We start from the raw sequence: 70130 nt of genomic DNA on the forward strand, positions 1-70130 counted from the left end.
AGCAGTTAAATAATTTACTTAGGCCATACAACCATTAATTGACAGCTATACATTTGGGCATAAGAGGTCTGGTTCTAAAACCATGCTCTAACCCATAATCCACTCCTCTGACCTGTGATACAGGCTCCCTGTATCCCAGTCCTACCTGAAGTACCCTATACCAGTGCCAGATGTTCTATAGGGACCACGAGGAGGAAAAATATGTGATGTGGTTGGTTTGGGGGAGGGGGTTGGCTCCTCTTTCTTTGTGGAGTAACTGACAAATTTTAACAGTCAGACATTGTTCCAGAAGATGGCTGATTCTTAGCTCTCGAGCCTCTTGAGTAAATGTGCTGTGGAGGGAAGACAATCGGCTGGATAGGAGACATTAGTTCTTGTTGTGACTTTGCCTTAATAAAGTCCTTGTACCCTCTCTGGACTACAGCTGCCACTTTTGGAAAATGGGGAGGCTCAGACCAGAGTTGTTTTTTGTGTGGTTTTTTTTTTGCAGTACGCGGGCCTCTCACTGTTGTGGCCTCTCCCATTGCAGAGCACAGGCTCTGGACGCGCGTGCTCAGCGGCCATGGCTCACGGGCCCAGCCGCTCCGCGGCATGTGGGATCTTCCCGGATCGGGGCACGAACCCGTGTCCCCTGCGTCGGCAGGCGGACTCTCAACCACTGCGCCACCAGGGAAGCCCCTTTTTTTTTTTTTTTTAATTTATTTAATTTATTTATTTTTGGCTGCTTTGGGTCTTCGTTGCTGCATCAGGCTTTCTCTAGCTGCAGCGAGCAGGGGCTACTCTTCGTTGTGGTGTGCAAGCTTCTCATTGTGGTGGCTTCTCTTGTTGTGGAGCGTGGGCTCTAGGTGCCTGGGCCTCAGTAATTGTGGCACATGGGCCCAGCTGCTCCGCGGCATGTGGGATCTTCCCGGACCGGGGCTCGAACCCGTGTTGCCTGCATTGGCAGGCGGATTCTTAACCACTGCACCACTAGGGAAGCCCAGGAAAACATAATTCTATCAACATATCTAAAGCTCTAGCAGCCTAATCACTTAAAGTAAAATGACTGAAGCCCTAACACAATCAGACTCTAACCTGATCAATTATAATAAAATGGCTGAAGTGAACATAAACAGAATCAGTTATATTAACTTGGCTGGAGCTGAAACCCAATCAATTGAATTGTACCTTGTCTTCATGGAAGGGAGAGATAATCTGCATAGAATTCTCCCTCTCCAACCAAAAAAAAAAAAAATTTTTTTGTCACTATGTCTCCTGCGATGTTTAGGGAAGAGCATTCCGTTTGGCCAAGTGAATATCTTATATATTTACAAAGGTGAGGGATGCAGTTCTATTAGACATTAAAATTATCCAGCTAATTTGAATCACTTGTTCACTAAACAACCTTCTGATTATAATATTTGACTTCCAAAATTGCCAACTATTTCGATCAGTCAATAGAATTGCCTAGGCTACTGTAAGTTTTATGTCGAACTATGTAAATGAACTGTATGGCTTATGTATCATGCTCTTTTAAGTTTAGTCATCATAAGTGGGCTCTCCCAAGATAAATTAATTGACCAAAATCAGCTTCTGGGAATTCACGCTGAGGTTCGGATCCCCTTAAAGAAAAAAACAAAAACAAAAAACAACTATGTTTCTATCTCTTGCCACTCTAACATAAACCTAAGTGTGGAAGGAACCACATTTCATGTCCTCAGAGAGAGATAGTGAGAGGAGTTTTTATTGTTCTGTTTTTCCATTCTAGAATGGAACCAGAGACTCAGAAAAGTGACTCAAATTGCCGAGGGCCATACACAGTTCACAAGATTGACTGAAGCTGAAACCTAATCATTTGAATTGTACTTTGTCTTCATAGAAGGAGATAGTCTGCATAGAATTCCCCTCCTCGGCTTTCCTGGTGGTGCAGTGATTAAGAATCCGCCTGCCAGTGCAGGGGACACGGGTTCGATCCCTGGTCTGGGAAGATCCCACATGCCGCGGAGCAACTAAGCCCGTGCGCCACAACTACTGTGCCTGCGCTCTAGAACCCGCGAGCCACAACTACTGAGTCTGCGAGTCACAGCTACTGAAGCCTGTGCGCCTAGAGCCTGTGCTCCACAACAAAAGAAGCCACCGCAATGAGAAGCCTGCGCACCCCAACGAAGAGTAGCTCCCACTCTCTGCAACTAGAGAAAGCCCGCGCGCAGCAACGAAGCCCCAATGCAGCCAAAAATAAATAAATTAAATAAATTAAAAAAAAAAAAGAATTCCCCTCCTCAACAACAACAACAAAAAGTTGTCAATATTTCTCCAGTGATGTTTAGGAAAGAAGATTCTCTGTTTGGCACATGAAAAGATGTTCAACTAATAATAATCACTAATTATTAGAGAAATGCAAATCAAAACTATAATGAGGTATCACCTCACACCAGTCAGAGTGGCTATCATCAAAAAGTCTACAAATAATAAATGCTGCAGAGGGTGTGGAGAAAAGGGAACCCTCCTACATTGTTGGTGGGAATGTAAATTGGTACATCCACTATGGAGAACAGTATGGAGGTTACTTAAAAAATTAAAAACTTGAGTTACCATATAATCCTGTAATCCTATTCCTGGGCAAATATCCAAAGAAAACTATAATTCGAAAAGATAGGGGGGCTTCCCTGGTGGTGCAGTGGTTGAGAGTCCGCCTGCCGATGCAGGGGACACGGGTTCGTGCCCCGGTCCGGGAAGATCCCACATGCCGCGGAGCGGCTGGGCCCGTGAGCCATGGCCGCTGAGCAAGCGCATCCAGAGCCTGTGCTCCGCAACAGGAGAGGCCACAACAGTGAGAGGCCTGCGTACCGCAAAAAATAAATTAATTAATTAAAAAGACAGGGACTTCCTGGTGGTCCAGTGGTTAAGAATCCGTCTTGCAATGCAGGGGACGCTGGTTCAATCCCTGGTCAAGGAACTAAGATCCCACATGCCACAGGTTAACTAAGCCCGCGCACCGCAACTACAGAACCCACACGCTCTGGAGCCCACGCGCCACAACTAGAGAGGAGTCCACGCACCACAACGAAGAGCCCGAGTGCTGCAACTAAGACCCAACGCAGCCAAAAATTAATAAATATATAATAATAAAAAAGATACATGCACCCCAATGTTCATTGAAGCACTATTTGTAAAAGCCAAGACATGGAAGCAACCTAAATGTCCATCGACAGATAAATGGATAAAAAAGATGTGGTATAGGGCTTCCCTGGTGGCGCAGTGGATAAGACTACGCCTGCCAATGCAGGGGACACGGCTTTGTTCCCTGGTCCGGGAAGATCCCACATGCTGCGGAGCAATTAAGCCCGTGCACCACAACTACTGAAGCCCGCGTGCCTAGAGCCCGTGCTCCGCAACAAGAGAAGCCACTGCAATGAGTAGCCCACGCACCGCAACAGAGTAGACCCCGCTCACTGCAACTAGAGAAAGCCCACGTGCAGCAACAACGACCCAACACAGCCAATAATGATAATAATAAAAGATGTGGTATATAAATACAATGCAATATTACTCAGCCATAAAAAAGGATGAAATAATGCCATTGCAGCGACATGGATGGACCTAGAGATTATCATACTAAGTGGAGTAAATCAGACCAAGAAAGACAAATATGTGGTATCGCTTATATGTGGAATCTAAAAAAAGAAAATGATACAAATGAACTTATATACAAAACAGAAATGGACTCAGAGACACAGAAAACAAACTTATGGTTACCAAAGCGGAAAGGAGTGGGGGAAGGGATAAATTAGGAGCTTGGGATTAGCATATACACACTACTCTATATAAAATAGATAACCAACAAGGACCTGCTGTATAGCACAGGGAACTGTACTCAATAAAAATAAATAAATTAAAAATTTTTTTAAATAAATAAATAAGCGAATTCCCTGGTGGGCCAGTGGTTAGGACTCGGCGCTTTCACTGCCATGGCCCGGGGTCAATCCCTGGTTGGGGAACTAAGATCTCTCAAGCCTCCTGCAGCCAAAAACAAAAAAAACAAAAAGCCAAAGGAGATGAATGCATTTCTGTTAGCTGAGCACTCTAACTCCTAGCCCAGGGCTTGCTCTGCCTCTTGCTAAAGCAATCATAGGTTGCTTCTACTCCAGCCACTGCAGAATGGGAAACAGCACAAACAGCGGTAATCACAGACAGCAGTGCTGGCAGCTACAGCTTATGGCCTGGAGGTGTGGGCACATGCCCTCTACAGGATGACTGGTGAGGACACCTCCCTCAAGTGTTGGGTGCTCAGAGGGGCACTCCCTGACAGTGAAGCAGGTCTTAAGGAAACAGAAGAAGGTAGCTTCTTTCTGACCTAATAACAGTCTGGCTTTGTCTCAGGGGTGTAGGAAGTGTCTCCCCAACATACAGCTATGATGGAACTTAAGACGTAAAGAGGAAGCTTCCTGGGATTATATAGCTGCTGTTTTCATCCAAGGGAATGGGTGGGGAGTTCTACCTGGATGAACTCTTAAGACTGCCACCTTGTGATTCAGCCGTACCTCTGAATTATTTTATCATTCTTCCTCATGACCGAATCCATGCAGTCGGCATCACTTTGGTGTGGTGCAGAATTGAACGTTAGCTGTGCACTCAGAGGAATCTAATTTTCTCAGCTCTTCACAGAGCTGAGAGGGTATGGCTAGGAACAGGGATACTTCTTTCATCTTAATAAGGTAGAAGGTCAAGCATGTAGATGCAAGTAAGCTGGTAGATTTGGTATTGGAAAGATAGGGCAGTCTCATCTAATTGCATCTATTTTATCAATGAAATATGGGCAAGGTCATCTGCTGAGAGGGAAGTGGAGGGGGTGCTGGAGATTTTAGAAGAGAGAAAGTGTGAAATAGTTATTGAGTAGAGTAGAAAAAAGAGTTTACTAGGGAACTATAGAATTAGTTGGCAATGTTGGGTTTGGGGGGCATAAATTTGAAGTATACTAGTCAGCAAGATTCTGAGATTTCCTCCATCAATATTTAGCTGCCCAGGTATAGATGTGGAGAAGCTGAATTGTTAGACTTAACCAGAAATGTTTTGTTTGGTTTTGTTTTGCTTTCCAGGAAAGTTCAGTGGAGACGGAGAGGGGCAAGGAAATTTACAGTGTCTACAAGTTTGTAGTTCTGGCTATGAAGGGGAGTGGATGGATTATTTTAAAAATAAAATTATAAGTAGTACAAATGGTTTAGAGGTCCTTGAGGCAGGAAGGTATTAGGATGGGAGGAGGGGTGTTAGGGTATGAGAAGGAAAGGCAGATGGTAAACAGAGAATGGGTTTTTCTGGCCATGCCTCACAGCTTGCAGGATCTTAGTTCAAACCCAGGCCCTGGCAGTGAAAGTGCCAAGTCCTAAACACTGGACCACAAGGGAATACGTACTTTCAGTTTCAGAGGATTTTATCTGGATTGAATTGCTCCAGCTCACTCTTCTTTTCCAACCCTTGGTTTTCCCTTCTTCCTTCTTTCCATCTCTCCTCCCACCAGAGAGAGAGAGGCAATGAAGTCTGCTTTTCATTTCCGGTCTGGACGACTGAGAGGCTGGCTCTCCACCAATCCTCAGATGGATCTCTCTTTTTCTCTCTCTCCATTCTGGAAAAGGGAAGCTGATATTTGGGGGATGATGTGGCCCAGGAGCCCTTGACCTTCCTCCCCATGGGTATCTCATTCTCTGGCAAATGATCTCTTTGGGGAAAACAAGGCCAGAGTTAGCAGCAACCAGGCTAGGAACGTGGTTTCAGCTGCAACCAGAAAGAGCACAGACAAGAACCAGGGAGAGTGGGAGGCCCTGGTGTGGAGACAGCCTTCAGGGGAAGAACTTTCAACACCAGAGAATCTGGGAAGTGGCCCAGAGACACTGAGCAAATTAGACAACCCTCATCCTGGCTCTCCATCACCATACATGAGACTTGGGGAATCAAAGGGACCCGGGCTCACACAGTGAAGACAATCCCAGGATGCTCCCTTCTTGTTGGTTTGGCCCAGACGATCACTCCAAGAGACTGGAAGCACCTCAGGAAAGCCCTCTGAGTCTTCCCAGGGAGGGCCAGACCAACCTGCCCCAGGGTCCTTGGAAGGAAAGGACTATCTGAGAACTTTGATAGGCAACTAGACTCCTGGCAGGGAGTGGACCCTGAGCCTCGTCACCATGACCTACGCTACTGTCCCAGGAAAGTGTGGGAAACTTCCCCTCCACCCAAACCTCCTTTTATACCCCTGGACTTCCAGACTCTGTAACTGATCAAACCTTTATAGACTTTCCCCCCACAGCTATGTATTTACACATATTGTTTCTTCTTCCCAGAATTCTGTCCCCCATTTTTCTCCCTAGAAAATTCAGATTCTTCTATTTTCAAGACTAGTTGAAAGGTTACGTCCTCCCTGAGGCCTTCATTGAGAAAGTTAGTCACTCCTTTTTCTGTTTCCCCGAATGTAACTTATCCATTCTCATATCACATCACATGTTTATACATGCGTCTGCTCAAAGGCAAGGCTCACTCTTTTTTTTTAATATTATTTATTTGAACCAATTTGGCACTTTATTAATTTTAGTTGGTGTGGCATTAATTTTACTTATTTATTTTCCCTATTATTATTATTATTTGGCTGCGTAGGGTGTTAGTTGCGGCATACGGGATCTTTGTTGAGGCATGCAGGGTCTTTTCCTTACAGCAAGCGGTCCACTGGGTTTCTCCCTAGGTGTGGAGCGGGCTCCAGAGTGCACGGGCTCTGTATTTTGAACAGCGTGGGCCCTCTCGTTGAGGCCCGCAAGCTCTGTAGTTGTGGCACGCGGGCTTAGCTGCTCCCGCCCCGGCATGTGGGATCTTAGTTCCCCAACCAGGGATCGAACCCGTGTCCCTTGCATTGGAAGGCGGATTCTTAACCAGTGGACCAGCACGGAGTCCCAAAGCTCACTCTTTTTTTTTTTTGCGGTAGGCAGGCCTCTCACTGCTGTGGCCTCTCCCGCTGCGGAGCACAGGCTCCGGACGCGCAGGCTGAGCGGCCACGGCTCACGAGCCCAGCCGCTCCGCGGCATGTGGGATCTTCCCGGACCGGGGCACGAACCCGTGTCCCCTGCATCGGCAGACGGACTCTCAACCACTGTGCCACCAGGGAAGCCCCCAAAGCTCACTCTTTAATCATCTTGGTATCCTCCAAATTTAGCAATCTGTTAAATACTCTATAAATATTTGTTGAGTGAGTGACAGTATATTGTACTCAGAACTACACACCTTGAGGTATATATAAAAAAGACAAAACATAAAATGCAACCCCTCACAAGAAATTTACCTATTAGTTAACAATAAGTTAATTTAATATATTTATTTGATAATAATAGATGTACCATATATGTGTCATTTAATAGTGCTTACTATATCCCAGACACTGAATCACTAAATTAAACATACATACCCACTTGTTAACTTCTCACAATAACATGTAAGGTAAGAATTGTTACTATCCCTAAATTACAGATGGGTAAAATTAGGCTCAGAGAGATTAAAGAATTTGCTTGAGATCTCAAAGTGACTGTCAGAGCCAAGATTTGAATGCAGGCATTTCTGATTCTAAAACTTGTGCTCTTCACCATTAAACTATGATGCTCATGATAAGTTTTGTATAATACTGTTTATGTCATCACTATTACAAGATGATGTAACAAAACACAAAATCATATGGTTCAATTGGAAAAGAAACAATTTTTTTAATAAATTTATTTATATTTTTTATTTTATTTATTTGGCTGCATTGGGTCTTCATTGCTGCGTGCAGGTTTTCTCTAGTTGCGGCGAGTGGGGGCCACTCTTCGTTGTGGTGTGCAGGCTTCTCATTGAGGTGTCTTCTCTTGTTGTGGAGCATGGGCTCTAGGCACGCAGGCTTCAGTAGTTGTGGCACGTGGGCTCAGTAGTTGTGGCTCATGGGCTCTAGAGCACAGGCTCAGTAGTTGTGGTGCACGGGCTTAATTGCTCTGGGGCATGTGGGATCTTCCCGGACCAGGGCTCAAACCCATGTCCCCTGCGTTGGCAGGCGGATTCTTAACCACTGTGCCACCAGGGAAGTCCCAGAAAAGAAAATATTTAAATGAGGTTATTAATTCTCTGGTACATATAATAATTGCAAAAGGAGTCAGACAAGAGAAATATGTGTAAGTGTTGAGGTAGCCAGAGAAAATGTTGTGGAGACAGAACTTGAACTGAGCTGGGTCTTGGAGAGTAGATCAGAGGAAGGGATCCAACATTAATGTCCTTTGTGTATAAGCACTATGTGTACATTGTCTCATCTGATCCCTAACAAGCTCTGTTCTCCCCAGTTACCAAGGGGAAACCGAGGCTCAAGGAAGCTATATAATTTGCCCAAGTCCACACTGCTAAGTGTGAGCTGAGACTCAAACCCAGATCTCTTTTCCACTCTGTACTGCCCCTGGTTGGTAAAAAGGGCCACTGGTGCAAGAGCACTCTGGTGCAAGGGGGCAGGAAGAGCAAAGACAGGAGGCTGGAATGAGCAGGATGCCTGTTTAAAGGAGGAAATAAATAGTCAGGCATCAAGCCTTCCATCCTCTAAGGAGCAGAGGGTGGGACTTCCTAGGCAGCTCCGCCCACTGCAGAGGATTGCAACAGGGTGGGGTGGGGGTGGGGGTTTTGGGGTTCCTGGAAGGTGACTGAAGCCCGTAAGGCTGGCACCATGCCCATGGTGTGGTTACAACTGGCCCCGCCCAATAGTGCTGGGGTGGGAGAGCCATGGTCCCAGAGCTAGTTCCTGGAAGTGTACCACCCCTCCCCCACAAACACTGCTGTATCCTGGTCCTGGTTCTCTCCCAGAACCAGGCTGCCTACCGGCTTCAGTTCTGGCCCAGGTATCTCTCCACCAGAGTCTGGCTTCCAGATAGACTGTTCTCAATTCCCAAGCCCCTGAGGCACTCTGGCCTCCAGGTTTCTAAGCTTCTATCTCCTAATAATAACAGACTCACTTTCTTATTGATCTCTTTTTAGCTTCCCCAAAACTCCCTTTATCTTCTCCCAAACTCCATTATCTCCATTTTCCCCAGTGAGGAAGCAAGGCTCAGAAAGGTTGAGCTGCCCAAAGCCACGTAACCCGTGAATGCAGGGACTCAAGTCCAGGTTTTAAGGTTCAAGATCTGACCCTCCCTCATTCTCCTCTACACCATGCAACCTACTCCTCTCTCTAGATTTAGAATTAAGCTCCAGGGGTTATTTCTTCTGGACTCTTCTGGACTCATCTATCAGCCTTCATCTGTTTTGGATTCCGTGCGGGGCTCTGCTAGCAGGGCATAACTCATAGTCGCCCAGGTCTGGGAATCTCAGTCCTACCCACTCTCTGGACCCTTTTGGCCTGAGAGTGGGGCTCAATGTCCTCAACTCCTGAGTCAATCCTCTAAGAATTCTTATCTGTGGAAAGGAACCTCTTCAAAGACTTTTTTATTCTATCCTCACCCAAACCAGAACACAAGGAAAAACCAGTGGATGGCTTAGGAGATCTGTCTCCACCATCTGGGCCTCAGTTTTTATCTCCCTTTTCTTACTTTAGTAAGAGGGGCCTCACTATTCCCTGGTCCCAGACCCCCTCCAACACCTCCCCCAGCCATCCGGGGTAACCGCCGGGCTCTGCAGCCTAGGATAACGCCCAGCCCTCCCTTGCACCCTGTGGCTGCCTCCCTTTCCGTCTGTTGAGAGAGGAAGCCAGGGGGTGGCGGGTGCAACCCTGCAGGGCACTGATAAAAGGGCAGCCCTGCCCCCGCCCCCTGGGGCCACTGCGGTCAGCCCAGCAGGCAAGCAGGCTAGGCAGCCACCTCCCTCCGGGACCTGTGGCCCTCCCCAGGTTCCACCTCTAGCCACCCCGCCCTACTCGGGAAGCTGGTTGCATAACCCAGCGGGGTGTTTGGCAACACTGCTTGTGGCTTGCCCTGATGGTGGTGGTGGTGGTGTGTGCACACGCGCTGGGGTGAGGGTGGGGTGGATTGGCAGGGGGTGATGACAAGTCAGCCTTTTGGGGGTGCCTGAGCAGCATAGATGGAGAATGGTATGACAGTAAAGATATGTGGTCATGTTTTTCTCCATATTCTGTCTCTGCCACCTTTGCTGAAGCAGGAGAATCTTAGGTATCCCATCTTAGGGATAGGAAAATCTTAGGTATCCTGGCTTGCCCAGCCGCAGACACTATCCAACCCATTCAGGCTCCTAATCCCCTGCTCATCTTACATCAAGCGAAAGAGATTTAAGATAGAAGGAGGTTGACTCTGGACCTCAGGGATCTGAGAGGAGGGAGCTAAAGGAATCATCCGCACCCCTGAGGGTTATAAAGAGCGTTCTGGAGGCAGGACAGAGCCTGGGAACCGCAGTAACAGCCTCTTCCTATGGGAGGGGAGTGGAGTGAGGTGGGAGAGACACTCTGGCCCGTCGCCTAAATGAGGGCTGTCTGTTCACTTAGCTCAGCCTGCACGACCATGCCTGTCCCCGCAAACAAGAAAACTGCTTCAAACACATCTATGACCCTCGCACGGGATGAAATACAACCTCCCTAGTTTAACTTTCAAGACTTTACTATCTAGCCCCAGTCAAATTTCCCAGGCTTACCTTTTACTACTTGCTACCTCACACCCCATCCTAGGAAACCCAAAATACTCCTCTGTGTTTGATGCTTCTATGTCTTCACACCTTTGTTTGGAATACCCTTCTCCCCTTCTTTTCCTGGTGAACCCTGAGTCATTCTCCACAGCCCAACTCAATTGTCATCTTCTCTGTGAAGCCGGCTATGAATTTCACCAGCAGCAGTTCAGCTCCTTAGCACTTTATATAGACCTTTATTACTGGAATTCCCTGCCTAGACTGTTAATGAGGACACAGACTATGACTTATTCATCTTTGTGTTCCTGGAGTGGGAAACATGGTAGATACACAATAAATATTTGTTGAATGAATGAATGAACGAGTAGACACTCAGTAAATATCCATTCATTCATTGAACAACTTGTGTTATCCACAGTTGTATCTGCAATGCCACAAATAACGTCCTGAACTGGTAGCTTTCATTCAGTAAATGTTTGTCGACTAGCTGTAACCCGATATCATTACTGAATCAGTCACAAGTGTGACTATCTCCACCCCTCATCCCCTCTGAGGGGCCCAAATAAGTATATAAATGAGAAAGCTATCTGAATGCTCATGTATGTGACCCAGATTCATACCCAGGTCATCAAGAGATTCTGAACCCACCTGTAACATGCAATGAAGCCAGGGGTCACCTCCTGCCCTACACAGATCACGCCTGTAGAATTATGATCTCCTGGGATGGGGATGGAATTCAAAACACTGAACCATGGGTTTGGCATGGGTGTTGATCAAAGCCCCACACACAGGCTGCAAGGAGGCTGCAAAGAGGTGGGTATCACACTGCCTCTTGAGTTGCTTGGTTGGGTTATTGGGTTGTGGGGGTGGTCCTGAGAGAGAATCGGGGTGGCTGACATAGTGGTGGAATGGTGGGGACACTTGGAAGACTCCCAGAAGCTATTCTTCACCAACAGGGACAGAATATTTTCATTATTTTAATAGTGAACGCAACCCTCTAAGAGAATGCTGGCTGAATGCCAGCTCTGCCTTAGGGTGGCACCTGCCTTCCTCCCCAGTCTTTAACTGTTTCCAATTTAACTTGAACATCATAAGAAGAAAAAATAGAAAAAAAGTGTAAGCTGCAGCTATAAGCAGTGAAGCTAGACATAGGAAGGACTTTCCTTAGAGCTGAAAACCGCTAAAAGCTAGGAGGAAGCAAGGCTTTTCTCCTAGTCTCTGCAGAGAGATCTGTTTGGCCTGGGACTTGGGTTGTGAGTTTGAGGCAAATGGATGAATGAGTGACTTCTGGGGTGTACTTACTGGTCTGCCCCAGAGCTGCCGTGGGTGCTGGGGGATGGACCTGATATCCTACACACGTGTCCTGGTCTGTCCAGTGTATATGGCTGCCATGTGGCTGGGGTGCCTTGCCTGGAAGAAAGGACAGAGGGCATCTAGGGTCCCCTTTAAGGGAGGTGAATAATGTCCCTGCCGGGAGCCTCCCCCACCCCCAACTCCCCTCACACACTGACAACAAACCTGTCCAAGAAAGAGGCCTTTGTCCTAGGACATCTGAGGCTGCAGGGGGAGGGGAGAAGGCTACAGGTGAAAGGACACATCAAAGCAGCCGGCCCCTCCTCCCCCCAAAAGCTCCCCTACCCCTTGCCCAGAGCCCAGGCTTTCCTGAAATTAAAGCAGTGCCCTGAATGCCCACCTGCCTAACAGCTGGGATGCTAGACATCTGGTCCTTTTCTTCAGCTGCCCTCCACCTTGCCAGGACTCAGTTTCCCTGCCCCTCAGAGAGTCAAGGGGGCAAAGAGAAGGAGGTTACAACTTGTATGAAGTCTAGAGGTCACTCTGCCACGGATCATCAGGTTGGAATCCATCAGATGCATGGGAGAAGCGCAGAGCTGGCTGGACTCCTGGGCTCAAAAGGAGGGCTGGGAGAGGCTTGGAGCCATGCGTGCCCCCGCTGGCTGGGAGCAAGGTGGGGGTGGGGTGCGGGCAGAAACCACACCGGGCTCAAGTTTCCTCTCTTGGCCAGAAGGGGCAGGAGGAGAGGAGGGCCACGGGGAAAGGGGAGGGTTGGAGGAAGGACGGAGAACTCAGGCTGAGGGCTTCAGAGAGGAGGCTGGTGTGCCGGCCCCTGAGGTCCCCTCACTCGGGCCCGAGCCTACACACTGGGCGCTCAGCGATGGCCTGGGCGCAGGGCACGGCCCTCCCCGGTTCTCAGAGGTAGCAGGGATCCTCACCCAGAAGGTGTCAGCCCAGGCCCAGCCTCCCCAGAGACAGCACCCGGAGCCACATCTCTCTCCTCACCCTGCTTGGACCCTGCCACAGGTGCCTGAGGGGCAGGGTGGGAGGAGGATCCCAGGGGGACCCAGGGGCAAGCTGGGGAGGTGAAGGAGGCAGCGGGAGAAAATAAGCAACTTGCCGTGCATTCCTCGGAGATCTCAGACCTTTCCAGGCTGCCTCTGGTTCAGGAATTTGACATCTTTGGGAATTTCTCTGGGAGAAGACCTAGATGGCTTTTTGAGCCCTCTGGGATTCTGGGGGTGAAAGGCTATGGATGGGGACCAGACAGTGGTCCCCTGAGGCACGCCTGAGGGGCTGGGGAGTGACACTGAGTAACCCTTCAGCAGGCTGGCTGCCCTGGGGCAGCCAATGGACTCTCAGGTATATGGTACCCTCCTTTCCCCTACTCCGTCCTATCCCACTGCCCTGTCCAGCCATCTGGGAGGTTTGGGGAATGCTAAGGAACCCGAGACAGTGGATGCCTGGATTGCTGGGAGGTGTCGTTGCAGCAGGATGGGCTGCTAGGGGTAGAGGGTGCTGAGTTCTCGCCTCCCTTTGCCCGTTCTCTTCTCTGGGCCTAGGGTAGTAGCTGGAACTGGAAGGGAGAGGAAGGCATCCCACCCCAGCATAGTTTCTTCTGACTGGAAATCTTGGCAGCTTGGGAGGTAGAGGGCTGGGAAACAGTGGAAGAGAAGAGGTCAGGTATCACATCTGCTGGGGCTGAGATTCTCTAGTCACTGGCCCCCGAAGGACTGGAGTTGGGGGGTCTAGTGACCAAGTGACAGGATGGCAGAAACTTGTCCCTCTCTCCCTTGTTCCATGCACCTGTTTGAGTCATGTATGCCCCCAGAAGACTGAACCTTACTGTGATCAAAACTGGCCCCCCACCTACCCCGTTCACTCTCCCTCCGCACGTCTCTCCCCAGCCCCTTTTCCCTCCAGGCTATTTCTTTCTCTCACTTCTGTGTACCTCTCCCTCCTTGGGGATTCTTCCTAACCTTTCTGAATAGGCTGCTCATCTGCCTTACCACACCCCAAGTTTTACTGATCCCTCCCCATCCTTTCCCTGCCTCTATTGACACCTGGAGAGGAGGGGTTGTCTAGTAAGCCTCAGTACACGGTCCCAGACAAACAACAACAACAGCGTCCCAGAGGCGAGCCCTTTCTCTGTCTCTCCCCCTTGTCAAGGTGTTATAGAGCCCTGGGCTGCCGATGAGTCCAAATATCTTCCTTTCCCCAGCCTCCCTCCCCAAATGGCCCTCATTCTGTATCCTGAAACGTAAAGCTCCATGTCATTCTGTGTGTACTCAGGGATTGTGATAAGATCTTTCCGGGTAATGCCATCAGGATGAGAGTAAAGAGGGTGGGTTAGAGTCTCTGGAGATGGTGTCCGTCCTACCTGATGTGCAATGTTGGGGAGCAAGATGTCTGTGTGACCTCAAAGTGTGGGCTAAACTGGAAAGTGGGAACCGTCTGTTGTAAAAGAAAAGGGACACAGGGAGGCATGTTCCACTTTCCCAGTATGTCTCCAGCTTCTGTACCCTCTGTGATGTTCTATTTGATCCAATTCTGACTATACCCTCATACCTCTGGCTGCCAGCCCCCTGGCCCGTCTTCAGGATGGGAGACTCCTAAGACCTGTTGAAGGTAGACTTCCTGACCTTGCCTGTTGTATAGACCACCACCCATCTCTGAGTGTCTAGGGAAAAACAGACTACGCCTTTCTGGCCTGGTGCAAACTTGCCACTGCACCAGGGAGCTGGTTGCATTTGAACCTGAGGCTCTCCTTAACTGCCTCTTTCCTAACCTCCCACCTCCCCCAGCAGCCCTTCTGGATTCTCATTTCCCTGTCCCAGGGAGAGGGGAAGATTAAATTCCTGGTCTTTATGAGGAGGGGCTGATATCTAGTCTCAGAGACTAGGGCAGCCTAGAACCCAGCCTTGCCTGGGTCAAGGGTGTGAAGCTAGGAGAAGTCTGGAGATTACTTGCCAGGTGCTCTTCTGCCTTTGCATTCTTTTAAGTCCATATGGTTGGACCAGTTTAGTAGTTTTCAAAGTAGGGTGGGCCTCTGGCATCAAAAACACCAGGCCACTTGTTAAAATGCTGATTGCGGGGTACCTGCGCCTATGAATTCAATTCGATAGGTCCAGGGTGGCTTTCAGAATTCTGTATTTTCACAAGCACCCCAGGTGAAGGCAGGCTACAGTAAAGTTTGTGACTGCCTGAGCCAGATGCAATCTACTGCAAGGAGGTTCTCCAAGTCTGTCCCCATTTAATAGGAGAGTCTGAGTAAGAAGCGATTTGCCCTAGATCATGCATCTGGAAGGCTAGAGAACCTGGTCTCCTGCCTCCTAGGACAGGATCATTGTACTGCACCTAAGAGTCAGATCCGGGAAACTATGAGGGACAAAATGGGGTGTGTGTGTGTGTGTGTGTGTGTGTGTGTGTGTGTGTGTGTGTGAAGGACTGTGAGGCAAGAGTCATCGTCCCTGCCCCCTAAACCCCTTCTCCATTCACTTTGCCTTTGGGCAATTTCCGCCAGAACCTGGGTGGGGGAAGGTGGGGTTCCGGTGTTGAAATGGCATCCTGGACAGACATAAACACCCCACCCTCTGCCCACTTGCCAAGGGCCTGTGCCTATACCAACTCCCAGCTCTGGGGATGGCAATATAACAAGGGTTAGGGTTAGGGTTAGGGTTAGGGGGCAGGGGCTAGGGGAGATCCTCCTTTGAAAGGACAATTTAAAGTTCTCACCAATTTTGTGGTGAGTCAAAGAGTGGATCCCATATTAAATAGCTGTGATAGGCCAACCTTGTGGTGATCTAAGGTCATCCAGTCCTATGCTCTGTCCTTCTATAAGTCTCCCTCACCCACCCAGCCTGCCTGCCCTCACTTACATGGCAAAGGTAGGGTGTGGTGTCTGGCCCTAAGAGATCAGGAGGTCCCTGTCACATCTACTTGAAGTCTCTTGCCGAAGGCAGGGAGAACAGATGAGGGTGAGATGGGTGTCAGGGAATAGGGAGGTGGGATGAGGAGAGAGGTTGACAGAGAGGAGAAGATGAAGGTGGGGTGAGGGGTTACTGAGAATGTTGAGCTATCCAAGCAGAGAGGGACCTCCAAGTTCAACTTGTCTCACTCCCTGGTTTTACAAATGAGGAAACAGAGGCTCAGAGAAATGTGATGGCTTGCCCAACATCATGCTGCTGCCCTGTAGCAGAGCTGCAGCTAGAGCCCAGATCCAAAGAAAGGGGGCTGGAGGGAAGTGTGTATTCAAGCCTCTAAAGAAATATTCCTTAGAAGAGAAAAGAGACTGAGATTCAGAACTTCTCTGGTGGCGCAGTGGCTAAGAATCCACCTGCCAATGCGGGGGACGTGGGTTCGAGCCCTGATCGGGGAAGATCCCACATGCTGCGGAGCACCTAAGCCCGTGAGCCACAACTACTGAAGCCCGTGCGCCTAGAGCCCATGCTCTGCAACAAGAGAAGCCACTGCAGTGAGAAGCCCGTGCACTGCCAATGAAGAGTAGGCCCCGCTCGCTGCAACTAAAGAAAGCCCGTGCGCAGCAACGAAGACCCAGTGCAGCCAAAAATAAATTAAAAAAAAAAAAAAAAGAGTCTGAGATTCCACAGAAAGAGTTGATTGATGTCGACCGCCAATAGAGTCTCGGCGAATGGAGGAGACATGGGAGCAGGATTGGGAAGGCGCCTGGAAGGTGGGATGGGCTAGTGGAGTCGGCAACTCTAGGTACCAGACCTGACTCTGCTATTTATCAGCCTGAGTCTCAACTTCTGAATGGAACTTACAGGATCTTTGTGGAAATCAATCTCATAAACGAGTGCTTATAAACCACCAGCTCGGTTCTAGACAAATGCCAAATAAGTCTTTGCTGTGGTTATTATATGACCTCAGGAGAGAAAAGACCCCTGGTTGTGTGGAGTGGGGTATAGCCAGGATGACCCTGTGGGACACAGGGCAGAGGTCCAGTGTCTCCAGAGACCATTCCTCCTCTGCTGCCTGCTGCTGATAAACCTCTTATCTGGCCCAGGCAGGGGAGCCCAGGGCCAGGATAGGAGGAGAGGGCAGGGCTGCTATCAGTCACCAGGCCTGGGCCATATCTTAGAGAAGGGGAGGGGCTGTCTGCTTGGCTCTTCCCACAACACACTCCTTGGGGATCCCCAAGCACTCGCTCTCATCTTGGAAAGAAAAGACTGAGATCCTAAAAGTGAGGGCAGAGGAGGAGAGCAGGAGTGATCCCTGATGTTGCTGCAGGAAACAGGAAAAATAAAAAACACTGGATGATGTGACTTTTGTCCTGGCCAGTGATACAGTTTTGAGGAGTAAGAAGTAGGGGAAAGTGAAGGCATCTTGTCCGAAAAGAAGATAAAAACCTACTGTGCTCCCAAAGGAACTGCCTACAGCCATAGCGGGTGAGATACAGACAACACGGCAGAAAAAGGCTTTCTAGCTTCAGGAGTTTGTCCGATGATGAGTACAGCATGAATGGGGGTGGGGTAGGGCGGGGAATGAGGCATCTCCTTCCCTCAGGTGAAGCTGGAGGGAGCCTCTCCATGGAGGAGGACAAAATTGCTGACCTGTGGCAAGAGAGGCCCTAACTCCTGTTTCTCCTTTGACACAGACTGCTGGGACCATTTGGGCTTTCGGGACCTTGGACCAGGCCCTGGCCCAGTAGGATGCCCCCGTGTCCTCCCCAGCAGAGCAGGAACAGGGTGACACAGTTGCCCACTCTGGAGCTGGGTGAGATGGAATTGACTTGGCAAGAGATCATGTCCATCACTGAGCTGCAGGTGAGTGGGGTTAGGGGGCAGGGGTGGGGGGAGGGAAAAGCAGAGAAACAGGGAGTCTGGCTGGGACTGAGGCCGGGGGCTGGAGCAAGCAGAGCCCAGGGTCTCAAGATGGAAATGTTCCAGGCACTGTGAAAGGAAGGGCTGGAGTCAGAGGGCGATCTGGATGGAAGACCAGAGCGTTGAGGGGGAGGGAGTGTGGATGAGCAGGAGATAGGAGTGGTGGGGAAGGAAGGATCTGATTGGGGGTGTAAGCTCTCTTGGCAGTCACTCTGCTTACGTCTCTCTGCCCCACCTCCTGTCCCGCCTTCCCTTCCTCACCTTCTTCTGTTCTGACCTCCTCCAATCCTGCCCATCTTCTTCCCTCACTTCCTCCCCCTGCCCTCAGCAGCCGGGGCGGGGTGGGGGTGGGGTCCCCTTTCCCTCAGGTAGCAGAGCTGTAGTTCTGACCTTGGGAAGGGGGGTCAGACTATGCCGGGGTCCTCTCCTCCTGCTAGTTGGACAAAGGGGTGTCTGTTGGCCTAACAATGATGCCTTTGTCCCCAGCTGGGCTGGAGCAGGGTGGCTCCCCGATGTGGGTTGGGGGCCCTTTTCCAGCACGTTCTCTCCTCCTCTCTGCACCTGGGCAGGGACAGAGGGACTGAAGGGGAGAGGGCAGAGCTTGTGCCGGCTCCCCAAGGTAACTCTCAGCCCCAGACCTGGCTCTGTGCCCACCCCGTTCTCTTCCCTGCCACCATGCCTGGGCCCTCAGGATCTGCCCTAAGCCCTCTTCCCACACAGCAGCTCCCTCTGCTGGGCACCCAGGGCATGGCCAGGGTCTGAACTTGACCCTTTGACCCTAGATAGTGGCAGCAGGAAAAGGGTTCCGAGGGTCATCCTGGAGACACTCCTTGTCTTCCTGAAGGAAATAAAGGGACATGAGCCATTTCAATACAGTAAGCACTTCTCCTGAAGAGGAGGGGATTCCATAATTGTTGCGTGACTTCCCTTCTTGTTTAAGCCACTTTCCTCGTGAACAAACTGTATCACAACTTTGCCAGAAGCTTTCAACGATACTCAGCACCGTTCTCTTCCCTTGTGCTTATCTCACTGGGTCTTTCAGGGGACCCGGCTTGGTTCTGAGAGACAGCTGGTTTCTTCTCTTCCTCAGCCTGTCTCCAAACCTTTTGGTGTCTTTTCTTGCAGGGCCTAAACGCTCCAAGTGAGCCATCCTTCGAGCCGCCAGCCCCATACCCTGGGCCCCCGCCGCCTCCAAGTTACTGCCCCTGTTCAATCCACCCGGAGGCTGGCTTTCCCCTTTCTTCACCACCTTATGAGCTCCCAGCACCCACATCTCATGTCCCAGACCCCCCATACGCCTATGGCAACATGACCGTACCAGCCTCCAAGCCGCTGACCCTCTCGGGCCTGCTCAGTGAGCCCCTCCCAGACCCCTTGGCCCTCCTGGACATTGGGCTGTCAGCGGGGCCATCCAAGCCCCAGGAAGACCCAGAATCCGACTCAGGATTATCCCTCAACTACAGTGACGCTGAATCTCTTGAGCTGGAGGGGACGGAGGCTGGTCGGCGTCGCAGCGAGTACGTAGAGATGTACCCAGTGGAGTACCCCTACTCACTAATGCCCAACTCCTTGGCCCACCCCAACTATGCCTTGCCACCTGCCGAGACCCCCTTAGCCTTAGAGCCCTCCTCGGGCCCCGTGCGGGCCAAGCCCACTGCACGGGGGGAGGCGGGGAGTCGGGATGAGCGTCGAGCCCTGGCCATGAAGATCCCCTTCCCTACGGACAAGATCGTCAACTTGCCAGTAGATGACTTCAACGAGCTGTTGGCACGGTACCCGCTGACGGAGAGCCAGCTGGCACTAGTCCGGGACATCCGAAGGCGGGGCAAGAACAAGGTGGCCGCCCAGAACTGTCGCAAAAGAAAGCTGGAGACCATCGTGCAGCTGGAGCGGGAACTGGAGCGGCTGGGCAGCGAGCGGGAGCGCCTCCTCCGGGCCCGAGGCGAGGCCGACCGGACCCTGGAGGTCATGCGCCAACAGCTGACGGAGCTGTATCGTGACATTTTCCAGCACCTGCGGGATGAGGCAGGCAACAGCTACTCCCCTGAAGAGTATGCATTGCACCAGGCTGCTGATGGCGCCATCTTCCTGGTGCCCCGGGGGACCAAGATGGAGGCCACAGACTGAGCTGGCCGGAGGGTTGGGGCTGGTGATGGAGGTTTCCTTCATTCTCTTCTGATAAAGGTGCTCCCCAACCGTGAGGCCCAGAAGGAGCTGAGTTCTGTAGACCAGGAGGGACCACAGTGGGAAACCTGGCATTTGGAAGGTCCAAGGTGTGTTCAGTGAGGCTTGCCCGGAGGCGAGGACATGAGGGGAGGGCTGGAATCTCTCTTCCGTGATTCCGTTTCCCAGGTCTCCAATCTCTTGTCTGAGCTTTGGTATATAAAGCACTCTACAGAAACAGCTTTCCGCTGTGTCTTCCTTCTCGAGGGAGGGTGATGAAGGGGGTGCCCTCAGAGCTCACTGCCTGCTGGTGGCAGGGAGGTGGTTCTGCTGAGCTTGCTTCTTTCCCCTACGGCTCTGTATGAGGACGTGTGGATACATGACGCTTGGGCCTGAGCAGTGTGATATCTACCACCTTCACTCCCCTTGTCAGAGCCAGGGGCCATGGGTGATTTGTGGAACCACACCTTCTCGGGTGGCCCCCTATTTATAGAGCTGGGATTGTTGCCAGAGCCGAGTAGACCCTCTGTGAGAGGTCCCTGAGTGTTAGGCCACTCCTTTTACAAACTTTGGGGCACTGGAATCCTAGAACGCCCACAGGCCGTTTTCCCCTCCTCATGCCTACTTCTACAGGACTCCCTCAGCCTGGGCCCTGATATGGCAGAGCTCTCTCAGAAGACTGAGTGAGCTGCTCTTGATTGCAATGAGAGAATTTGATTGGACACCCAAGTTTCAGGGGATTTCACACCCAGGTCTGGGTACCAAGTCTGCTCCACAGTGGAGCACAGTATGCATTTCAGTGAAATCTTCCATCTCCCTGGTTACATTAGATAGAAGTTACCCAATACTTGTTTCGGTGCCTCCGCCCCCCTTTCTAGATCCTTGAAGATCTAGGGCCTTTTATTAGTATATTTTTTCTTCGAACACGACTAAGTTTCAGAATTCTTAGCCCCATGGATCAAAGTCCAGTCAAACCTCCTCCACACACCTTCATCTCCTTGCTTGGAATTGCGGTGGTTCCCACTCTTCCCAATCACTGAATTATATAAATTACATTTTGCTTCTTTACACTTCTATTCAATTTTACTAGCTCCATTTCAATAGAGAAACCTTACTTCCAAGTTCTGATATTCATTAGTTGAGACAAAAAAGCAGACAGAAGTGATCAAACTGGAATCTTCATGCCTACAGATTCAGGAAAAAAGTGGTCTCTAGGGAATGAAAACTTCCTAATAGATCTGAAGACAGTCCAACCTGTCAACTTTCCAAAAACCTGAACATGTGGGATCAAGTGGTAATGAGATTAGTTGTTCAATTTGACTAGTTTGCTTAAGGGATATCAGAATGAAGTTTTTCATTCTAACCAAACTCACAAAGATGGTTAATTCAGAGGCAAATTTAAACATTCATTCATTCAACCAATATTTACTGGGCACCCAATAAGCTGAGGTATCATTCTAGGCACTGGATGGTCAACAGGAGACACTTCCCATGGAGTACACCATAGCAGGCAAGACCCTCATACACATATTTAACAGTACCTAAGGCCAAAGACGGAAGGGTGGTCACAAGAATTTGAACAAGGTATTAATCTTCCTACAGGTTATTTGCTCATTTAAAAAATAGGGAATTTACTTTTAAGCAAACTGGTAGTCTCAGTTCTATCCCTCCAAACCATTGTTGTATGGACTTCCTTTACCTTCTTACCCTTGGCTCAATATTTTTGAAGCCTGAAATAGACCAATTAAATGTTCATTCACCCAAGATGAGATCCACTATGCCCCTCAGGAACTGAACAGATAAGCACAGTTTCAGAAGAGACTCAAACTCAACAGCTGGCCTTCACTACAACTCCATTTTCCCTTGCCAGGAGAGCTACAAAAAAGACCTGTTCAAGAGGAGCAGTAGCGAACAGCTCACTTCTGGGTCAAGATTTACTCCTGCAGTGAAATTAAACCAGTTTCTCTGATTTCACTAAACCATGGATGCTGATGGGACAAACTTTAAAAAATAGCAATACACAGCATTAAAATCACTTCCAACAAACCCAGTACTTCCTCCATCTGAATTAACACGTGGCTATGCTTGAAACATGTATAATGCAGTTTTCTTTAAACAGCTTACAGTGACTACATGGAAACACTGCTAAGGAATGAGGGTAAAATTCTTCTGGTTTACCATTAACTCCTGCATTTCCCATTCTCAAACTTGACCTAGTAAAGAACATGCACTATCTCAAGTTATTTACCATAAACATCATGAAGACGACATAGAAAACAAGAACTAAAACCAAGTTAAATGCATTTTATTTTTAAAAAGTCCATTCACAAAACTGAATGATTAATTCAAGCTGCGCAGCAGCTAATGACTACTGCATGGCAGTGAAAATGAAGTGCACAGTGGCTCAGATAAAGGTCCTCATAAGGATGGTCCTGCAAAAAAGAAAAAAGCATATACATAAGCAGGTGAAAGATTCTACAACTACATCCATTCTCTTTACTGAGAATCCAATTGCTTTAATAGCTTTTTGCCAGCTACAGTCTGTTAGATAATAGAACAATAGATCTTACTTTTTTTAGTTCTGAGGCACAGCCTGGCATTTTACTTTAGGAATACTAAGCACTGTTACTTTATAAAAACCTACCTTTTAGCCATGAGCTTGAACTGGAATTTTGTTTAAGAGTTGCTAAGCCTGTGGTAGCACACTCCTCCCTAAAAAAGTAAACAGCCTTTAAGAACTAGCTTTTCTCAGAGACAAGGTCCATCTCAGGCTAAGCCCTCCCACCCCCCACTAATGGTCCGCCCACCCTCCCACCAGCATTCTGGGGAAGATTCTAATATATTACTTTGAGCCATTGTTTTAAGTTAATAGGTCAAAAGATAGGAAATATAGAAATTAAAGGGTAAAAATGTATCACTGTAGAAGTAATTAAAGTGCTGACTTCCTTCAGTTGGGAGCCGCCAAGAGTAGGGTGTCAATTTAAGCAATTCATTTCCAGAAAAACCAAGTTCAGCTTAACTGGACTAGTTTTGGCTCAATATATTAAAGAAAATATAAGAGAAAGCTGGATTTTAGAGAGCTATATGGATGTAAGTAAAATCTGTTCTTACCTACCAGCATAGCAATAAAACCTTTTCTCCTGGTTCTGACTGCTAGTCCTAAGAGTCAGGTGTGCCTTACTCTTGTCTGCCTCCTTCCTTGCGATGGTCACTGAAACTTCACTCCCTCCTAGCTTTCATGGAGCGTGCCGTGGCCTGCCCCTGGCTTATCTGTACTCCACATACCACAAGTGTCTACTCTCAGCTGTAGAGTGTCTGACCTCGGAGCCATTCGCGCTATACTTGCTAGCAGTTCCTAGTAGCTGAACATCTCTCCTGGATCTTTAAAGGCATTGTCACGAATCCTGAGGTATCTGCAAACTCCCTCAATAGTTAAGGTTCCACCTGCCATTGCAAACTCAGCCAGTATCAAGCCCATGGAACTATTACCCACACTTTCCCACCCACCTCCACCTCCCACCCAACCCCACCCAACCCCCTCCCCAAACTTCCAAGTAACACACCCATGGGATGGAATACACAGTCCTAGTGATAAACAAATCTCTATTCTACTAAGTACAATGGCACTGAAATTAAGGGTACCAAAGGGAGGGCTCAAAGGAAGCTATGTACAAATAACAATGATTGGATATTAAGTAAACTGTTATAAAGGTTTAGAAGTCATTTTCTATACAACCAACATTTAGAATGTTTGTGTCATCTTGTGCCGTATTTAAAGGAAAACTGCAGTTAGCGTGAATTAAAGTAAATAACATGGCTCCTCACCATACCCAATTTTTATCTCCATACAGATAATTACTAGTGTGTCAATCCAGAAACCTATATATACCCACCCAACCGGAACAAAAACTGCAGTTTTCCTTTAATGTAAACCTGTTTTTGTGTTAAGAGTAAATTCCTTACTGATACTGGTCAGTTTAAAAAGGTCTCCCCAAAACTTCTAATTTGTGGATTTATGGGGTGGCATTAGCCAGCATCTGGTTTCTATTCCCTGGCAGAGTTTTGAACTTGAACTGTGATAGAAGCATTCAACATTATCAGGGGTAGTGGGTAGGGAAGGTCCAAAGCTCTGCCAGTCCCAAATCCATACAGTTGTCATTCCATTCAAGAGGGTATTAAATTGTTTATTTATTACACATGATAATGGATGATACACAAGCTTCATTCCCATCTATATCTGGTACCATAATCCAATTTAGATATATTGCATAGGATGTGCCAACAATCATATATTAATAATCAAAAAACTCCATGACTTGGCTTGGGTGACCCTTTTTCACGGTGAACTCCAAGGTCACAACGCAGTAACTGTCAGTTCAACTACACCAAGGTTTCAGAAGACAGTAGCTTCTCCACCAAAGCAGGTTGTAAATAAATTTTGAATGGAACCTGGCATCACCCTGAAGGAATACTAACTTCACACTGTTGGGGTGGTTTACCAAAATGGCTTCAGAGTAGACTAACTTTACACAGCACATTTAAAAAAAAGACACATTTATTCAGCGTCACGATCAGACTATTACATTTAGCAATCAACAGCATGGGTGCAAAAAAAAAAAAAATCTACATTAAAACCCTTTGTTGGAATGCTTTACACTTTCCACAGAACAGAAACTAAAATAACCTGTTATACAATTAGTCACAAATACAGTCCTCGAGTTTTTTTGCCCATACACATGAGTATTGTCTAAAACATGTCTTCTTTGTAGCAGCTAGGCCCTGCCACCACTGTGCTTGGCTGAGTTCACAAATCTGTTGTAACCTGTAGCTTCCCTGTCACTTCTCTGGCTCTCCTCTCCTGCTAAGCTTTGTTTCCTGTTGAACAATATGGAATAAAGTTGTTAATCTAAACATATTAAGACTCAAGGCTACAATCCAATAGCAAGTTGTTTCCCACAAATTTTGCTGATCTGAATATTAACTTAATATCCACAATTTTACTGTAATTATAATGTTAACTATGTTTCACTGCTCAGCTACATTAGGGTTACTGTGTTCATTATCAATTACAAGAAAATTAAGTGAAAACAAAAAAAGCTGTTCACTTACCTGGCAGTAATCAAAACCTTCTGCCACTGCCATAGCTACTGCTGCTGCTGGAACCACCATAGCCACCTAAGAACAAATTTGTTCCCTTAAGCTTTAGGAGTATGAATAATAACGGTAATACTTTTTATATTTGGGGCTTTCATATTTGTATTATATAAGTTCAAATTCACAAGTTTGGGCTCACATGATTTTCCTAACTGAACTACAAGTTACCAGTCACTTAAAATTTCCTCAAGATTTTAAATTGTCAGTTTTCCTGCACCTGCCCTGCCTAAAGGTCTAATATTTTCCTCAACGGTACTAGTTTAGCCCTCCCATACCACATATACACCATACCTTGGTTTCGGGGTTTGGCAAAGTATTGGCCTCCACCACCATAGGGGCCAGAACTTCTGCCTCCAAAGTTTCCTCCTTTCATGGGTCCAAAATTTGAAGACTGATTGTTGTAACTGCCAAAATCGTTGTAGCTTCCACCACCTCCAAAATTGCTTCCTAAGAATGGAAAAGAGGACCTTTATCTGTTACTCGGGGAAAATGATAAATTCTGGTGTTCAAAGTAAAAAAGTTGCTTGATCTGCCTTGCTCCCAAAACTGGTGGCTCCAATGTTTATCTTTGTATTTTATCCCTCCTGGGCAAGGCATTCAGTTGAATAATCCAATAATTAAAAAAAATTTACCCAACTCACGACGGTATAGCAAATAATATATTCTCTTGCCTTGAAGACCTTTACCCATTCAGGGGCACAGCAAACACATGCTGGATACGTCAACAAAGTGCCTAAGACCCCAAGAGTTAAGACACTAAATCCTGCTAGAATCTAATCTAATTCCAACTGAAGACACCACTATCCACTTATCCATCTATCTATTTGGGAGTGAGGCGGCCCCAGCTTAAAGCTAGGAGGAGGTAGCATTGCAAGCCCGTTAATTAAAAAAGTACCATGCAGCGTAACACACAAAAGCATCAAGTCCCCATACTAAAAGGCTAATCTAGCTATTGCACCAGTACTTGGATCACTGGATACCTACCACTACCACCGCCAAAGCCGCCTCCGCCTCCTCCGTTGTTATAGCTGTCACTCCCGCCATAGCCACTGCCCTGGTTTCCATAACCCTGTCCACCACTTCCATAGCCTCTGCTTCCTCCAGAGTAACCAGGGCCGCCTCCTCCATAACCACCTACAAGAATACAATTCTTCTCAATAAGACAAAAGTATTCAACAGTCATTCTGTGATAGCATGACAGCTAAAGGCCTGCTCACAACATGCTATTAGGTCAGAATTGAGCTTATCATGCACTAGACTTTTAATCTCTATTAACCTATTCTAAAGGTTGCCAAAACTTTTAATCTGTGGTTCCTTAAATAAAACAAAACTTACCATCATTACCGAATCCATTATAGCCATCCCCACTGCCACCATATCCACCACCACCGCGGCTGCCACCAAAGCCACCTGGAGAAAAGCAGAATTAAAACAAACAAACAAAAACCAGGTTTGAAGTATGTGGATCGCATACAAGTCACCCCCTTCTAAGTCTAAATTTTAGGAAGCGTTAAATCAGTAAATTATTTCCGTATGCAAGACTAACTACCGGTTAGTGAGAAGCCAGACCTGCATCTGGATTAAAATGTAACTTCGGATAAGACATCTGGGGGTAATTATAATTTTACCATTAACTCTCATTAGTAAACTATAACCACACAAACCTCGACCGCTGAAGTTTCCTCCACGACCAAAGTTGTCATTCCCACCAAAACCACCTCCACGACCACCACCAAAGTTTCCAGAACCACTTCGACCTGAAGAGACGAGTTTTAAGTGTTAGGCTGTACAAATTGGAATTGCTCAAAATTATGTTTAAGGTTTAATTAAGTAACAAACTGACCTCTTTGGCTGGATGAAGCACTAGCCATCTCTTGCTTAGATAGGGCTTTCCTTACTTCACAGTTGTGGCCATTCACAGTGTGGTATTTCTGAACTGAAAAAATTTGGAGATAAAGAAAACACCAACACAGCATTTAGAATACAGCATGGATTTCAAAACCCTTAGCAAATGCCAGCCACCCGATACTTACTGACAATCTTGTCTACAGAGTCATGATCATCAAAGGTTACAAAAGCAAAGCCTCTCTTTTTGCCACTGCCTCGGTCAGTCATGATTTCAATCACTTCAATTTTCCCATACTGTTCAAAATAATCTCTTAGATGATGTTCTTCAGTGTCTTCTTTAATGCCACCAACAAAAATCTTTTTCACAGTTAAGTGGGCACCAGGTCTTTGAGAATCCTAACACGAAAAAAATTAAGTTAACTTATATTAACAAAACCTATCCCCAAGTTAAGAATTTTAAGTTTGTTACACCCCTAAATGTTAAGTCCCCCTAGTGGCACACTTCCAAATGACTAAAGGAAGGGGGGGGGAAGATCACTTACTTCTCTTGAGACGGCCCTCTTTGGTTCCACAACTCTTCCATCCACCTTGTGTGGCCTTGCATTCATGGCCGCATCCACCTCCTCCACAGTGGCATATGTGACAAACCCGAAGCCTCTGGAGCGTTTGGTGTTTGGATCCCTCATTACCTTTAATGTTTAATACGTGGTAAGCCCCCAGAAGCTATTGCCTTTTCTACCTTAAGTAAGGCAGTAGGAGACTTTATACCAACCCTTTGTCTGAAGCCCTTCAATTTCCCACTAACCATCTAAAGCTAATCAATTGGGAGCTTTTTAATCAGTTAAAGCCACACCTTACTTGAAACTATAATCCCATTAACATTCAGACGGTAATACAGCAAGCTAAGCCAAAGAAATCAACGAGTTCTACGGTCCTTTGTCTCTTTCAAGTCTTACCACACAATCTGTGAGCGTTCCCCACTGCTCAAAATGGCTCCTCAGACTCTCATCGGTTGTTTCAAAGCTCAAACCTCCGATGAAGAGCTTCCGCAGCTGTTCGGGCTCTTTGGGTGACTATGAGTAGGGGGAAAAAAAGCGGTAAGTGGGGCTATAACGCAAAACACCTTCCAGCTACAAGAACCAAAACTAAAACTAGATAGCAACGTACGAAACACTTTATTGTTCCTTCTGGTCGCAGCAAGCCACGTGCTTCTCCGCACTGGGGGAGGTTTGTTGGGTGCTGGGTGGGCCGGGAGGCGCCGAGCGCATGCGTCCCTCACTCCCTTCGACGCACGCGCAACAAAAGGACTAGGAGGGAGGAGTACATCGCCAATATCGACTATAAATGCTCTTTAAGAAAGTCGCCCACTGAGACAAGGTAAAAAAACATATTGAATGTACTTAAGAGTTTTGCAAGGTGGACCGAGCCTGCGTGATAGCTAAGGGTTGCAGGACGGCAGCCTCATGGCGAAGAGGACAAAATGGCGACCTCAACTTAGGGAGGGGTAGGCCCTGGCAGAGACCGAAGAACTGCTGAACCGGCTGGGGCAAGCAGCCAAACCAGGCCGAACCCTACTGAACTCAGGAAGGCGCGAAAAAGAAAATTTAGGTGGAGAGAGCGTCCTACTCACCTCTGACTTAGACATAACGGCAGTGGAGGGTGGGGGGGAGACGTCAACGATGCTTACTCGGCGGCGTCCACGAGCAGAAAGAAGTAAGCTACCGAACGTATCTGCCAGCCTACCTTCGGCCTCGCTCTTTTATCCCGCCTCCTCGCTTTCAGCATTGGTAGACTCCGCCCCTGAGTAGCTCTGATTGGATATTTGAAATTGCTCCCCCCCTACTATTGGTCTCTGGTACTGCAGTGCTGTGTAACGTCATCCGTTTGGGCGTTCTACGCAGTCTCCACCCCTCGGGGGGGGGGGTCTATGGGTTCCCGAGTAATATTATTAACTAGTCTGATAGGCTAGTCAACCAATCATTCATGTTTGAATGCACTTAGGTTATTTAGGTAACTTTTTAATTCTCTGCGTTACGAATTTTACGTTCAGCTCATCTGTCAAACCATGATTGATACTATGAATCAGAAAAGTAGTTAGCATGTAACAATTTTTTTTTTTTGGCAGCGACTGCCTGCTGAGCGCATGTGTAGTAAAATGGCGAGTTTACGCAGGCGCGTTAAGAAGTTCCGCCTGGCGCTTGGAACACGTGAAATGGCGGGCAGGAGACAGCGGCGAACCTAAGGCGCCTGCGTAGTGGCGGGAGTTGGGCCCCTTTTTGCGCAGGCGTAATGGGCGGGGAAAGGGTCCAGTCCCAGGATTGGTCGCGCAGGCGCAGGGAAGGATCCGTTTTGGCGGGCGGTTGGCGTTACGCAGAACGCGGCGGCAGCGGCGGCCTGTGGTCCGGCCTCACCACCGAGGAACAGGGGAGACGTTAGCGTGAGTGATCGGTCTCGATCCCGGGTAAGTGGCGGACAGTCTTGCCTACGCATACGAGGTCTTGAACCGACTCCAGTTGGCCCCGTTATTGTGTGAAATGAATGGACCGCGGGGTGGGGGCTCGTGAAGGGGGAGCGGTGGGTCCACCCAACCAATGGAAGAACAGGGGCGGGATGTTTTATTCCCGTAGTTTCTGTGGAGCTTTGCAGCCGAAGAGTTTGACTGGCGAGTGAATAGGCCAATTGGATCCTCCTTTAGCAGCCGACTGACCGGTCCTTGGGCCATCGGTATGTGGGAGGCGGGCTTTCTCTTCCTGAGCAGCGGCTCACTGAGCCAATGAGCACGAAGCGCGCGGTAGGTTGGGCTCCTCCAAGAGGCAGCGGTTTGACTCCAATGGGGGATGCGGCAGTCGGGCGGTTAAATGGATGGACCAAATCTGGAGCCAGTAGGCGGACAGCTTACGGAAAGCGCTCGGTCTGGCCGTCCAATCAGCGCTCCAAAAGAGGGAGGTCTTAGATTTGGGGATGCAAGGATGGGGAGTCACTGCCTGCGATGGCGCGAGGGGGTGGGTATTTTATTCACAATGACTTGAACGAAGCCTTTGGGTCTCTAGGCCACACACTTCTCTGGTAGGGAACCTGTAAGTTTGCTCCTATAGTTCTCGAGTTTGGCTTTATTTCCCCATGTAGGTACATCCCACCATCCAGCAATGTTTAGGTTTTGCGGGGGGGGCAACAAGGGAGGTCTTTTGACTTTGAGAACTCGCTTCTTTAGGAAGACGGACTTGAAATGTTACAGCGAATAGGATAAATCTCTTTGTATTGTTGTGGAAAGGTACCGAAGAAAAATCAACATAATTGTAATAATGCATATTTTCACGGACAAAGAGATTTGTAAATCCACAGAAAAAGTTTTGGAAAGCTACATACCAAAGCGTGTTACCTCTAGGGATACAGTGGGATGGAGACAGGTCCGATTTCCAATGTTTAAATCTTTTCAGGGATAATAATTTGTGATTCAAGTTAAATTTAAAAGCCAATTGTTTTTGTGTTTTCAGTTATAAGCAAGTACTTCTCAACACCTCCTTACACCTCAAAAAAGTTCTATTTTTCAGTTAAGAACTAAGGTGATCCTCTGTTTAAAAATACAAATTTAAAAAAGGTAGCTTTTTTTGAGTACTTAGTATTGATACCTGCTAGGCATTATGCTAAATGCTTTGCAAGTATTGTCCATGTCCCCAGTGCCTTTATCTTAGGCTCTTCTCTGTGGAACTTTTCTCTCCATATATATCTCTTTCTTTACACCATTACAGATCTCCTAAGCCCTTTCTGCTGTTCTATTGAGGATATCTGGATTTGGATAAAAAGGAAGTTGCTTAAGGAGGATGATACTTAGGGTGTTGGAGACAGGAGGACACATTCATCACCTGGGTTATATTTTTGCCTTTTGATTATATTTCCTTCAAAGTATTTTATATGCAGTTCATATCTTGTTAGTAATGCCCATTCGTATCAGTCGAGTGTATTTTAGTAAAACAGAAATTTTCATTGCATATTGGCTATATCGGAGTCTATACTGTACTAATATTTACTGATTTATTTAGTGTCAAGGGAAAAATGTTTAAATACTGTAATAAGTTCAAATACATATGAAGTTCTCTTATGAGTAGAGACCTTTCTGACATTGTACAAAAGGAAGATGATTTTAGATGAGCTTATCGTGAACCAGAGGAGAGATTTTCGTGTTCTCTGGCACTTGCAAAAGGAAAACCTATTTTGTATTTGCTTCTAAACTATTCGTAGGTATGCTAATAATGCAGCTACTTAGTTTATAAGAACTAAAGTGAAATAGATTAAGGGTATCTGTCCCTAATTTATTTAGGTCTGAAAGGAATACAATCTTGATCTACTACAGGGTTTCTCAAGCTCAGCACTATTGATATTTTGAGCCTGATAAATGCATCTCACCTCCCCCCACACCGCCACTTGTGACAATCAAAATGTCACCAAATGTCCTGGGAGGGAGGGGTGCAAAATCTCCACTTGAAAACCATTGACTGAAATGACAGATGGTAGAGTTGATTATCTTGACAAAATCTTTTATTTTGCCAATTGGAATTTAGAGGGAGAAGATGGGTGAAGTGTTCAGGAAGTGTCCTTTGGTAAATGGATCACTAAATCCTCATGATTATGTCTTCAGATATAGCATGATCATTGTTTGATTGGATAAAAGGAAAATTTCATTAAGGTTTTTACCATTTCTTGCAGTTTGAACGTTGATTACATCTTGTGTTTGTTTGGCTTCCTAAAATAATGGCAAATATGTTTTTGAAGAAGGTAGACTTTGCTTCAGGTGCTTATTACATTCTCATTTGACTTAATCCTGTTTCCTTTAAAGTTTCATTATGCAAATAAATGTGCAAAGCACTCTGACATTTTCGTTTTTTTTAATAAAATTTATTTTATTTATTTATTTTTGGCTGTGTTGGGTCTTTGTTGCTGCACGTGGGCTTTCTGTAGTTGCGGTGAGCGGAGGCTACTCTTCCGTTGCAGTGCGTGGGCTTCTCATTGTGGGGGCTTTTCTTGTCGCGGAGCATGAGCTCTAGGCACGCAGGCTTCAGTAGTTGTGGCTCATGGGCTTTAGAGCACAGGCTCAGTAGTTGTGGCGCACGGGCTTAGTTGCTCTGGGCATGTGGGATCTTCCCGGACCAGGGATTGAACCCATGTCCCCTGCATAGGCAGGCGGATTCTCAACCACTGCGCCACCAGGGAAGCCCCTCTCTGACATTTTCTCATCTATAGTACTCTATTTCATTTTCTTAAAAACACAGGTCGATTTCTGCTGATCTGATTTTTCAGCTGTGTAGAGACTTGTACACTGGGGGAAAAGAAATACTGACTGAAAAATAGGTAACCAAATCATGCCACCCTAGATTACTCCGAGTAGATTCATCTCATTTCCAGCCCCACCTACTTGGCTGTAATCAGTGACCCCTTATTTGATGTTTTTAATGGTATATTTTAATCTGAAAAATTTCAGGACTTGAAGCTAGACTTTTTGGTTTACTGTGGTGTGCAAATAAAAGTTGTTTGTTTTATTGTAACTTCCCTTACAGTGTCACAGTTAATAGGTCTGATAAACATTTCTTTCTGGTGGGTAATTTTTCATTGAAATTCTGAGACTATCACATTGAAAATCCTAAGTTTAGACTTATTTCTTGCCTTTGGAGAACTTGGTTTGGTTGTTAATTTGTTCCTCTCTGTTAACAATATAAAATGCTGAGCCTTTGTTACAAAAATTAAATTTCAGGCACTTGCACTTAGAATTTAGAAGCATCTTATTGCATCCAAACATGAAATATTATTCACTAAAAGGGAAAATAACACATCTTCGCTGGTCTGTCTGAAATACAGTAAGTAGAAAGCTTCTGTCTGGGCAGGAGGTGAGCAAGATGATAACTGGGGAAAGAGAAAGAAAGAACATACCTCTGAAGTGACTGGATTTTTATATTATCTAGGGAAGTTCTGGTGATTTTCACTGCCCTTGACAGTACCTCTGGAAAAGAGAGAAAGGTATCCAGGGTACAAAGGTTTCCAAGGAAGACTACTATTTTTTGCTTTTATCAAGGTATTTTATTTTACCATATAGCATGATTTATATATCTTATTGAAATAGCCCATTTAACATCCCCTGGTAAAGCATTTTTTCTTGTCCTTTTACTTGGTCTATTTTTATTTCCGTTTACCTTATGTGAAACTGGGCCTAAATGCTCTGGATGTTGATTTAAAAAGCAATAAATTACAGTGTGAGATATCACAACTGACTTAGTATGGCTGATATTTACACATTGTTATCTATGAACTTGGACTCTGGGCAGTTGTCTTTTTTTCCCTGACATAAACTTTGATTTTCCTTCCCTCCTTGTAGAGGATGGCTTTAGCTGATCATCGTACTAATGGGAAGGAGTCCAGGTCATCCTGAGAAGAGTTGGCTTGTGCAGAGTCCAGGACGCAGATTTGTTGGATTTCTGTAAGCCACTCGAAGCCACGTGTTCTTTTCTGATGACAACTTTACACTTGTGTTGGCAGAACACCCACAGTGACAACTGTTGCCCATGTTTAGTCTGTTCGGGAGCTCTACCAGATAGCATGTTTGGGGGAAGACCTACACTGTTCTTGTTGGAAGCTGTGTAAATATTAGATCTTTCTGAATTTATCTTCTCAGATCTGCCATAATTTTAGATAAATTGCATCCTGAGATTGCCTCAACTTACCCTTTGAAATGAAAGATTAAAGGGTTTAGGCATTCTTTGGGTCATTTAAAGCACAATTCTTTTTGTATCAGTAATTGGTTTTATATATGTCTGGTTTATGATTTTTAAAATTTTATTTCCCCTGTGTCCTGGTTTCCTGTGGCTGCAATTACCACAAACCTGGTGGCTTCAAACAACAGGAATTTATTCTCTCACAATTCTGGAGGCCAGAAGTCTGCAATCAAGGTGTTGAGCCCATTCCGGAGGCCCTAGGGGAGAGTCCCTTTCTTGCCTTTCCAGCCTCTGGTGGTTGTCAGTTTTCTTTGGCTTATGGCCTCATCTCTCCCTGCTCTGTCTTCATGTTGCCTTCTCTGCGTGTCTGTCTCAGAACTCCTGCCTCTCTTAAAAAGATACATGTGATTGCACTTAAGGCCCACTGATAATCCAGGATAAATTTCTCCTTTCACATCTTTAAATCACATCTTTTGCCATGTAAAGTAATAGTCACAGGTTTGAGGGATTAGGTCATGGATAACTTTTGGAGGGCCATCATTCAGACTGTTATACCCTGGTTCTCTAACTCCTATCCAAATAAATTTTACCTAATTCAAAAAGGAAAGGTTATTTTTAAAAATGAGGGGCAGCTGGGGGGCGGGGGAAGGCTCAGGAGACCCAAGTGAGCCAATTGCCCTCTTCAGTCCTTAGTTTCTTTCTTTTTCTTTTTTTTCCTTTTTTTGGCTGTGTTGGGTCTTTGTTGCTGCACATGGGCTTTCTCTAGTTGTGAGCGGGGGCTACTCTGTTGCGGTGCGTGGGCTTCTCATTGCGGTGGCTTCTCGTTCCGGTGTGCAGGCTTCAGTACTTGTGGCTCGCAGGCTCTAGAGCGCAGGCTCAGTAGTTGTGGCGCATGGGCTTAGACGCTCTGTGGCATGTGGGATCTTCCCGGACCAGGGCTCAAACCCGAGTCCCCTGCATTGGCAGGTGGATTCTTAACCACTGTGCCACCAGGGAAGTCCCAGTCCTTAGTTTCTTATATGGAAGAAATTGGATAGGTGAGAACTAATAGCCTTCGGGACCTAGGACTTTTATGAAGTGACTCCTAAATTGTCTTGGAGTTTATTTTTGAAGTTAATTTTAAATGCAAATCAAGAACTCATTCTTATATTTTGGGCCAATGTAGTCCACTGGTGGTTTTGCCTAGGACTTGAGGGACAGAAGACTTCGTTGGCTGCTTGTCAACTTCTCAGGATGTTAACACAGGATGACAAACTGTACTTGTTAATTGTGTGTGATTTTCTAAAAAGAATGTAATGGACTAGCTGGGCCACTTTTCACTCTTTCTAATGAGGCTGTGGACTGTGTAGTCTGGATTTCCTATCCAGTAAGAATAGTTCATCAAATTTAAACACTTACAATCAATTATACCTCAATTTAAAATTATTTTTAAAGAGAGGGGAGTAAGCAGAATTTTAAGAAAAGAAAATAGCACTGACAGATTTTTCTAACTGAAAATAGGTCATGGACCTAGTTTTAAAATTTTTCACATGCAGTCCTTTTTTTTTTTTAAACCAATTGGCATGCCGGATCTTAGTTTCCTGACCAGGGATCGAACCCGTGCCCCCTGCAGTGGAAGTGCGGATTCTTAACCACTGGACCACCAGGGAAGTCCCAACATGCAGTCTTATTCTTCAGACTTACTAAGTGCCTGTTCCATTGTGTTTCATTGCTAGGAAGGACACCAGAAAGCATAGGATTGAGATGGTGTCACTGAAAGGACTACTTTAAGATCAAGTTTCATAACACACTCATTATTTATTTCTTCCATGGAGAGGAGGAATCAAATTGAATTCAAGTATTTCTCTGATTGTAATCTACAATTCTTAGAATAAAGCAAGTTCATATCTGAGCCAGCAGGCATAATTATGTTGGAATAAAATGCCCTCTGCTAAAGAGATCAGCCAATAGGCTGGGAAATCTATCTTAAGTTTGGTTTCTGAGGCAAATCCTTGTGCCTTGTTTCTCATCCCTAAATTAGTAAGACTCACTTACTACCTCACAGGGAGTTGTGGAGGGTAATATACTGCTAATTTGTTCAGTATTTCACAATAAATTATGTCTAGGAATCTGATGAAACATAGGCAAACCTCATATGTGTAGTTAGAGACAAGCATAGGTGAAACTTACAGATAGTAAGCAAATTCATTAAAGTTATTTTTAACATCCAACATTTTACCTTCTGTTTCCTGTATATTCTCGAGTGTTTTCTTGTTCTTTTTCCGTAATAGACATGAGGTAGGTAGGGCAAATAGCTAACACTAGGTTAGATGATAAAAGGATCAACTCATCAAGAGGACACAATAAAAAAAAAAAAGAGGACACAATAATTCTACACAACTAATAATAAGTGTCAAAGTACAAGAAAGAAAAAAACAATAGAACTAAATAATAGACATCTGCAATTATGCTGGAGACTTCAACACCCTCTTTTAATTAAAAAAACAATAGAACGGAAATAGTAGATATCTGCAATTATATTGAAGATTTCAACACTCCTTTTCAGTAATTAATAGAACAAGTAGACAGAAAGTCAGTACGGAATAGACTTGAACAACACTATCAACCAGGCTGATGTAATTGACATTCATAGGATATTCCATCCAACAGTAGCAGAATACACATTTTTTTTCAAGTGCACGGGAACATTTACCAAGACAGACCATCTTCTGTCATAAAACAAATCTCAAAATTAAAAGGATTTGATCATACAAGTATGTTTTCTGGCCATAATGGAATTAAATTAGAAATCAGTAACTGAAAGACATCTGGAAGATCCCCAGATATTTGAACTAAACACACTTCTAAGTAAACCATGGATCAAAGAAGAGATCACACACAGAAAATTAGAAAATACTTTGAACTGAATAAAAATGATAACGTCAAAAAAAAATGATAACATCAAAATTTGTGGATATAGCCAAGGCAGTGCTTAGATGAAAATTTATAGTATTAAATGCTTTAATTAAAAAGGCAGAAAGATCTAGAGTCTGTTTCTATCTTAAGAACCTAGAAAAAGAAGGGATAAGAGTGATGGTGTTTAAGGGTACAAACTTGTAACAAGTAGTAAATAACCCTAAAGACCTAATTCATGGTATAGTGAATATGGACAATAATGTTGTACTGCAGTTATGTAACATAAATATCACTACATTGTCCACCATATTACAATACACAAATGTATCAAAGTAACATACTCTATACCTTAAACTTACAGTGTTACATGTCAAATTTATTGAATTAAAAAAAGAAGAAGCAAATTAAGCCCAAAGTAAGCAGAAGAAAGGAAGTAGTGAAGGTAAAAGCAGTAAGTAGTTGATGAAGTATAAGAAAAACCAGTAGAGAAAAATCAATGAAACTGAAAGTTGGTTTTTTGAGATGATAAATAAAATTAACGAGCAAGTCTGATCAGGGGAATACGTCACAAATTACTAATATCAGGAATAAGAGAAGGGCTATCACTACTGATCCTGCAGACAGTGGAAGGGTAATAAGGGAGTATTATGAACAACTATGCCAATACATTCAATGTCTAAGGTAAAATGAATGGCTTCCTTGAAAGACAAACTACCAAAGCTCACTTCAGAGAAAATTCAGAACCTCACTAGCCCTATGTGTATCAAGGATAATGGAATTTGTAGTTAACACCCTCCCCACAAAGAAAACTCCAGGTCTAGATGGCTTCACAGTTGAATTTCCCAACTTCTACGGAAGAAATAATATCAAATTCTACACAAACTGTTCCAGAAAATAGAAGAGGAGGAAACACCAACGTGTTCATTATTTTTAACTTCATCTACTATTAACTTCCCTGCTTTTTATATATATTTTTTAAATAAATTTATTTATTTATTTATGGCTGTGTTGGGTCTTCGTTGCTGCGCGCGGGCTTTTCTCTCTAGTTGCGGCGAGCGGGGACTACTCTTCGTTGCGGTGCACGGGCTTCTCATTGCGGTGGCTTCTCTTGCTGCAGAGCATGGGTTCTAGGGTGCACGGGATTCAGTAGTTGTGGCTCACAGGCTCTAGAGCGCAGGCTCAGTAGTTGTGGTGCATGGGCTTAGTTGCTCCGCGGCATGTGGGATCTTCCCGGAGCAGGGCTCGAACCTGTGTCCCCTGCATTGGCAGGCGGATTCTTAACCACTGCACCACCAGGGAAGCCCCTGCTTTATATTTTTAGAAGTATTTAGTTTTTTTACCCCCACAGCAGACCTATGAGATAAGTAGGGCAAATAGCTAGCACCCTTAAAGTTAAGTGAACTGTCCAGTTCAACCTTTCAGTGATCTAGTTGGGATAGGACCCACATCTCCTTATTCCTAGTCCTGATATTGCCACTGTTAACTAGTTACCCCTTTAGTAGCTTTTTTGTAATAACCTTTGGGGATGGTGCTAACCAGTGCTGACTTAACTAAGGAGAATCTTAAAATCCTTAGTCCTTAAGTTGAAGACTGGGCTAGGCTCACTGCTTACGCAATGCTTGACACCTATTTGGCCCTCAATAAATGTCCCATAACCAATTTTAGAGCAAGGATCAGTATTACTGTATCATCCTTTTGGCATCGGATCTAAATTGGGATGATGGTTGGAAGCTAGACAAAAAGAGAGAAACATCTTATTTGGCATAAGCAATGTGTCAGAGTGCTCAGTGGAAGAGCTGGGTGGTCTGAGATTGGCCATCCCTTTAGCTGTTTATCTGATGGCCTTTCTTTGCATTTAACTATCAAGATATCTGAAGTGTAGAGCACACTTTTATGATATTGTGGCATAGTAACTCACACTTAAATGTCAATAGAGACGCTTGCAGAGACGTACAAGGTTCAATAATTTCTGGTGTAGGTTTGTTTCTCCTGTCACCACCCATTATGTATTTTTTTTACAGCTTTTAAATTGCCACAGAGAGAAATTGGTCAGGATCATAATAGATGGCCAAGGAGCTGCCAAGGATACCGTTGTATGGGATGGGAAAAAGTTCAATACTGGCTTGATTTTATTTATCTAAATTGTAGGCTATGACTTCAATATAATTCATGTTGCTAATACACCAAGGTAATGGCAGAGCACAAAACTATGCCATATGTTGAAGGAATGCTCTCTTTTACTCCTGAAGTTTTACAATCTGAGATATCTTTCTTATTCCAATTATATAAAAACTCCTTTTTTTGTCAGGATGTATTAATCAGGTTTTAGCATATTGATTTAAAGTCTAATACCATCTCAACAGTTAAGAGATTTTAGTTTGGTTATGCAAATTAATTTTTATGACTCTTGAATGTCTTTGCAAAACTAAGACTACGTTAGAATGTAAATTGTTTGCCATAGTAGAAGCTCTTCCTTCAAATAGAGGTTTTGTTGAAATGACCTGAAGGGGCCCTTGTAACCCTTAAACTGCTGATGGCCAAAATCTGTACAAGCTAGATAAGTGTGAGTCTTAATTTTATGGCTGTTTAGAAACTGCTCTATGGCCATAATTTTATTTGGTGTGGATACTTCAGTTCTCTTTTAACCCTTCCATATTTTGTGAACATGAATTGCCAAAGTGGTATGTAAAAATCTAAGATTCGTGGTAATCTACTCAAACGTTGCTCTTAGTCATTTTTCTTAAGATTTATGATGAAATTGCTAGGTTCTTCATGAAAGGTGACAAGATCTACTAGTTCATGCTTCATCACATTTAATTAATAGAGAGGAATGGGTGTGAGATTAACACTCACTAGAGACTGTGGTGCTTTGAGATGAATTCAGTACATTCCAAGGATAGAGTTGTTGGAAGCACCATCTGGAAGACATTTGCCCATAGTGATACAAATTCTACTTTCTCATGAATCTTGGAACAATTGACTATCTAACCTCTTGCCCAGCGATGGGTTTAGGTGTGCCCTAACTAAATTTAGAGAAGATGGACACTTGGGAGAAGAAATTCAGTAGATTTGAATAAAGGAAAAAGAAAAATCTCATGTAAAATTATTATTTTGTGGAATTGTGATCTGGTAATGAGTTATCAAGAATTTGTGTGTTAGTGGTAAATATACCAATGAACCAGACTTAACGCTTTGAGCAGTTCTGAGAATTGCTATAGCACACATTCATTTATATTTTTTAATGGCATTCAGAGCTTGGAGGACAGTACAGTCAAATGAAATTTATAAGGCACCCTTTATCTCCATTTATAATGTAGATGTTTTAATCTAAAAGAACAAAAGGCTCTTTACTCCCTTGCTCGCTGGAGTGGGAGGCTTAGATAATCAACAAATAGGATACTTTGCCCCCAGAATAATTCTGTGACTGGTTGAAGCAGTGCCTTGGCCTGATTTTTGAAGGATCATGAACTGGAGCTCCTGCTAGCCAAGGGAGAACCATTTCCTCTTTCCACACTCCTCTCTATTAATAAAGTTTGTGTTCTCTGTATGTGGCTTGTTAATGACAGGGGTGTTAACGACCACAGTTAATCTTCCTCCTCAACTCTTTCCTAATCCAGTCTCTTAAATAGACATTTAGAAAGCTTTTAACTCCTCTTGAGTTGGGTGCCCATAGGCTTTTGGTGGAGGTGGAGTGATAGTTAGCAGCCCATTTAACAAAACCTGAGACAGCCGGGACAGCGGTAATGTGCCGTCCCTATGCTGTGTTTTTGTTAAAATGTCACATGGCTTATACTTTGGAAATCATAAATCTAGTGGAAGAAAACATCTTTATAGAGGGTATTTTAGTTTTATGCTGTATGTATTACAAACCTAAAACCATTGGTACTTCTAGATCTATAAAGAGCAAAGAACACAAACCAGATTAAAATGGTTCTGTAAATTTGGTTGCTTTTCATCTGTTTTATTTGCTGCAATAAAGCTATAAAGAGGATGCCTTGAAGACAATGTTGTAGCTGACAGTTTAATCTTCGCATAAGCCACCAGCTTTCCCCAAGGGCCTTAGGGGAGAAATGGGAGTTTCTCAAGCCTAGACCAACTGAAGTCACCCATCAGTGGCATATTAATATATGTGATAGGGACCTTTGCATATGCCCTCGCCCTTTCCTACTCTTTAGAATGACTTTCTTTATAGAAGATTTTGCCTTTTTAGTGGGCTTATAAAATTTATATTGAAACTCTAAAATAAAGAGCTCATTGATTATGCATTTTGACATTTGGTTTGACTAATGTCAGTTTAGTAGGTAGTTCAGTGAGGCAGCTTAGCCGTCGGTTTCATTACTTTTTAAACAATACAAAGAAAACTTAGAGAAAAACTTAGAATATATATAATATATATATATATGCTTTTGCTCGTAAGTCGTGATGAAAATACAGTGTGCTACACCGAGATCTAAGAAAAGCCACCAGGACAGTTGACATTGAAAAGTAGTGACTGGAGGGACTAGAGCAGAGCCTGAACTAGACAGAGTAGACAGATACCAGGGATCTCATGTGGGTGGTTCTCTGTTTCCAGGATTGACTGGTTGATGCAAACAGCTAATCTTTATGTCTCTTGTTCTTCTGGATTGCTCCGGCTCTCAGTAATGCCTTCTCTGTAATTTCTGGGCACTGGCAGTTTTTACCTTTTTTTTTTCTTTTACCCGTATAATGTGTGGGGCTTTTTTTGTCCCTCTCTTTCTGCTTCACCTCCTCACCTCTTCCCCCCCCCCTTTTTTTTTCTGGAAGATTCATGTGTTAAAGAAGTTTCCTGTCATCGACTTGGAATGTGGGTTCTGACTGTGCCTGACCGCAAAGCTCTTTGATGTTTGTCCAAGGCTGAATTTTCACCAGATCCCTGGTTTAGGTGTTTTTCCCCCAGCACTCAGAGGCCTGTAAGGTGAATTTGCCTTGTATCGTTGATATGAAGAGTTGGTGGGCCTGCTCTTTCTCGTGATCTGATGGGCCATTAAATTGCTGGATTCTGTGGTTGTTGATGCCTTTACCAGAGAGTTCCTGTGTATGTTCAAGAAAAGGCTGAGAGCTGTTATGTCTGAAAGACTCTAGAAACTTGAGAAGCTCACCCCTTCCCATGGAGATTTCCATAAGGATAATAAGGTTGTGCTCAGAGGCTCAGCCTCTCTTTCTCTGTCATGGTATCGGGATTCTACCTTAATCAAGCCATCATCCTGCCAGCCATGTCTCATTTCTCACACTGGAATGCTCCCGTCCAAGCTCAGTGTGAACCACCAGTCTTGATGCTTTATCTGGTCCAGGCTCTAGCCCTTAAATTGTCCGTCTGACTCTGTGTTTCATTTGACCCTAATACACTGGGTCGCACTGTCTAAAAGAGAATTACGTCCCCTCCGGTGTCTGAGTGCATTTCTCATTTACTGCTGCTCCTGAGCAGATCTGTAACTTCAAGGTTAAGATAAGACACATTCCATCAGAACTATGTCGTCATCCTTGCCAGCTTCTGGTCTGTGACTGTCCAGGAGATTTACAAGACAATTGCATGCCATTCTTTACAGAATATTATGGTTGGACTCTGACTCCTGGCATAAGGCCCAATTTGATTTGTCAGCTGTTACAAAACCCATTTCCCAAAGAGAAAGGGATCTTAGCCATGTGCCTTTTAGGCAGTTCTTAAAAGAGTGGGAAGGAGGGAATTGATCTGGCTCTTTATTTCCTGATGTTTTAAGGAGAAGGATGGACACCTGAATGTTTTTGTCCCTTTCCTCCTTGAATTCCCTTGTTTCGCCTGAAAGGTTTCGCTAAAATGTCCTTTATCCCTTTACAGAATTGCTGTTAAGTCTTTTCATTCTGCCATCTCCAATGCTTTCCTGAATTTTAAGGAGTAAGAATTTTGCCCTTGAGAGAAAGGGTTACCTGCGTTTTCTCTGAAGGTTTATTAGTTTACCAGCACCTGGTTAACAAAGACACAGTTCCTCCTTTCTTGCTCTCTAACATGTTGAACTGCAGGAGTTACTGCATGTGATATGGTTTAATGGCTTAGGAATTTGGAAGGTCACATATTTCCTGCTGCTGTTGTATTAGGCCCTGTAATATTTTTACAAAAGCTTCTCGTTGGGGGACTTAACAGCCCTTTGGTTTCAACATAAACTCACTCTTTCCCTAGGTGGTAGGCAGTGGGGATTTATTTGGCCCACTTTAGTGATTCTGGGGTTAGAGCTAAAATTTATTTACTCAAGATCACACATGGCAAGTTAATCACAGAATCACAACCCTGATCTAATTCCTTTGGCATTGTTTTCATATCCCTTAACTACAAAAAGTTTTAAAAAGTTAGGAAGAATCGAGAAAGGCAGTTTTTACTCAGATTTCCTGATGGGTCTATTCAAGGTTGAAGAAATCCTCGTAGTTGAAAACTGTCCACTTTGCCCTCACACCCTACAGTTTCTTCTGTTTGATAACCAAAATAATAACCAGTCTTGATGCTTTATCTGGCCCAGGCTCTAGCCCTTAAACTGTAAAAGAACCACCATTCTTTTTTTTCCTCAGTCGGGTTCTTTGCTTTTGATTGTCCCTTTTTCTTAATCTCCTATGGCAGCAGCCTCTATCTCTAAAAGACCCGTATCTGTAAAGCAGAGAGCAGAGTTTTGGAGCTCTCTGAAATGTTCTTAGGGCCAGGAGAAAGGAATTCATGGGACTGCAAGTCTTAATTCTCTTTTCTTTATTTCAGTCTTCCTTTTTTCAAGTATTAGGGATTCTTAATATACAAAGTTTTAGATTATTATACTGTATAATTAATGTTCCAGGTGGGTAATTATTTGAAAATTTGTTTTATAACATTACGAGAACAACTAATGAGAAGTGGTTTTAATAGTAATGGTTGTGACTGGACTGCTTCCTCCCTTCTCTTTTTTAAAACTACTTAAGAATTAAATTTTTTTCTACCTATAATTTCAGCTGAAAGGTTCTTTGGTAGTGCTTCAAGTCGCTACATTCTGTTTCTGTATCCAGTAATTCCCCCCAAAGGGGAAGTTGTATAGCATCTTTGAAATCCTTCCCTTCCCCTTCTCCGGTTAGTCCCTGCACCCCACCCCCACCCCAGCAATCTTAATTAACTGTTCAGTGACAGATGGTAGAAAAGGCCTTGTCTAAAGTGCTTCTGGTGGGCTGGATTAGGGGGTGGGTAGTTTGTACTGATCTTGAAGAAGGAGCTAGCCTTTCCCCGCCTCCCGCCCCCCCCCCAGTTGAGCTATAATCCTGTTAGATCTTAAAATGCTATTGATTAATTCCCAGTGCTCTTAGAGGAATAAGCACAAGTTTTGGGTTTAAAAATCCAAGCGCCAATTCCCTAGAGCTCTGAATGCCTTAGCCTTGAGGCCAAGGGAGGTACCTTCCAACTTCTCCACCCAGTCTTCACTGAAAAGAAAAGTTAAGCCTTTTAACTTTTCCGTTTGCCTCTCCCCCCCGCCCCTCCCTTAGTCTAGTAAGGCTGCCAGTTGCCATGGCAACGGACTGGGACAGCTGCGCAGTGGCGCCTAGGCAGCTGGGTGGGGGCGGGGGAGCTGCCAGCCCGCCAAGCCCCAGACCTGGGAGGGGAGGCCCCTTCTGTTAGCCCAGAGGGAAAGAAAGAACTGGGGCGATCCGGTAGGTAAAGGAGGGAACCCCCATTCATCTGCTGCCTCTGGGGCTCCTCTTTTGCATGAAGGTGTAAAGGTAGATTTTCCTCTTTTCTCCCTCAAACTGAAGAGCACATATGTAAATCCTTGTTTTTCCTTGTGAGGCAGGGGAGGCCATAGCCACAATGCTTCACTGCATGCATCTAACCCGGGGCTGGTTTTAACCCTGGCGCTCTGACCTAAGCTGCTCAGCTCCCGGAAATTCCAAGGTGAGTGGGGGCGGGGGTGGGTTACTCTCCTTGGAATATGACATTTCCTGTCTCTAGTGAGGTTGGAGGCTGCTTTTATTTTAAATAAATCAGATTTTTTTTCTTGAAGCTTAGGACTTTCCCCTGAATTCATGGAAAAATTATTTTGAAACCCCTCACCTACATTACCCCATCCTCCCACCCCCTCTTCCAAATAAAGTATGTTAATGAAGACATAGTTTTATTACAAGGCAGTAATGGGTACAAACAGTTTTTTGGGTGGGCAGACCTATTGCTAGTAAGTTTTGGAGATATGGTTTCCAACTATATATTCTGGGAATAATTCCCTAAAATTTGCTAATTTGAAGTAAATTGATAAATGCAACTTTTTATGCTACTCGAACAAAATTCCGAGATCAGTAGCGACCTTCCCTATTCCTGGGGTGGTCTTCTGATCAGGATGGAAATATTTTTAGTGCTGAAAAAAAGCTTTAAAGGTTACAGCAAAATAAAAATAGAGTTCAGCTAAGAAAACAATTCCTGCTACTCTGTAATCCAGACTCTAGGCACCATTTAACATGGTTAAGGAAGAATTCTTAAAAATGATTGTGGGAATTTAAAAAACTAGACTCTCTGTTGAGTACCCCTGGTTGTGCATATTTCTGAGCTTAACTCAATTTCCATTTGTGTTGCCTTGCTTCAGCTTTCCTTGGGCCTATGAATGGTTCCTCTGTGTTTTGAGGCTTCATGTTGATGTGAGTCTGGGACCAGACTTCTTTTTCCTCCTCTTCTTCCTTTGGCCCAAAGTCAACTCCAGTTAAGAGGAGAGGTGTACCTCCTTAATAATTGGATTAGTTGAGCCTTAAGAATTATTGAACAACTCAATGACTAATTTTGATTTTTAGGACTCAAAAATCTTTTTCTCCTTCCTGCCTCCCTCCCATCCCCAAATGAAAGGGGAGGCTTAATGTGTTTGAGATGTCAGCCTTGCTTTTGTGAGCTGATGGATGCTCAGAAGGGACAAGCTCAGTTTGTTTAAGGGAAATGTACTGAGTCACTGAAAATGTGGCGAAAGATGCCTGAGCAGGACTTTTTTTGTGCTGCTAAGAGACTGTTCAGGATGCTCAGAGCAGAGGAAAGTTAGATTTTGGTGGCTTTTCTTATTACTTTTTTTTTTTTCCATTTTTATAAAAAACCTTATTAACCTTGGAGGGAAATGTGTTAATTCTATCACGGTTCTTTTAACTGAAGGTTTTCCATACTTGTCTTTGAGTTTATGACTTGTAAACAGTTATAGAATTAGCTAGGAGTAAAATCCCACACATTACTTGTCTTATGGAATCTGAAATTAGAGGAGTTAGATAATTGTGCCATCTAATAATTTTGATCTTGTCAGCTGAAGAGAAAGTGGGGATCTGCCCATTTTTGATTAAACTCTTAGGCCTCATCTGTAGGATGCTTTAAGATGCAAGAAAAAGGTACATGGCAACTTTGTGTTATACCCCCTGCATCCCATCCAGAACAGACAGTTTTAACTGCTCACATGGATTCTGACCATTTCTGTCCTTCCCATTTGCAGGAACCCGGTGGCCTTAGTCCTTCAGGTGGAACAGCGTGAGACATGGGAAAGAAAACCAAGCGGACAGCTGACAGTTCTTCTTCAGAGGATGAGGAGGAGTATGTCGTGGAGAAGGTGCTAGACAGGCGTGTGGTTAAGGGGCAAGTGGAGTATCTACTGAAGTGGAAAGGCTTTTCCGAGTAAGTGCCTTCTCTCAGGCTTTGGGACTCTGCGCAGGTGGACACAGACACAGGCATTTCCCTGTGAACCATCACCATCTTTTTCTTTCACCACCTGCACTCCTTTCTAAGAGTCAGAAGACACAGCAATAAACTAAGCAAAATCTCCTGCTTCTTGGAGCTGATGTTCTAATGAGAATGCTTTTGAGAGGCAGTATAATGAACTGGTTAGGAGCATAGACTGGGGACCAGATTGCCTGGGTCTAGATTCTTGCTCTACCACTTATGATACGAGCTGGGTGACATTGGTGAAGTTCCTTAATCTTTTTTCTTCCTCAATAAAATAGGGATTAGAAATAGTCTATATCATAGAGACATTGGGGAGATGTGTAGAGCCTGACACATAAGCTCAATGTAAGTATAAACTGCTGCTGTTACTATTCCTTTGGATGTAACTAAGCTAAAGCACATACATTTAAGCAGAAGAAGTCGTAGTTGATCCCATAGCCCATAGCTTTCGATAATGATCCTTGGACCTCAAGATTGTCCTAGGATGAAACACTCATCTTAATGAGAGACTTAAATCTGAGACCTCAGTTTTCCCCCAATATTTATTTTTAAAAATTTCAAATATACATACAGCTAAGGCAAAAGAAATTGAGTGAACACTCAGATACACACCACCTAGTTTCTACAGTTAACATTTTAATATAATCTATCCCTTTATCTCTCAATTTATCTTTTATTATTATAAAACCCTCTTTTTAGGTCAGTGAGCTTTAAGAATGGTACTGAAGTGTTGACTATTCAGAATTAGGCAGTAACTGACTTTATGTTGAAGTGCTAAAGTAGGTTATTCTTTCCTTTGGAATAAGTAGAACTAGACACACAAGCATAGGAGAGGTAGCTTGAAAAGTGAAATACATGAAGCTGTGTAATCATTAGGCATTTTGCCTCAATTTCTCACTAATTCTGTTCTCAGGATGCCTGATAACAAAGAATGGGTTTCTGTGACCCCAGTGAGCTTTTAGGAACTGGTTTAGGCTCCTCAGAGTGGTGCTGTCCAATAAAAATGTAATGCAAGCCACATATGTAATTTCATATTTTATGGTGGCTACATTAAGGAAAAGTGGAATTAATTTTAATAATATATTTTATTAAGCACACTACATCAAAATGCTATTTCAAAATTAATGAATACAAAAGTTATTGATAAAATTTTACATTATTTTTCATGCTTAAGAATTCAAAATCTGATGTATATCTTACATTTTGTAGCACGTCTCAGTTCATAGCAGCCACATTTCAAATGCTCATTAGCCACATGTGGCTAGTAGTTACCATACTGAACATCACAACTTTGAAGTGTGAGACTTAAATATGATAAAAGATTGAATGTTTTGCCAGTACCTTTGGAGAAAGTTATGAACAGGAGCCTTCAGAATATATTTAAGGTTATTTTATTGTGTGAATCAAGTTTCTCATCTGGAGCACTGCTGGTGTTTTAGGTGGGGCAGTTTACGCACTGCACGATGCTTAGCATCTGTAGCACACATACACAGCACTAAATGTGGGTAGCACAGCAATCAGAATGTTCCCTCCATATTTCTAAAGAGGAGTGGTATCACAACATCTTCTAGAGACGTGAACTATAAATTTGAGAGGCCTAGAGCACCATGAGAAAGGAATTAAAATACACCTAAAGACTTTGAGGGTGTTTATTTGGCCCAGTGCATCACCACTGGAAATTGTTGGGCATTTTGAAGAATTTCAAGACTATATAATTCAGCTACTGGTACCTTACATACATAAAAGAGGAAAAGAAAAGGTTTAGGGTAGATGGATTAAACCTTTTTTTTTAGTATTTATTTTTTTTGGCTGTGTCGGGTCTTAGTTGGGGCATGCGGGTCTTTCATTGGGGTGCGTGCGCTTCTCTGTAGCTGTGGCGCGTGGGCTCCAGAGCATGTGGGCTCTGTAGTTTGTGGCACGCGGGCTCTCTTGTTGAGGCGTGCGAGCTCAGTAGTTGTGGCGCACGGGCTTAGTTGCCCCGCAGCATGTGGGATCTTAGTTCCCCGACCACCACGGGTCGAACACGCGTCCCTGCATTAGAAGGCGGATTCTTTACCACTGGACCACCAAGGAAGTCCCAGATTAAACATTTGTCCTTACTTTGTCAGAAATATCCAGAGTTTATCATTAAAGACCGGAACAGATTGTGCCCCTTCAGCACTGTCTACAACTAAGTACCTACTGTTTACTAGGCAGTGGTCATATTCTACCTCATGTGTTCTCTTTAATTCTCATAACAGCCTTTAGAGGTATTTTCAGTTTACATATGAGGAAATTAGTTGTTTGCCAAAGATAACAGAACTGGTACGTGCTGAAACAAGGACCCAGCATCAGATTTCTTTGGCGCTAAAACCCAGATTCTTTATAAATTATACCGTGCTATCTTTTGGGTGAAAATTGATTGATGTAGAAACAACAATACCAATATGGTAGGAAAAGGGATAATCTCATTAGAAGACTGGCTTTCCTTGCTAGCAACAGAGATTCTCTCCTACCTCTGCATCTGCTTACTTATTATGCTACAGTGTTGGCATGTCTCTTGATTTTCGTGCCTTAATTTCTCCTGGGATAGTAAACTTAACATATACTGTGGATTTAGGAGAAAGTTATTGTATGAGGAAATTGTTTTGGTTTTTTTTTTTTTTTTTTTTGCTGAAAGAAGAGCTATGAGGAAGAGGCTTTTCCGGTTTTGGCTCAAATGTTTTAGAAATAAATTTTGTTTCATTCTTAAGCTGTTTTTGCAGAAAGTTGAAGTCTAGAGTAAATATCTCAGATTTTCCCATCATTCTGCTACTTAGTTATTATGGCATGTGTTCAAACCATTCCAATTTAAAGCTACCTTATTCAAAAAACAAAAACAATGAAGGATCTAAAATGAATGGTGCATAAACGTAAAAAAATTTTCCTCAGTCAATGAAGGGATTATAGAAACTGCTATGATATATTTACAGATATATCTTAATGTAGCTAATTCTTACTATATAACCAAAAGAACCTCTGCCACTGGCTAGGAGTGAAGAGGATGCCTGGTCTAGTTTTTCCCGTGTAGAGACATTTCTTGCTTTGATTCCATAAACTGCAGATGGTAGTTGGTTTGCTTTTCTAAAACCTATGCTGGGGATACAGAGAACAACTTTGTGAATACCAACTATTTGTTTTCCTCATAGTAGGACTCCCTTGATCCAAGTTTAATTAGACACAATTTTTTTAATTTGGATTGTTTTTGCTTATTAATATAAAAATGTATTTTGAAAAATGTATACCTAGTAACGATAGGTTGAATCCAGAGCATTGAATTAATGCACTCCAAATTCCAGTTTTGAGTCTTTTCCTTTTTATGATTCGTCTGTATTCTAATGATTTAAGCCCTTACTACCTCTTTTCTAATTATTTTAATCTTCTAATAACTTGTTGGAATTTCTTCAAAATATAAGTAACATATTTAAGACAGTATAAACTGGAGTGCATTTAGAATTAGGTTGTCTTCTCTTCAGCATTTGCATAGATGATTATATGTATGAAATCACATTATTTTGCCACTTACAAAGCAGAACTTATATTTGAGTGTTTAACAGCTTTATTGAGGTATAAGTTACATACCATAGGATTTATTTATTGAAAGTATAAAATTCAGTGATTTTTAGTAAATTTACAGAGTATGCAACCATCAGCATGCTCCAGTTTTAGAACATTTCTGTAACCTCCCAGAATTCCCTTGAACCTAAATATTTGTATGTAATCCCAAGCCCTAGCCACAGGGAACCACTGTTCTGCTTTCTGTTTTTAAATTTGTCTTTTTCCTAGAGGTTTCATGTAAATGGAATCAGACAATGTATAGTCTTTTGCATCTGTTTCCTTTCACTTAGCATGTTCTTTATATATATACATATATATATATAAATTTATTTATTTTTGGCTGCGTTGGATCTTCGTTGCTATGCGCAGGCTTTCTCTAGTTGCGGTGAGGGGGGGCTACTCTTCCTTGTGGTGCGCAGGCCTTTCATTGCGGTGGCTTCTCTTGTTGCGGAGCATAGGCGTGCAGGCTTCAGTAGTTGTAGCACGCAGGCTCAGTAGTTGTGGCTCACGGGCTGTAGAGTGCGGGCTCAGTAGTTGTGGCGCACGAGCTTAGTTGCTCCACAGCCTGTGGGATCTTCCCAGACCAGGGCTCTAGCCTGTGTCCCCTGCATTGGCAGGCGTATTCCTAACCACTGCGCCACCAGGGAAGCCCACTTAGCATGTTCTTGAGGTTCTTCCATGTTGTAGCATATATTAATATTGTGTTTCTTTTTGTTGCTAAATAGTATTCCATTGTCTGGATATACCACATTTTGTTTATCTATTCACCAATTGATAGACATTTGAATTGTTTTCTGTCTTTGGCTGTTAAAATGCTGCTATAAGTAATTGTGTGCAAGTTTTTTTTGTGGATATATTTTTTCTCTTGGTTAGATTCCTAGGATCAAATTTGTTATCTCCTTTAAGCCAAGGTTCTTTCCTTTTTGCCTACTTGTCGTCTTTAAAATAAAGGCATTGGATTCCCTCCCCTCCCCGCCCCCCTCATTTCTTTCCTTTTTTCTCCATTCTTTTTGCCCAGGGAGCACAATACTTGGGAACCCGAGAAAAACTTGGATTGCCCTGAGCTAATTTCTGAGTTTATGAAAAAGTATAAGAAGATGAAGGAGGGTGAAAATAACAAACCCAGGGAGAAGTCAGAAGGTAACAAGAGGAAATCCAATTTCTCAAACAGTGCTGATGATATCAAATCCAAAAAAAAGAGAGAGGTAAGCTTTATTTCTCCTTTTCCCCCCCGCAAACTATTATTCTGCCTCCCCCAATACCCCTCCTTCCAAAACAAGGGCATTATTTTGGTTATTTCTGTTCTAAGGATGGCCTGCAAGGTAAATCGTTGAACAAAAGAGCTTCCAGGGAGACATGTTGATCGACCACAGCGCCCCCTCCTGGATGAGTGAGAAACGTAATATGTGTTCGCTGAATTGCGTTAGGGTGGCAAAAATAAATCCCATAAAACGTTCAGCTACTCTGTGCCTTATCCAAGAATAAGTGGCTAATTATCTTAGAGAGGGAGAGTCTTTGGTGAATTTTTTTAAGGATATAAAGAAGCTTTTAAAAAGCTTCACTTTTCTTTTGTTCCAAAGGTAGCACTTACTTTCAACCCTTTATATTCTTTCTTTTTTTAATTAAGGTGAAATCCACATAAAATACAATTAACCATTTTAAAGTGAACAGTTCAGTGGCATGTATATTCTCTTTTTATCCTATTATATTTTTACATACTCCAAATAAATTTTCATCTTCCTTTTGAATCCTTTTATTGTTCAGTTTGGAAAAGTGTGTTTATGAAATTTTGGTTTGATTCAGTTGCCTTAATTCTTCTGAATTTTAGCTCTCAAGTAACTAGCCATAAGCAGTTATTGCCTCTCTCCTCTTTTCGTCTATATCTTTTCCCTCTGGGCACACATATACACATACCCCACCCCTCAGCTTCCACTCCTTTCATTTATTTCAAGGTTGTGAAGCCTTTTGTGGTGAAGGATGTACTGTACCCTTAAAGTTTAATAAAATAAAAGCGTAAGTCTGCTTCTGAATCTTCTAGCATCACTGCCATAAGCATCCTTATTTATCTTCATTCTCCTTGGATACCCATCTTTCTAGAGCATCAGTTCTCAGCCCTGGCTGCACATTAGGATCATGGCAGGGGACTGGGGGGTTGCTTCAAAAATCTCCAGTGCCCAAGATGCACCCCAGACCAATTAAATTCAGATTTCTGTGGGTCAGACCTAGGCATCAGTATTTTCTAGAGACTTAACACAAGTGATTCCTGGTCTCCCGAGGAAAGAAAATGGGAGACCAGCTTTCCAAAAAGAATTGAAATAAGAGTGAAAGATTGGAGGCTGCCAGTGGAAGTGGACTCTAGGTTTTTGTTTGTCTCCTTATTTGTTTCCCTAGTTAATTTTATGTTTTACAGTCTTATTTTCAAAACTGCCCTATTCTGGTGAGGTGTGTATATCATTGTGATACAGTGTACTGGTAAATAATTTGAGAATGCCTTCCCTTCTCTAAGGAGCTAGGACTTGTTTCTTTCCTTCCTTTTTTTTTAGCCCTTTGTTTTCTGGCTCTTGTCATTTGATTCATTTTCTAGCTAAGTAAAAAGACCAAAAAATAACGCAGCATAAGACTTCTGTAGCTATTTGTGACATATAGTGTGTATTGGCTCAACCTAAGGCTTCTGTCCTTTTCAAAAGAAGCGACCTGGCTTTGAGACGCTGGCCAGTGCAGAGAGTTTTTTTCCTAGGCCAGGTTCTGTTGCTGCTGACCTTGAGAACCACCCCACGTGTCCCTTACATTGTAATGTTCATCTGGGGCCCCATAGCATTCTCAGCAGTGCTGGCGGCTGTCAGGTAGGCAGCTGGGAAGATAGGTGATTGTGTATCTTAAAGGTGCAGGAGGGGATTTCGTTTCTTTCTTTAGACCACTGCAGAAGAACTTTGTTAGCCGGCGTTATGCCTGATGTAAGATTACTGCCTGTGTAATGATTTTAGCATTTTCCTCACCTCGCTCCTTTTCAGCAGCTTGAACAGTTTTCTTCCCTTCCCTCCCTATGTGGCAAACTGTTTTCAGCCGCCAGCTACGATTTACGACTTGGTTTGTGCACCAGCATTCCAGCTGTGAGCAGCTGTGTGCACATCTGGGAACCTCCTCCCTTTCAGCACCCCCCAAAAGAGGCTATGCTTTTGAGTCTGTATGTCCCCTGATTCATGCATGGAATTTCCTTCCCAGTGTGGGTTCTGGTATCTTTGGGGACCACCTGGATGCTGAATGTATCTCTCAGAAGAAAGCAAGGTGAATGTCAGATCAAAGAGATTTTATCATGAAAATCAGACAGAGATTTCGTTCACTTAGGCAGTCTTTCTGAATCTTTTTTTGTGTTGCCACTAGATAAGTGGCATTATCCTCCATAATGAGGTTTTTAAAATTACCTGGTTTGTATAAAATTTCACCATTTTGCTCTCACCAGTGCCATCACACCTGAATCAGACCCTATGCTCCTTATCTAGATTGCAGTTTGACCAAGTTTGGATAATCCCCTACGGAATTATCAGTTTGTTTTAAATCACTGTCCAGTTCTGCTCTCTAAAGCTGATGACCTATCTCCATCAGGAGGGGACAGGCACAGATCAGGGCCTCTTCCCCAAGTGTGTGGGTATTACAGTATGTGAGCTCTGAAAGAAGTTTTCGATTTTATGGTAGTGCCTTGAATCATTCTTATCTCTGTTCTTTCATAAATATAGATGACTATGTGAAAAGAAGTATTAAAAATATTGGTCAGTGTTAGGTGAACTAAATGTCTAGAAAATAAAGATTGAGAGGTGCTATATTTGAAGTTTATAAAATGAAAAAGGACTTAGTTCAGGTGGGCTTGTTTATCATCTGAGAAGCAACAGTTTAGGAGTAGTCTGTTTATCATATCAAGATTGGATTAGGGGATTAGAGAAGTTACTAGATGATGACTCCAGAATATTTTAAGGGATATTACGCAGTTTTAGGGACCACTCCTAACCCTTTGAAGGAATACTTGAAGGACAACTGCATCTTCCTGCAAAAATATCTTTTAGCATCATTGTCACTGGCTGACCCAGTATTGTATTTAAGTTCTAAGAACTTTATGAATTGGGTGACAAAAATGGTGTCCGGTGATATTAACTTAGGTTGTGCTTTGTTGAGCTGAGAAATGGGGAGGTTTTTTACTCTTATCTCCAAGCTGTAACCTTTCTTCATCTTCTGTTTATAGCAGAGCAATGATATCGCTCGGGGCTTTGAGAGAGGATTGGAACCAGAAAAGATCATTGGGGCGACAGATTCCTGTGGCGATTTAATGTTCCTAATGAAATGGTGAGAGACATTGGGCCTCACTCTGCGATTGTGTTTCCTTACCAGTGGCTTGAGTTCGTATGGAAGATAGGGAGGGAAGACTGAGTATTCCCCAACTAAGAATTTTGATCGTCAGTGATCTAAATTGTTAACTGATACCAACTGTCAGTATTAAATGGGAATTATGGTTCAGAATGGATTTAAGACATTGTAAAGCCTTGGTATGAAGCCTAATTATATTAGCCCACATACCAGAGAATGGTAGAATTGAGGTAGGAAGCAATATAAATGTGACCTAACCGTTTATTTACACAGTTCTGAATCATTTACCGTCACACCATGAGCCTGTGGCCATGGGATAGGAGTTGAGTGAGGCTTTCTGCCATCGTTGAAGACCAAGACCACTGAATAATGTCTAAAAGAGAAAAATAATCTTAAAGAAAAGCATTAAAAATAACACTAGCCAAAGCACAAGTTATTTCATCCGGTAGAGGGAATGGCTCTTAAAGGAAAGTGTGGTTACTTCCCTTCAGTTTGGTTTCTTAAAGACTAAGTGATTTATGGTGTGGCCCTCACTACCTCTCTGTTTCCAAGTGTTCTGGGCTTGTGATTTAAGTTTGGTCTCTAAATAGAGGGTTCGTGCTACAGTGCCACAAAGGAAGCTAATTACATTAAAAGTTGTATAGTCAAGAGGTTTAATATTTTATCTGATCGAAATTTTGCTGGTAAATTACCCAGAAGTCTATATTTAAAGAATCACTATACTCTCTCTGAAGTAAGGAGCTGTATTGACTGCTTTTCCCACTCAGCCATATATGGGACTTACGACTTACATTCACATATTAAGTAGCTTTTTCGACCACTGTCCAAATTTGGGTAGCTGCTCTGAGCTGTGTGTTTTCCCCCATCTCTTCTCATCCATAATGCTCACCTCTATGAATTCAACATCTCTGTCTTCTAGAGAAGGAGTTAGTTGTCTTTGCTCACATCTCAGTGGAATTTTAATTTAAAATATTTTTTTTCTTGTTTTGGAATCCTGGTTAGTTAAGGAACTTGCTAGATTTTTTTGTTATACCGGAGAGTAGAGCATGTGTAACTTGGGTACTTGAAATTTGCAGCTAATTCCTACATTTCATTTTAGTGACTAGATTTTACATTCTTTGATGACTTAAATTTCTGTTTTCTTATTGTTCCAATCCACAGTTCTGACCAAAAGGATGAGTGTTTAAAAAGGCCACAAGATGGGGGTTAGGACCGTTTCACGATCCAGATGATGCAGAAACTGGATTGAGCAATTTGTGCATAATCAATAGGGCTGAATGTAGGCTTGATCGTGTGTGCATTCACATGCTCGTACACACAAATAAAAATTATGGGAGCAGAATTTATATAGTAGTTTAGTCTTCAGCCTTTTGTTGAAGCCTGCTGTTTTCGATCTATTCTAGCTGCAGACTTCTGTTTCTTTCTGATGTAGTGGTTAAATGATATTTACTGACAGTTTGATTCATTTACTTAAATTTCTCCTTGAAAGTGTGGAACTGTTAGGATCCTTTTCCCTTTGAAATCAAGATGGAGAGGAAATCAAGTCAGCTAAATCATAATTTAATAACATAAATCTATGTTTGGACAGACTCTCGCTCTTCCTCTCGTTCTGAAGTCTCATATTCTTTCTCTCCAGGAAAGACACAGATGAAGCAGACCTGGTTCTTGCAAAAGAAGCTAATGTTAAATGTCCACAAATCGTGATAGCATTTTATGAAGAGAGACTGACGTGGCATGCATATCCTGAGGATGCGGAAAACAAAGAGAAAGAAACAGCAAAGAGCTAAAGGAGGGGGTGGTCTCTGCCATTTCTCTTTGTACATAATACATTCACCTCCCTGCCTCCTCTCCCTCTACCCACCCCCTTCTATCCTAAACACATCCATAAAAAATGTGCTTATCACTGTGCTCCACAGGAGAAATGTCGGTATTGGTTCTCTTGTAACATAACTGACGGTCTGATTCATGATAGGTGTCTCTCTGTGAAGACCAGGCATTTACATACTGTGTGTAATTCTCACCAGTTTTTCCTTTGCCCTGCTCTCTTCCTTCTGCTCCCCTGTGACCTCAAGATGAGTTATAACTTTTTAATCACCTTAGAGTCTTGATCTTTTCAGGGTTGGTCGCTTTTTAGTGGGGGATTTTGCTATAATGATGATGAATTTTGGTTTCTTTCTTTGGCTGTTGGAACATGTTGATGACCAGCTAGGCTTTGTTTTGAGATGTTGGGTTGGAAAAGATGTTGCCCATCTTTTTAAAAAGCCAGTAGCAACTGCCTACGTGTTGGGGCTTCCCCAGCCTCATTCAGCTGTACCCAGGAGAATACAGGGTTCCTCGTGTGGTCTTCTGGGCCACCCTCTGTTGTTCATCCTCACCCATCCTCCCAGAATAGCTCCATCCTTTGGAGGGCTTGAAATTTTACATTCAGATTTGTCAAGGCACTCCTTTTAGCCCCAGGACTTTTGGCCTTGTCTCTCAGCGATCCCTGATTCTGCTTCTGCAAGTCGGTGTAGGCTGTCATAAAATGACAAGATTATTGACTGTGGAGACTTGTAGCTATTAGTACATGAGGATGACAGGGTAGGGTACAATTGTCTTTATGATCACATATGGTATATATGTATTATTTCCTTCCATCCCTCCCATTTGGATTATCTATTTATGTAGGTGTGAGTGACTGCCTGGTGCTTGCTTGTGCCAAGGTGCTAGGCACCCTCCAGCCCTGCCAACTTTTGTGGCCTCCCAAAGCATTCCTGTTACCAAAGAGGCTTCAAACCTGACCCTCACTTCTCAGTGGACCCAAGTTTCCCTCCATGCCATTATTTTCAGTGGGGAATTCTTAGAGGGGAGCCATTGGCCACAGTATCAATTTTAAGTATTCATAGTGTTTATAATCATAAATGTCCTGCTTTGATGACTCCTGGATTTGCCACCAAGAGTCCCCAAAGTATTAACGCTCTTCCCTTTCTCCACCCTCAAACTCTTAGTTGTATCTTTTTTTTTTTTTAAATGCATTTCCATGGAAGACTATCAACCTCAGAGAGTGACAGGCCCCGGCAGTAGCATGTTGACACGACCTCTTCCTACTCAGCAAAATACTTCCCTTTTGGCTTCTTCCTGCTTTACCATTATATTGAGAGATTATTTTTCTGATTATATCCTCTGCCTTTGTTCCCCAAGAAACACCCTGCTTCTCGTTACCCTTTTTTTCTTGTAGTTGAAGGGGGCTAGAGAATCAAGACTAAAAGTAAAGAAATAGCAGGGTTTTGAGCATCCTTGTCCCAGCCCAAAGCTGAGGAGATAAGAATAAATGCTTGAAATAGCCTTAACTCTGGAGTTCACCAGCCATTGAGGTTTTTGTGGTTGCTTTTGATTTTTAAAACATACATAGCTGTCTGGCCAGGAGCATTCAACCATTTCTAGATTATTCAGAGTAACGAGGGGAATGGAGAGATTGCTCCAGTCCACAGATGAGCCGAATAATATGCAAATCATATACCCATTCATAGCATTTGTTAACATTGCTTCCCTGCTCAGCTGCTGATTGAATTCTGTGTGGTTGTATAAATTATGTCAAAAATTATACTGCACGGTTGAGAAGACAGCTGTTGCTGCAGTGACATGACAGACTGGAACAATGAAGCTTTTGGTTTCAGCCATCCAGGAAAATCCTTCTGAATGGTAATGTGATTGGGTGAGAACGCATAACCCACACCTCAGGTGGGTAGGGGTTTCATCTCCATCTTCCTTAACTCTGAAGGAATTAAAGGCCTCGGTCAAGTGCTGGATAGTTGACAGTTGTTAGTACTTAATCTGATGGGCATCTGAAAGAAAGGATAGTCAGAAAGGAGATTTTTCATACAAGTAACTAAGGATATCAATTAGGGTATACCAGAATAGGACAGAAGTAGGCCAGAGCCACTGAGGAGGTAATCCGGGTCTCTTAAGTTGGCAGGTGGAGAAAATGACAGCTTATCCATGTAGCCAGAGTGTGTCTCCCAGGAGCAGTGGGTATGTAAGCAAAGTACAGTGACCATATTTTTAGAGCCCAAATCTAGCCTGTGGACAAAGAACACAACCGAATTATTTGGTACTAAGACTGGTCTTGAGAAACGTGGGACACATAGTTGCCAGGGTTGTAGGTAATACGTAAGGCATTCATCAAAATCAGATTTCTTTTAACAAAAACCCCCAGTATCGTCTACTACTCATCACCCCTTTAATACTTCAGTCTTTGCTCCATTCATCTTTTTCTGTCCACAGTTTACTGAATCATGGTCTTGTACTGAGTGCTGCCCAAACAACTTGTTCTCTCCCTGCCTACCCGCTGCTACTTCTGTAGGAACAGAGGGAGCCAAAGGCCAATACTGATCTCAGCCCTCAGCAGAAAGGAGACGGATGCTTGCCTGTTCTTCTGGCATTTGTTAGTGCTGAGTAGCTGTCCAGGCCCTTGGAGGATTGCAGCCTCAAAGAGAAACCTGCTTTCATGGGGCTTTCTCCTCTCAGAAGAGTCAGTGGCCCTGGGCTAAGCGCTCTTAAACATCTAGGTCTCAGGTGCTCAAAGTATATTTTTCTTATGTTAAGTCCTCTTTCAAAACATCTTTCTAATGCTGAATTTTTTCTTGAAATCAGCATTCAAGGATTTCTCTTTCCAGAGAATGTAGCAGAGCTTTGACCAGCAGAGTCTACCAAGGTCAGCATAGCTGCTTTTCTGAGCCCTGGGCTGGGCGGATCCCCTCACATTAAGATCAGCTGTTAGAGAACGTCAGCCCTGATGGAAGCACCCATTTTTAACCTGGAGAGAGCCGTATCATTTTTCCTCCTGCAGTCCGGTTTTCATCTGCTCAAGGGAGCATTTGGACCTGTGGTGTTCCTTAATGCTCGAAAGTCTATGGTCCTCGGCTGGCCCCCAGCCGTATATCCGTACTACTTTATTTTGTTGAAGAAAAGTTGGTCTTTTTCCTGTAGTTCCTGCAGTTTTAGATTCTTCTTAACTCTTCGTACTTGTGCTGTAGCCTCTCTGCAATCCAATTTCCTTATCTTCAGGCCAAATCCTTTGGCCTCAGGGAAGGTGCCTGTGATTTTCATCTTGTGGTTTTGTCTGATCTGTGTGTAGCCCAGCTTACCTAAGGTACAGTGAGGGATCCGTGTTTGGGCTGGGGAGTGATTGTTTTTGCCTTTAGGGTTCAAATTTGAGGGCCTAAAATAAGTTCGCAGTGACCTGAGAACTTCAGGAAGGGTTATATCATTAGATTTGAAATGTGGAAATGGTTTCTCACAAATTAGGTCAAAGGAAAAGCTCATTTTGCACCCATGGCTCCATCCTTTTGGTTTAGGTTTTTAGAGTGTTGAGATCTGTACCTTTGTAATTAGACCACCAAGCAAGCATACCTGTGTCAGGTCAGAGAGAGGAAAGGTCTGGACCCAGTGTATTTGTTTCATTTTGGCTTTACCACTAATCGTAAAAGTTTTCAAAAATAGAGATGTTACCAGCCTTGCCCCCAAGAGCACATGCTCGGAATTGCCTGCCCCCCAATTAATCATGGTGGATTTCTGTTGAGCCATCCACATTCCGGCCACCTTAGTGTACATCAACATGCATTTCATTCAACGGACGTTTTTTGGCCCTGGGGATAACAAGTTCAAACAGATGCGTCCCTGACCGCAAAGAATCTTCATACAGGTGTGGGATGAATTACTACCAGTTCATTGTAGTAAATGCTACAAATGGGCACACATTTTATATTTGAGGGCAGAGACAACTGACTGGTTGGTATAGTTTGTGGCCCTAAAGTAGGAGGGTGACAACTGGTTCGTGTGTAGAAAAGACGTGATCTTGGGTGAATTGAACTAACTGGCCATAGATGGACCACAACAAAGGGTGGTTTTATTCCAGAAAATAAAGATAACAGGTTTGGTTAGAAATGCTACTACAAGAGAAAGGTGAGTGGAGGTTGAGAACCCCTGGCTTCAGTCCCTATTTGAGGCTCTTTGCCAAAGTATTTAAAGGTAGTTAATCCTTGCTTGTGGAAGGTATTAACTATGTTGCAGATCCAGTTACGTGTTGTTGCTGTATTGTGGGTTCTGTAAAATGTATTCCTTATGGATACTTCATCAGTGTTGCTCACACCTTTTTCAGTTTCTCATCCCTTTTGAAGGAATTAACATGAGGCTGGCTTGAAGCCTAAAACAGGGACATGCTTTCCAATGACAGAAGATTTGCCAAGAAGAAAAAAAAAAAGGCTTGGGGCACATCTGGTAACACCTGGGCATCTATTCTGGGCAGTGTAGTTTTATTTAACACCTCAAGATGGGGATTTCTAAGCAGAGACTTGTGGCACTTATGTGGAAACCTCTCCCAGAAATACACATGACCCAGAGTTTCGGATTTAATCAGCCTACGGAGGTCCAGGGTGAGGCCTGTGAAGAAACAGTCTGGCCTTAAGAAATGTCCTAGTTCTGAACATGTGATCACAGGAAAAATGCTACTTTGCCTGCATAATTGAGAGTTGGATAATTGAAAGTTGACTCAAGTGTGAAGGTTCCTTGGACAGCTTCATAAAAATTCTAGTTTCTTTTTGCTTGCGCTGGATTTCTTGGATTTTAAACTACCTCATCTCGTCTTTTTAGAGTTACTTCAGGCTTGTCGTTGCCACTTTAACATCATGCTTGACTGTGGTGGTTTTCTAAGATGGAATGTTTCCTATTCGTTGAGAGCGTGTTTTCTTGCTTTTTATCCTGGTCCTCATTTCACCTAACATCATCACATGTTGCTCCTCTGTCAGAGAAATATTTTAAGATAGTTTAAAATCTTGGTTCATGGGAAGAAAGAGACCCTCCAATGCTATATTTGTCTCTGAGGTCAGTGAGAGAAGGAGTTAAAACAAGGTGGTGGGGGAAGGGACAGAACCTGCACTGGAGGCAGCCGACAGGGGAAGAACCATTAATTAAAACAATTTCAAAGTCAACTGATTGTGATCATTAATGTCACAATAGATCAAAACCTAATTATCACTGCCTAGGTAAGAGCCATCAGTATTAATCAGAAAATCTAATAGGAAACTATTATCAAGAAATTAGGCCAAATTGAATGCAATGAAGTTCTTGCCATTCTCTCTCCTCTCCTTTTTTTCTTTTTTCTTTTTTTTTTAATTTGGCGATGTCCCCTGGCATTGGCAGGTGTGACCCTCACAGTTGACCCAGGCCCCAGTGGCCAGTTTGTCATGATTTCTGAGAAATTCCAACACAGACTGAACCTGAACTGTCACTGCTGCTTTAATCAGTCTTGAACTTTCTCATCACCTGGTCTCACCCAATGTGATCAGCCATCAATGAAAAAAGGTTTATATTTAGGTCTTGGAACGGTTGGTCCTTCCTGGAACTAGAGCATCCCTGGTGAACATTATACTGTGTGTGTTGATTAATCATTCTTCGAGCTCCTGAGGTACGTAGGGTCCTGTTGCTCTGGCTACTGCAAGTAGGTATGGAGGAAAGGAGGGGCTTCCTGCCTGGAGATCCTTCCAGAAGACCTTAGAAGATAGAGTTTCATCATGTCACGGCCCTTTTAAGGCTCGAGTCACTGTTTTGCAGTTTCCAGGAGCTTTAGGATTTGATTCTAAACCAGGACTGTCTGTGGTTTTAAGTTTTTTTCCCCTTCGTTTTAGGGTAAGGGTCATAGTGATTTCTCCCAGAATCCAGTGTAAATCCAAAGGAGGGGGGAACATGTTTTTTCTTTTGCCTTTCTTTTGTTAAAGATTTATGCCTCTGGCAGGAGGTAAGAATATGACAAGTGTCTTCTGACTAGTTATAGAGATCACTTTATACCCTCTCCCTGAATGGAAGAATAAGTGTCACCATCTATATTCTTAACTGTTTTTGAAGATACTGCAATTCCTGAGGTTGAGCTGAGGCAGAAAGATTGGAAAGATGCTGGCCCTGGGTATTGTGGGGAGGGATGAGTAGCAGCAGGGGGTGTTTGGTGGTGCTAGGGTTCCTAGCTTAGCCTGTAGAGAATGTTGCTGCTGCCACCGCAGTGGCTGGCCTTTCCCCACCAACCTTGGAGCTCAGAGCACTACCCAGACCACCTCTGAGGAAGTTGTTCTTAGCTTTCTGCTTGAGTGTGGTCTTGCTTCACTCTGAATTTTAGGAATTTGGGTTACTCGGTATAGAACTTTGAGAAATTGGTGTGACTTAGTCCTTCACCTCTTAAGGTAAAAGTATTTCTTTACAAAAGAATTCATGCCCTGGGCTTCCCTGGTGGCGCAGTGGTTGGGAGTCTGCCTGCCGATGCAGGGGACGCGGGTTCGTGCCCCGGCCCGGGAGGATCCCACATGCCGCGGAGCGGCTGGGCCCGTGAGCCATGGCTGCTGAGCCTGCGCGTCTGGAGCCTGTGCTCTGCGACGGGAGGGGCCGCAGCAGTGAGAGGCCCGCGTACCACAAAAAAAAAAAAAAAAAAAAAAAAGAATTCATGCCCTTAATGTTTAAACTGTAATTTTATTTTCAAGACACCCATTAACACATGGCTTTCAGAAGCAACTTCTTTCTTCAAGGTTCCTTGTGTTGTGCTAGATAAATAATGGGCCATCAGTTAATACTTGTGGGTTGATTGAGTTCATCTGGTTTGCAGCGTGAGGTGTGCTACTGGCTTCCTTTTGCTCCCAAGTGCACTCTTAAGATGTAAAATGCTCCGGGGATGGACAAGAATTGAGTGGATGCTGACTATGGTGCCAACCTCCTCAACTGATTCATAATGGCTGACCTTGGGCAAGTCACTCCTTTCAATGCCTCAGTTCCCCATCTGTCAAATGGGGATAATAATACTGACCTACCTCACAGGGGTGTTGTGAGGCATTGTAAATCAAAGTTGCTAGAATACTTTAGGGTCCTCAACGGAGGATGCCCTGAGCCGAGGTCTAGGCCTGCCATAGGCTTTTGTCCTCACTGAGCTGTCCCAAGGTTGGAACTACTTAGTGACCTTGGCAAATTCTCTGCCCCCCACCCCTCATCAAAGCTGCTAGTTCAGATGTTGACAGTGTTTCCATGAATGTTGAAGTCCTAATAGTGCAGACTTAGGATGTTACGGGGGAAAGCACTTAGTCTATTTTATGTCTTGCATCCACAAAGAGAGGCTGTTTGAGACCCAAGAGCATTGGATTAGGGAATCAGGGATGCTGCTGCTGCTTTCTCTGCTGGTTGGGAATTAAGGTCCCATACCCCATGGGCTTGGGACAGACTTGGGTTGTCTCGGGAGCAGAGCACACACAGTGGGTTTTATTTATATCTTGGCTTGCTGCTCCCTGAACCGATCCCAGGACGGCTGGGTCACTTCACCCCTTCGTGGTATCTGTACCCGAGCCTTTGCCTCCCCGTAGGAACCAGCTGGTTCAATAAGCATAACCACTTCTTCCATCCCCCACCAAAAAAGAGCCACATCTTGGAAAACTTTTTTTCTAGAGATAAGCTTAACACTCAGAATTGGGCAGTGATGCTCCTGAAAGCTTCATCCAGTTCACTGTATTCAGCATCTGTCATCTCGTTCTCGGTGTCCACTGTCTGAACCTGACTTTGACCTTTCTTCCCTCTGGTTTGGGAAAGCTTTGGACACTTTGTATTTGCCCAGGTGTGGGCCCAAGAGCCTTGCTCTCCGTCTCAGTTCAGGGGCTCGGCTGGCTCCTCTCCCCAACAGGGCTCTTTCTCCTTTCCCTCTCCTTGGCCCTAGATGTGTAACCCCTGAAAAAGCACAAGGTCCTGGCCCCTTGCTGCGGTCACATTCTGGTTCTCAGTGTTTAGTGGACTCTGCTCCTCTGTTGACTGCACTGGCGGCACCAGGCGGTTCTGTGGAGTCCTGGAGGATGGAGAGAGCACGGTCTGCCATCCTGCCAAGTAGCCAGGAGTTGATTTGCCCACGGCCACAGGCCTTCTCACCCCTTCCCACAGGATGGGATCTGAGAGATTCCAGAGGCTGGGTTTCTTTCAGCACTCGGTGCCATCCTGAGTAGCGAAACAGATCACACTTTGTAGCCAGATTTCTGAATGGAAAAATGGGAAATTGAATTCTCTATGGACCTTTTTGGTTTGTGGGGGAGTTTTGGTTGTGTTTCTGGGTTTTATTTCAGCCAAACATGTCTTCTTTTGATTTTTTTTTTTAGGATAAGTGATATATATATATATATATGTTCGCCTTTTAAATGTAAATGTTTAAAAGTAGGCAATTTATGTGTTTCCACAACTGACATCTGATGCAGACCTCATTCTCTCCCCCTCTTCCACTCTCCTCTTTTCCCTCTTTTCATACTCTTGTATTGGTTCTAATAAATGGTTGCTTTTCAAATACGGATACTGAGTGGTGGTTTCCAAAGTCTGGGTCTTACACTCTTTCGTTAATCTGGGCCCCAGATGTCATCCAGTGGCTGCGCATGCGTTTGTGACGGAGCTGGGAGGCTTGGAGAGCAAGGGCTTTTTTCTAAGGATTGTCGGTCTCTGACTTTGCGCAGATAGCCACAGGGTGGCGCAAGCCTGAGGGAATAAGAGAACGTGTATCCTGTTCCCTGCTCCTTCCGGTAACCCCTTCAGACTGTATGCCTTCCTGGTCTTGGAGCTGGTGTGTCCTCGAAATGGCTCAGAGAATAAACATTAACCCTTAGGAACCCAGGGGACCCCTAGAAAAGTCAGCCCCTGGTTATTAGAATTTGTGGAAAACCACATGGACAAACAATCTGAATCAGGTTTGAAAATCCCAATACATGTGAATTATGTTTATGAGCTGTTACGCTTTTGATTTGATTTTGATTTCACAAATACCAAAGAAACGGAGGATCTAGTGACTGTGGGTCATGGTGGGGGCAGTTGGAGGTTGGATTAGGAAGGAAAAAGAGTATGTGGATAGTCAAGCATTTATTGGGTGATACAAGCCTGATGCCGTTCTGAATCTAATGGATACGTGGGCAAAAACACACAGAGGAGTGAGAAGTGAAGACGGAGGGATCCCAGAACCCAGACATCCTCCCGGGAGGCACCTCTGCTCGTTTTCCACCATCTCTTATCTGCAATTCTCCCTCTTGTTTTCCCTTCTTGCTGCTGAGTTATAGGGTCTCCCCAGTCTAATCTCGTAAAGTCTTATGAAGACATCTGTAGGTTGGCTAGTTTAATGGTCCATGACCCCATAAACATGGGACAGGAGAGCCATTTGGTCCACTTCAGAGCCAGACCTTTCTGAACGTTATTTATTTCCTAACTCTGAAGCCTGGGACTGCTCACCCCCTTCCCTTTCCATCTTTTTCTAGTCCTCTCACCATTGTGCCACTTTGCGTTGGGCTCATCAGGAAGCACGACTCGGGTTTTGACACCCACTCCCACTCCTAAGCAACTGTGTCTCGGTTTTTGTTTCCCTCTGACGTGTCAGGGGGTATGCCTGCCTGGCCGTCACTCAGATGAGCTCCGCACCGCTCCTCTTCTCCCGGGAACCCTGCCTCTGTGTGCTGGGCCGGGCCCCCGCCGGCCAGTTGTGCCTTCCCTTTTGTCTCCGCTAAAGGGCCGCAGAGCTCATGGAAGTCCAGGCAGGCCCAGACAGCCTAAATGGAGGGCTGCAGTGTGGGAGTCTGCGCTTAGCGCACGGCTTGAAATCGCCCTGCTAGGAGGAAGCAGCCCCCCAGGCAGCCTCCGCCCTTTGGAAGGAAGTGTGAGCTGGGGGCTGAGAGCCCCACTGTTGAGAGCGGCTACACAGAGGGGAGCCCATTACAGCCTGTGGATACGCCCGAGCTGATCCCCGAGCCTGGGGTGTGACCTGCGGGGTGGATGGGGGATAAACAAAGCAAAGCTGGGCCAACTGGTGTTCGAGCGTGCCACACGGTACGGTGCCCTCTGCTACTCCAGCAGAGCGGGGGGTAAAGGATGAGTGAGAACCCTCACGGACTCCCCTGCTTAAAGTCGTGGATATGGTGAAGACACGTGAATGGAAGGGTCTGGCTTTCAGCTCCATGGCTCCTCAGCCTTTGTTTTATCCTCCCCCTTGCTCTCCTGCTTCCCCCACCGCCTCTGCAGCTGTAACATCTTGCTTTCCAGGTGCCAGCTCCCTCCTCTCTCAGCTTCTGTCTTTATTTGTGCGTCTGTATTCTTTTTACGGTTCCTCCCCTTTGTCCCCATCGTGTGTGTTTTTCTCTTTGTCTTTTTTTTCTTCTCATTTCTGGTCTCCGCACCCCATGTTCTCTCCACCCCCTTCAAAGTCCATAAGCAGCCTCAATTTGGACATTTAATTTCAACCCCATCAAATTATTATCTTTCTTGCAACAACCTGGGACTCTTTACGAGCTCTTTCTACCCCACACCGCCTCTGGAAACAGGTGCATCTCTCTCTCCGTATAATGTGATGCCCCCTCCCAGACTGGGGGAGGTGAGGCCGGCTCAGCGGCCTCATGCCCCTTCTCAGCAGAGCCTTGTGCGATCATTTGGTTATGAGCCAAGGAGAGAGAAAGAGCTGCCGAGAATTGAGCTTGCTGGTAAATGTGGGGGCTGCTGAGATGAAAAGGTTTTTGGGGTTATTATTGCACCCTTTCCTCTCCCTCCCCCTTCCTGCCACTGCTGTCTTCTGGGGAAGGAAGCTGGTGGGGAGCCGAGGTATTGGCCACAGCTGCTGCAGCTTATGAAATTCTGCTTCTACATCTGCAGCAAGGGTGGGAGTGGGAGCAGGTGAGCTCTGTAGGGAAGGGGAGGAGGGCAGGGGCGCCAAGCCCCTTGCCTGTGCTGTGTGGGAACGGCATGGACCCTTCCTTCCTGCTACTTCCAATACCATGCAGCACCTCTCTATGCAGCCTGTTTCCGCCCTAACTTCTCACCCCTGCTGTAACCCTCTGCTCCTTTCTGTTTCCACTCTTCCGGGCAAAAGCCTGGAGAGCCAGCTCTCAGAGACCTGAGCCTGACTGTGCTCCTTTGTCCTCTGTCACATACACCCTTTCTCTAGTTCCTGCCTTACCACTCCAGTCCCGTCTGCAGGAGAAGCTGGGTGGTAGAGGGCATGGAGCTGCTGCTTTGAGCCCTGGGAGAGAGCAGGGCTGGGGCTACCTGTTCCTCAGAGGGGATGGGGAGGGTGCAGGCACATCGGCTCCTAGACCAGGACACAGGATGCTCTCTTTCCATGTGTTCTCTACCCTTCTCTCTTCTCGCCAACTACCTGCCTCTCTCTGACTTTTTCTCCTGTTCATCCTTTCTCTGTTCCTGTTTTTCCCTTTTTTATCATCAGTTCCTTTTCCCTTTTTTCTCCTTTTTACTTCCATGTTACTAAGAGTAGAAGTAAGTAAGGGGGCTTGAGGAAAGGGGTTGAGAGGGAAAGAAAAGGACACGGGGTTTTTTTTCCACTTCCCCTTTGGAGGTGTGGGGATGAAGAATATCGCCCGTTTTTCTCTTTCTGGGGATTGAAGCATCTCTCCACCCTCAGCCCTTCTGATTTTCTCAGCAATGATGTCTAAAACAGGGATTCCTAACCTTGAAAAACAGTCTCTATTTTTATTTGTTTCTTTATGATTTTGTAGATGAGCGAAAACCTTGCCATCCTTACAAAGTCAGTTCCCCGTGTGATATGTTTCCGTTAGAATGTTTAAGATGATCACTTTTGAGAATTTCATAACCCTGTTGAGATGACTGGAGTCTGGGGTGTTGTAACGAGGCAGGAAGTCACTGATTTTTAGTGTCCAGCTAAGCCAATTGGATCCTTATTTCTGTGTGAATTGGTTGCAGCCTTTCAGCATGGGAGTAAAAACTTTCTTCCTGGGGGACTCCCGTTGCCCCCTAGGGGATCATGGGGCAGGTCAAACCCAGATCGGGTCCCAGTTTCCCTTCCTCACCCTAAAAGGCAGCCCAGTCTGCCTGTAGAGGGAGGTGAGGAACAGTGATCTGATCTCTCATCCCCTCCCTTTACTTCACCCCACGCTTATTTTCAGTCATTGAGAATTTGAGGGTTTGGATCAGAGAAGAGGGTTTCTGGTTTGGATTAAGGAGCTGGGCTAGGAGGGATGGTTGGGGGTGAAATTGCAAGCTTGGATGGAGGAGGTGGGAGAGAGAGAGAGAGAGAGGGAGGGAGGGAGAGAAGCGCGTACAAGGCTGTCCTTGTGAAAAACTGGGAGACTGGAATGAAATGAGGAAGGATGGGAGATGAGAGGCTTGGAAGAACATGATGTGCAGGGGGCGCATGTGCCATGTGCCAGAACAGATGCGAGGAATGTGGATGCTCACAGAGGGGCCTGCAAGGCCCTCCGAAGCTGCATCTCCTGTGTCCAGGCGTATCGTCTTCTTCGCTCTGACGCAGCTGGCTGGAACTTCACTTCTGAAGAGCTCTGGGCAGTGAATCAATGTAGTGTTTACCCTCATGTGTTCTGAGTTAGAACAGTCTTTGCTCTAGACTGGATGACCACCCTGAAAATCTAGGAAATGTTTTCAGTTACTTCGGAAGGCCCTTCTGCACCCCGAATGACTTCTGTTTCCACACTGGCATGGGAGGTGGAGGGCCTGCAATCCTGGTATTCCTCCCTTCAATCCCCGATCCTGCTTCAGGCGGTCCCAGGAAGGGTCTGAGAGGAGAGTGCGCTGGTGGGGGGGCGGGGGTTGGCCATACAGGGGCCCCATTGGCTGCAGATAGGGGTGTACTAATGTTCATTAGAGATTCAGAACTGAATAGCTATTGCTATCACCTCCAAAGAAGGGATGGGGCAAACAGCTCCAATTTTGCCCCCAAGGAAATGGCGGGTTTGTGTGTGTATGAGAGTTGGAGGGATGTGTTAATTTGAGTATAACTCTCTGAATATATGTTTTTGCTCATCTGAAGGTGTTAGATTCCATGGCGTCCAACTTCAGTCACTCTAACGGCGGGGAAGCAATGGCCTAGGTAATTCCAGGCAGCAGATAACCCCCAAACCATTTATGAATATGATTGAGATGTGCTTTGGACTGTGCTAGGGACGGGCTTTGGAAGGTGCCTTGTGGGCCAAGAGGAGGAAGTCATTAATCGCGGCAAAGGAAAGCTGCTCTTAGCTCTGCACCAGGACAGCCATACAGATCAGAGGCAGAAAATGGCAGGCACTGAGTCTGTTCAGGTGGAAAGGCAAGGAGGCCAGTAAGGGCCTCAGGGGCAGCATGCTAGTGCAAGGCTAGTAAGCATGTGGGAAGGTCAAGGGCACAGAGAGTGGCAGGATAAAGTGTGGATTGAGAGAGGTTAGGAAGCAATAGAAGCTCACAACTGACCTTGCTCTGGGGCCAAAGCACCAGCCTAGGAACAGCCCGGGCACTGGAAAAAAATCATTAGGTGAGAGTTCTATCAGGCTTTGTCTTTCACAGGCTGTGTGATATTGGTTAAGTTAATTTTCCCTTCTAGGTGTCAGTTTCCTGAGAAGAGTCAGCTGAAATGTTGAATAATTATTTCATTTTTCACTAAATAGTTTATCTTATAATCATAACAGAAAGTTGATAAAAGAAAAAAGTGGAAAAAGCATAATCCTATCACATTAATACAATACATATTTCTATGTTTGTGCGCTTGATCAGATCTTTGTCCATAGGAGACAAATTCCTATTTTTACATTGTGTACCATTTTGTATGTTTTCACTTATCATAAAATAGTTCCATAGCACTATGTATTCTTTCTTTTTCTTTTTTGTTTTTGGTAGCCCAGGTGGGATGCAAATAGCACTATGTATTCTTAACAATTATTGTTTAAAATTATTATGAGAGAAACTAAGCCCGTGCGCCACAACTACTGAGCCTGCGAGCCACAACTACTGAAGCCCACATGCCACAACTACTGAATCCCGTGCACCTAGAGCCCGTGCTCTGCAACAAGAGAAACCAGCACAATGAGAAGCCCGCGCACTGCAACAAAGAGTAGCCCCCACTGGCCGCAACTAGGGAAAGCCCGCATGCAGCAATGAAGACCCAACTCAGCCAAAAATAAATAAATTAATTAAAAATAAATAAATAAAAATAAAATGATTATGAATGTATTACATATGAATTCTATCAGGACCTGGGGTCTGGAAGGCCCCTTTCTA

The 70130-nt window shown here is 44.5% G+C and overlaps 3 protein-coding genes across 9 annotated transcripts; 2 read left to right on the forward strand and 1 right to left on the reverse strand.

The window, feature by feature from the left end:
* Window positions 1-17067: 17067 nt before the first annotated feature.
* NFE2 (nuclear factor, erythroid 2) lies at window positions 17068-20118 on the forward strand. The gene is made up of 3 exons (XM_079938083.1): window positions 17068-17291; window positions 17501-17669; window positions 18852-20118. The coding sequence occupies exons 2-3, from the start codon at window positions 17556-17558 to the stop codon at window positions 19851-19853; spliced, it is 1116 nt and encodes a 371-aa protein (XP_079794209.1). The 5' UTR covers window positions 17068-17291; window positions 17501-17555; the 3' UTR covers window positions 19854-20118.
* A 1983-nt stretch (window positions 20119-22101) lies between these two features.
* Window positions 22102-28671, reverse strand: HNRNPA1 (heterogeneous nuclear ribonucleoprotein A1). Of its 4 annotated transcripts, XR_013830642.1 has the most exons (12): window positions 28522-28671; window positions 27848-27964; window positions 27434-27580; window positions 27077-27287; window positions 26887-26979; window positions 26708-26800; window positions 26379-26453; window positions 26028-26177; window positions 25335-25490; window positions 24999-25064; window positions 22534-22601; window positions 22112-22321 (listed from the first exon to the last, which is right to left on the reverse strand). XR_013830642.1 is itself a non-coding variant. In XM_079938195.1 (11 exons), the coding sequence occupies exons 1-10, from the start codon at window positions 28534-28536 to the stop codon at window positions 25009-25011; spliced, it is 1113 nt and encodes a 370-aa protein (XP_079794321.1). In that variant the 5' UTR covers window positions 28537-28671; the 3' UTR covers window positions 22102-22601; window positions 24999-25008. The 4 variants fall into 4 exon arrangements, 3 of the variants coding, with proteins under 3 accessions (XP_079794321.1, XP_079794320.1, XP_079794322.1); XM_079938195.1 differs by having other exon boundaries at window positions 22102-22601; XM_079938194.1 differs by lacking the exons at window positions 22112-22321; window positions 22534-22601 and adding an exon at window positions 23431-24764.
* A 381-nt stretch (window positions 28672-29052) lies between these two features.
* CBX5 (chromobox 5) lies at window positions 29053-57427 on the forward strand. 4 transcript variants are annotated; one of them, XM_079938338.1, is made up of 6 exons: window positions 43967-44140; window positions 44277-44381; window positions 45940-46118; window positions 50761-50947; window positions 53977-54077; window positions 55735-57427. In XM_079938338.1, the coding sequence occupies exons 3-6, from the start codon at window positions 45982-45984 to the stop codon at window positions 55883-55885; spliced, it is 576 nt and encodes a 191-aa protein (XP_079794464.1). In that variant the 5' UTR covers window positions 43967-44140; window positions 44277-44381; window positions 45940-45981; the 3' UTR covers window positions 55886-57427. The 4 variants fall into 4 exon arrangements, with proteins under 4 accessions (XP_079794463.1, XP_079794464.1, XP_079794462.1 ...); XM_079938337.1 differs by lacking the exons at window positions 43967-44140; window positions 44277-44381 and adding an exon at window positions 29053-29352; XM_079938336.1 differs by having other exon boundaries at window positions 43967-44381.
* The last annotated feature ends 12703 nt before the right edge of the window (window positions 57428-70130 follow it).

This window comes from Stenella coeruleoalba, assembly GCF_951394435.1.
Source record: "Stenella coeruleoalba genome assembly, chromosome: 11".
Taxonomy (NCBI): Eukaryota; Metazoa; Chordata; class Mammalia; order Artiodactyla; family Delphinidae; genus Stenella; species Stenella coeruleoalba.

What these genes read in the sequence shown, in the direction of transcription:
- NFE2 (XM_079938083.1), top strand. Translation starts at nt 17,556, where the DNA reads ATGCCCCCGTGTCCTCCCCAGCAGAGCAGGAACAGGGTGACACAGTTG. An exon ending in TGTCCATCACTGAGCTGCAG is followed by an intron (nt 17,670 to 18,851) that starts GTGAGTGGGGTT and finishes CTTTTCTTGCAG; the next exon opens with GGCCTAAACGCTCCAAGTGA.
- HNRNPA1 (XM_079938195.1), bottom strand. An exon ending in TAATGGATTCGGTAATGATG is followed by an intron (nt 26,178 to 26,378) that starts GTAAGTTTTGTT and finishes GTATTCTTGTAG; the next exon opens with GTGGTTATGGAGGAGGCGGC. An exon ending in TGCCAAACCCCGAAACCAAG is followed by an intron (nt 25,065 to 25,334) that starts GTATGGTGTATA and finishes ATTTGTTCTTAG; the next exon opens with GTGGCTATGGTGGTTCCAGC.
- CBX5 (XM_079938337.1), top strand. Translation starts at nt 45,982, where the DNA reads ATGGGAAAGAAAACCAAGCGGACAGCTGACAGTTCTTCTTCAGAGGAT. An exon ending in AAGTGGAAAGGCTTTTCCGA is followed by an intron (nt 46,119 to 50,760) that starts GTAAGTGCCTTC and finishes CTTTTTGCCCAG; the next exon opens with GGAGCACAATACTTGGGAAC. An exon ending in TTAATGTTCCTAATGAAATG is followed by an intron (nt 54,078 to 55,734) that starts GTGAGAGACATT and finishes CTTTCTCTCCAG; the next exon opens with GAAAGACACAGATGAAGCAG.